Raw genomic sequence first — 72,089 nt, forward strand, 5'->3', positions numbered from 1 at the left:
TATGTTGTGTGATTAGGGGAAAGGACAGAATTAGGGAGACAAGGTTAGGCCAAAATTCTGGTTTTGCCAATGGGTTGCATGACTTTTTCTATACATTAAAGTGCTTTGTACAGTAAAGAACAGGCAACGATTTAAGTCCATGGTTTTCAACGTGTACTTCTTAGCTGACTAACAAGGAAAGAAGAAGAGAATGTGTCCTTAAATTATATTAGTCTAGCTAGATAAGAAGACAAATTTAGAAGACACAAAACTGGCTGGTGTGGTTGACACCTCTCATCTGAGCACTTAGGAAGCAGAGATGGGATGGTTGTCTTAGGTTACACAGAAAATTCCAGGGAAGTCTGAGCTGTAGGTGAGAATCTATATCAAAACAGACCAACCTCCTCCAACCAAGCACCATGCATGGAGATAACCTAGAACCCCTGCACAGATGTAGCCCATGGCAGTTGAGTGTCCAAGTGGGTTACATAGTAATGGGAAGAGGGACTGCCTCTGACACAATCTGATTGGCCTGTTCTTTGATCACCTCCCCCTGAGGGGGAGCAACCTTACCAGGCTACAGAAGATGACAATGCAGCCACTCCTGATGAGATCTGCTAGACTAAGATCAGAAGGAAGGAGAGGAGGACCTCCCCTATCAGTGGACTTGGGGAGGGGCATGCGTGAAGAAGGGGGTGGGAGAGTGGGATCGGGATGGGAGGAGAGAGGGGCTTATGGGGGGATGCAAAGTGAATAAAGTGTAATTAATAAAAAAAAACAGACAAACCTCAGAAAAACAAGGTAGAATAAAATAATAATAGATAAAAGATAATGGATAACAAATAAACGGTAATAAAAGATAATGGCAGTCTTATTTGTGTAAAATTGCTTATGTTATAATTTATGTTTATGCTATAATTTAAAGAGATTAAGGATTAATTCACTACCCCAATAATCTAGTGCTCAAAGGAAACAGCTTTTTAAATGGTGTAGTATAACTTAGGTAGTAATGGTCATCTCTAAGTATAATTCAGGGGGTTTTATCAGGAAACTGCAAATTCAAACAGCACTGAGATTTAATTTGCATCCCAGTGGGAATGGCTATCGGATGATAAAGATACACGGATATGAGGAAAGAAGAACCTTCATACATCATTGGTAGAAATCAATACGGAAATTCCTCAAAAACCTTAAAGCAGAGCTGATAGTGTTCACACAGGCGCACTACTTTCTCCCAGCAGCGATGCCGCCCACGTGCACTCCTCTTGCAGAGCTAGATACTGTCCATGTGTACTCCTTTTGCATATATACCCAAAGGAATCTGTGTGTCCATGCTGTACCAAGTACTGACCACTACTGCCTTACAAAGAACTCCTCTTCCTTCTTATTATTTCAATTTCTGTTTCTTCTCTGCTTCTTGGGACCATTTTCTTAGCCTCTGCCTCAGACACACCTCGTCCCTTTCTGCAAATGCTGCCTTTTTTCACATATCTGCTCTTTTTGCAGCATCGTTCTCAATAGTCAAGATAGAAAACCAAACTAAATGCCTACCGCTGGACGAAAGATTAAAGAAAATGCAGCATATGTATGAATATATGTTTACACACACATACACACACACAATGGAGTTTTATTCTGGTCTAACAAATGAAAATGTGTTATTTTTAAGCAAATGGATAGAGCTGGGAATCATTATAAGTAAGCAAAATCAGCCAGACCCAGTAAAGCAAATGTCACATTCTTTTTATATGCAGTGTGTAGATTTAACACACACATGCACATACGTGTGTGTACACACATGCACAGAAAGGCACACACACACATGTGGTTACTGTGTCCATGGCACAGAGTAACCTCACAGAGAGGACTGAAATCATCAAGGAACAACAGAAAGTAATGGTGGTAAGAAAGGTTAAATATCCTCTTTTCTTGCATGTGAATATATTTATATACACTGATAGGTGGAGATAGAAATCTACATATGACATTAAAAATGAAAGCAGAAATGGAACTGGTTATGGGGATGATGGGACCAATGGGAGGGGGAAGAGTGACATGGGAGAGGGAAATATGAGCAAGGTACAATTTATATCTATACATCTATACATGTATGGTTGTATGATAATAAAAGCATTGCCTTCTATGTTCATTAAAAAATATTCAATTTAAAAATCGTATAGCCTATGATGGCTCTACAGCAGTGGTTCTCCACCTGTGAGCTGCAACCCCTTTGGGGTCACATATAAGGTACTTCAATTATGGTTCATAACAGTAACAAAATAGCAATTCTAATGTAGTAACAAAATAATGTTATGGTTTGGGGGTCACGGCAACATGAGAAACTGTACTATAGGGTGGCAGAGTTGGGAAGGTTGGGGACCACTGCTTTATGGGAAGGGCATGGCTCTGGACACACTTTTGAATTGCTTTCTATGATTATGAACAATAGTTAAATGGCATTTTTTTCTACACCATCAAAAGTGTCCTAATTAATGTAGTTCTAAAAGTACTGACTGATTCAAGTGACAGAAATTTAGTCCACACAATTAGAGACGTGCTTTATAACTTAGGGTCAGAATTCAATTTCTAGAATAATTTTATGGACCTACCTCATGGGTTATTGTGAGGACCAGTGCAGAAGATATGATTTACTAACCTGATTCAGCCAGAGAGACTGACCTAAAAAATCAAATTTAGTAAAAGACAGAAAATGCAAGGGGAATAATCATAATTAGCAAATCAACTTTGCTTTCACATCCAGAATTTTCTGAGTGTTTGTGTTAGTATAAAATATTCACACTTTTAGATGCATGTTTTCTCCATTATGAATTTATTCTCTATGTAGCAGAGATTTATTTTGTTTGTAGTGTCAGCAAATAACAGTTCAGCTAACAAAAATGTTTCCTCTTAATTTCACCAGTTATTTTTGTTTGTTTGAGACAGGGTTTCTCCGTGGGAGTCAGTTTTCTCCTTCCCTCATGTTGGTAGATGGGATCAGATTCAAGTTTTCAGATTTAGCAGCGAGCCTTTACCTGCTGAACTGTGTTGCAGCCTAATTTATAACTCTTTATCCTAATTTAAAGAAATTGAATTTTTTAGATCTTGGAGCTATCACTGAGTAGCATTTCTTTGAATTATTTTCTTAGATACATGAATAATTATATTTAAATATTCTTCATTTTATGTTTCCTTCTTTCAAACTTTTTGTGGTAAATTTCATAGTTGAAATATTGAAATACATTATTTGCTTTGATGTATATTTGTTAATATACAAAGATTTAGTTATCAGGATTTAGTGGTGAACTTATTATGCTTCATGAGTTCAGTTTGATAAGGTTATTCTATTAATAGTGATGTATGTTTGAAATGACAAAAAACCCAAACCCATAAACAGCAATGATGATACTTATCACAATTATCAAAAGAAGCTTTTCCAGAACCCTAGAAATTAGCCAAAGTTTTGTAATAACCTATGCATATTTCAGGAAAAATTAATGAATGATGGTTCAAATTTTAAGCTTTTTGGTATTTTAATCTAATCTTGTCTCACTGTCCATTTTAAACAAGCGAATGCTAGACCAGAGAAAGCCAGCATTGTTCACAGAAAAAGCAGCTGACCAGCTTCATTCCTAGAGAGTTACCACAGATTAATTTGACTGACAGTTCCTGGAAGACCCAACTGGAAAGGACTGTCCTTATTTAAACTGATGCAGGCTTTCCCTGGTGGTTAAGGCTCGACCCTATCACAGCCATTTGTTGTAAATATTTGAAGCCTGCTGTATTAACCTCATCATAACCAGAGACTATAGCTAAAAGATCGAGAAAAATAGGAGACCACAGGATTTATATGAAAAACTGAGAAACAGAGTCTCCAAATAGCTTTGAAAAACTGACAAATTCCTTCTAGAAGATCTTGAGCTGGTTTAGGGCCCATGTCTATTAAACATGAAACTACAGAAGCCTATAGCTTATTCCGCAGCCCTTTCACAGCAGGGAATATAAGGGAAGGGGGAGTTACAAACTAAACATGTAAAGCACAGTCCAACATGAACACACAACATCTACATAATAATTGGAACATGTGTCGACTCTAGTCACATAAGCAATTTCTGACCAGTCCACCAGCTGAGTAAGGGGGCACGTGACAAAGAGCAGTAACATTGCAAAATTAATTACAAAGCATTAGACAACTATAATTGCCAAATACTACCAAATATTTAAAGAATTGTTAACACAAATCCTCTATAAACTTTCCTGTCCTCCAATGAAAAGAGAAAATATTTCCTAGTCCATCCTTAGACTACACATACCCTGACACCCAAACCAGCATCATCACAAGAAAAATGAACTACTGGTCAATAATAATGCTTATGAATGCAGTCACCAATATTCTCAACAAATGCTAGCCAATAAATTGTAAAATGTATTTAGAATGTGTACAGCTTTACCAAGTGAGATTTTTACCTTAAAACTGCAATAGGTAGAGCTGGAGAGGCAGGTCAGTGGTTAAGATCACTTGGCTGTTACAAATAAAGCTGCTGTGAACATAGTTGAGCAAATGTCCTTATTCAATGGTGGGGCATCTTTTGTGTATATGCCCAGGAGTGGTATAGCTGGATCTTGACGTAGTTCTATTCCCAATTTTCTGAGAAAGCACCAGATTGATTTCCAAAGTGCATGTACAAGTTTACACTCCCAGCAGCAATGGAGGAGGTTTCCCCTTTCTCCACATCCCCTCCAGCATGTGCTGTCACTTGAGTTTTTGATCTTAGCTATTCTGATAGGTGTAAGGTAGAATCTCAGAGTTGTTTTGATTTGCATTTCCTTTATTACTAAAGATGTTGAGCATTTCTTTAAGTGCTTCTCTGCCATTCTATATTCCTTTGTTGAGAATTCTCTGCTTAGCAAGGTACCCCCTTTTTAGTTGGATTATATGGTTTGTTGGTGTCTAATTTCTTGAGTTCTTTATATATTCTGAATATTAGTCCTCTAAAGTTAAAATTATAAATAGCTTTATTTTTATGATTATTCATATATTCTAGCTTTTTATTATTTAGATACCATACTTAGACTACCTAAATACATTTATTTCATTTTTGTACGTATTTATTAGAAATTTATGTTTTCTTTTCATTATCACTTCTATATTTGGCATTTTTATTCTGATTTAAGTAGATTGTTATGATTGCTTATAATTTAAAAATAAATCAAAGTATTTAAAAAATATAAAAATAAAAAGAACACTTGGCTGCTCTTCCAGAGGATCCAGATTTGAAACCAGTATCCACACAATGGCTTACAATTTCCTTGTAGCTCCAGTCCAGGGAATCTGACTCTCCTTTTTGGCCTTCTCAAGATGCAGGAATGCACATGGCTCAAAGACAAATGCAGGCAAATCATGCTTGACAAAACCCTGATCATTTTTTAAGATAAAATTGTGGCAGGCTCCCTGGTCACTTCCTTATGGGGGATGCAGCCTTGCCAGTCTAGAGAAGAAGAGAATGCAACCAGTTCTGATGAGACCTGATAGACTAGGGTCAAATAGAAGGGTAGGAGAACCTCCCCTATCAGTGGGCTAGGAGAGGGGCATAAGGAAAGAAGAGGGAGGAAGGATGGGTTTGGGAGGAGACAAGGGAGGGGGCCACAGCCAGGATACAAACTGAATAAACTGTAATAAATAATAATAACAACAAAAAAGAAAAAAATTAAAAAAATATTTCTAACACATTAGAAATTACAGGAATCTTCCTTGCTCTATTTAAAGCTATCTAAAATAAGCTAATGGTTAATATCATCAGCAAGAAGAAAGGCTGAATGCTTTGTCTCTGAGGTCAAAAACAAGATAAGGATGTTTCTTGTCACTTCTTTTCCTTAACAATGTATGGTTATTAGAAATAGGAATGAAAGGCATTCAAATAAAAAGAAGTGGAAGTATCATTGGAAATGGGATTGTCCTGCATGTAAAAAGAATATACACAAACATGGTATTAAAGCTGAAAAAATTAATATTATTTATACAAGATAAAGATACAAAATCAACAGCATTTCTGTGTACCAGCCATAAAAATAAAATTCTATCTACTCTCACTGTCCCCTAGACACCTTCTGGGTAACAATTGCTCCTGGTTCCAAACCCCAGAGCCCACTCTCACCATCCTGGGCAGGCAAACAGCTCCAAGCTAGGGTCCCCCTGATCTTGAGACCCAAGGAGGCAACCACAGACACTGCTGCAAGGCTCAACCCACTTCTCTAAGGAAAACAGGACTTCTGAGCTCACAGGTTCTTCAAAAAGTCTTTGCCCAGCAAACACAGTGTCTGAGCAAAGTGCCTGAGCTTACTAACATCAAACCAGGGAAGCCAGTGGTGAGGCAGCTGATTTCATAACTTATCTCTGTGAAAGGAGGGTCATTGGGCTCCAGAAGAATCCATGTGGTACTCAGGATAAACATATGAGGAGAACCATGGGCAATTGCCTGGGAACCACTGGCCAGTCCAAGATCATTCCCACCAAACTGAAAAGCTTCTGTAAAGAAAAGGACACTGTCCTCAGAACAAAACAACAGCCATCCAACAGAGGGCTATTATCCAGAATATATAAAGAACTCAAGAAATTAAACACCAACATACCAAATAACCTAATTAAAATGAGATACAGAATTAAACAGAGAATTTTCAACAGAGGAATATCGAACGGTGGAGAAACACTTAAAGAAATGCTCAGCATCTTTTAGTAGTAAGGGAAATGCAAATCAAAACTACTCTGAGATTGATTCCATCTTACTTCTATCAGAATGGCTAATATCAAAACCCCAAGTGACAAGACATGCTGCAGAGGATATGGAGAAAGGGGAACACTGCTAAATTGTTGGTGGGAATGGAAACTCGCACAACCACTTTGGAAATCAATCTGTGCCTTCTCAGAAAACTGGGAATAATGCTACTTAAAGACCCAACTATATCACTCCTGGGCATATACCTGAAAGATGCTCAACCATACAAGGACATTTGCTCTACTATGTTCATAGCAGCTTTGCTTGTAATAGCCAGAATCTGGAAACAACCTTGATGTTCCTCGACTGAAGAATGGATACAGAAACTGTGGTGCATTTTCACAATGGAATACTTCTCAGCTATTAAAAACATGGAAACCATGAAATTTGCAGGCAAATGATGGAATTAAAAAAGATCATCCAGAGTGAGGTAACCCAGAACCAGAAAGAAATGCATGGTATGTACTCACTTATAAGTTGATATTAGCCATATAATACAGGATAACCATACTACAATCCACAGACCTAAAGAAGCTAAGCAAAAAGGCAAGCAGGATAGACACTGGAAATGGTGGAAGAGATGGGAGCCTACCGTAGATGTACTTTAAAAGGTTCCACCCAGCAAGGGATCAAAGCAGATGCAGAGACTCACAGCCAAAGTCTGGGCAGAACACAGTAAGTTTTATGGAAGAATGTGGGAGCTAGAAGACCTAGAGGGGATAGGGGCTTTACAAGAAGACCAACAATGCCAAAAAAGATTCTGAGCCTGGGGGGGGGGGGCTGCAGAGACTGATATATCAACCAAGGACCATGCATGGAGAGGACCTAGACCCCCCTGCTCAGATGTAAGCCATAAACAGCTCATTATCCATGTGGGTTCCCTAATAAGGGGTATAGGGACAGTCTCTGACATGAACTTGGTTGCCTGCTCTTTGATCACTTCTCCCTGGTGGGGCTACCTAGTCAGCCCACAGAGGAAGAGGATGCAGGCAGTCCTGATGGGACTTGAGAGGCTAGGGTCAGACAGTAGGGGAGGAGGAATTCCCCTAGCAGTGGGCTAGGGAAGAGGGATAGGGAAGAAAGAAGGAGGGAAGATGGGACTGGGAGGAGATGAGGGAGGGGGATACAATCTGGATATAAAGTGAATAAATTGTAAAAAAAAATTAAAAAATAAATTTTTTTTTTCAATGCAGTTTATTCAGGAACATTGAACAATCCTCGGACCCCGGGGAAAGCCAGCCCACAGCTTAAATAGCCTCTGGGTAGCCAACCCAGGCGTGCCACGGGGGCAATGCAGATAGGTCCACATACATGGAAGCAAGCCAGATCCTTGGCCTTAGCCAAATGTGGAGTTGTTCGTGACAGAGAGCACTCACCATCGGGAAGGTGGAAGGCGGAAACCAGCTCCATCTTTAAGGCCTAGCATTCCGCAGCTCTCTACAGTTCCCCCTTTTTGTTTTAGACGCATCAGGCAAGAGTAGAGGTCTGATCTCTGATATTAGAAATAAATTGGGACTTTGTACAGATGTTCATTTAGGTGTCATCCACCCAAAGAGCATCAGACCCGTCCGATACCTTTTTCTCAGAGGCGGGACCTGGGGCATCAACCCGCATGCAATCAGACATGCTCTTCTCTGGGTCCAAAGCGGCTGACCCTGAGTGCAGTGCTTAGCCTCGCATCCTGAGCGTATCATTTTAGCTTTTTATGGTATCCAACCATGCTTGGGGAGAATGTCCTGCTTCAATGGCTGTAAAGGCCTGAATGATCATGGCTGCATCACACTGTTGTGAGACTTTAATCTTGCATATATACCACAGGCAAACCAAGGAGACCAACACCAGAAGGCCTGCTAACGCTCCCATGCCCGCCCATTCCTTCAGATGATTCATGGCTGCAGCAATCCATGTTGATAATCCTGTGGCTAGTCCTGCGTCCACTCCGGTAGAATTTACTGTGACAATGGCCACTCTCAGCTGCTCCATCGTAGTATCGAATTCTCCAGTCCAATTACCTAAAATATAGCTCGACAATTGTTTAGACAGATTTGCAGCGCAGGAAAAATTCTCATGTTGTATGCTAGTGACACAAAGTCCAGCATACTTTCATTGACAGCCAGGTTGAGCGATTTGCCATAGGGTATCAATTTGCTCCTGCAAGAGGTCAATCCTCTGATTGAACACCATCAAGCTTCCTTTTAGTTGAGCATTAATTCCTTTATGTACAACTAAGGCATGAGCTACATTGGCTAAATGATTATTCAGGGTCTGAGCAGTTTGCCCAGTATGACTCATGGCTAATGCCCTGGTGGTAGCTCCAACAGCCGTCAATGAGATGGTAGTAACAATGGTGGCTGTAGTTCCAAGATCCCTTTTCTGTCTGAAGAGAGTCATAGCGTGAGGGGCATCAATGGGCATAGGCACCCAGTGAGGCATGCGAGTAACCAGGGCATACCTAACTTTACTAGCATTCCAGCATTGGGCAAAAAAGCAAGTATCATTACCACAATTACTTGGCTCTATCTGGCTAATAATGAATAACAATGGGGGATATAGACAAACAGGTGTGGGCTTATAGGAAATATTATGAGAAGCCTTAACCCCTCGTTGGAACATCCTGCGTCAGTTCTAGCAATTTGCAGAAATGTACGAGTTAAAACTCATATAAAAATGCCAGAAATCCAAAATACCTAATAACATCTTTAAAGCATAGATTAAAGTTGGCAGTCATAGTTCCTGATCTTAAAGTTTTCCACAAAATAAGCATCTTAAATCCCCATACCCCAAATTTAAAATGTTCTAAATTCTGAAACACTGGAAGTCAATATGAAACCATAATTGAAAAATTTTACTCCTGATTTCATGGATGAGTTATAGTCAAACATGAAGTTATACTGAACACATGTAAAGTTAACATCAGTCTATGTATATAAGGCCTATTTGAAAATTAGTATCACGTGGAGACTTGGGCCACATGATCAAGATATTCAATTAGGCAGATGTTTTAAAAATGTAAAACTCTGAAACCCAAAACACTTCTAGTCTGAATATTTGTGAAAAGGAGCTACTTAATCTAGGTAAACTCTAGTAATCAATGGTTACTGATGGTGTAACAGACTTAAGTCTAGACATGCAGATCAATGGGATTCAGCTGAGATTCCAGTAAATCTGAGTATCTACGGTCAGTTGATTTTTGACAAGGGGCCCAAAATAGTTAACTGAAGAAGAAGGACAGCCTTTTCAACAAATGGTCCTGTGATGCATGGAATTTTAAATGCAAAAATTAAAATGAAGTTGGATCCTTGTATCACACCATTTTAAAAACCGTTTGATGAAAGCTATGCATATGAGCTAACATGATAGAACCCTTACAAGAGAGAATTAGGAGTTCAAGACTAGGGTCTAGACAAAAATTTCTAAGATATGTTTATGAAAGCAAGAACAAAGCAAAACAAGTAAAAATCAGATAAACATGGAATTTAAAAATATGGCTCAGAAATTGAAAAAGAGGGTGGCATAAAAATTTCATGAAGAATTCTTGCACCCCAACAATAAAAAGCCAAATACCAATGAGTATCAATGTGGACAAAGGTCTTTTTCTAGTGAAAATATACAAATGACTTAGAAGCACATAGGAAGATGGAAGCATGAGAGAATAAGGAATGATGGGGAGCTCAAATATATAAATGTGATTATATGTATATATATATATGCTATTAATTAGTCTGTTTATATTATCCTTTTCAAGGGTGAGGGGATATCATGAAAGAGGGGACAGACAGAATGACAGAGCAGGAAAATGGGGAGATGTTTTGCCAAGAAACATTTTCTCAGCATGACATTAGAAGCATAAACTCACTGTGACTGTGTTTACCTGATACTAGAGATTCAACCCCAATCTTGCATGTGATGGGCAATTGTTCTACCACTTCAACCCTTCCTTTTGTTTAAACATTGAGATCTTGAGGCTGGCCTATTTATCCTATAGCCCACAAAGGTTTTGAAATGGTGATCGTGTATCTTAGCCTTCTGGGTAACTGGAATTACAGGCCTGTGCAACCTCATATGGCTGAGACAATGATGCATTCAAATTTTAAAATAACAACAACATAAATAACTTGCTTGGGTTGTAAGGCTGAAACTCTCGACTAGCGGAAGCTATCAGCATGATAGGCAATTGCACAGGCGTGAAAAAACGGGCCACATATCCAAAATAAGTTCAAGAGTGGTAGAATCTTTTAACAAGAAAGAGTTTAATTGGCGTAGGAATATGTTTTGTTGTTGTGCTTTTACAAGAGAAAAAGATAAATATTTGGCAGACTTCAGACTGAAACTGTAGTTTATTAAAATATTCCCATATTGAGATCCATCTAGGAAAAGTATATTGAAGTTACTTATTTTAATGAGAAATACTTTTAAAAATTCAAATAATTAAAACATTAATTTAAAGCTAAGAATTTTGTTGAAGAAAATCATAATCAAGTTAAGATAGAACCCACTAGAACATTTTATTTTATGAATTAATTTGAAAATGCAGTTCAATATTAGAATGGAACTAATGCGAAATTATTCTTTTTTGTTGTTTTGGTTTTTTTCTGCAAAATTATTCTTTACAGAGTCTCTTTGTACAAAGCTGTAGCAGAAAAGACTGTCTTCAATGTTTCATATGGATACGTATCACACCATTCCATTCCAGTTTTAATGAAAGTGCTATAATAAGCTTATATAATGGGTTTTTTAATTACAGAAAAAAACTCATGGTACCACATCACTGAGATCATAGTTAAAGGTATAAAAGTGGAGAAAGTTCTTTTCTGTCATATATGAAATACTGCTTGTATAACAATCACAGGCTAGATTCATCTATAAATGGTACCATTCTCCTAAAAATGACAATATGGTACTGTATTATAAAGTTCACATGTGTTCAGGAGAGTTTAATTTTAAAAATAATGTTCATATATGATGTTTTTGGTATAATCTTCTATATTTGCACTTTGTTTTCCTGTAAAGAAAGAAAATCAAAATGTCAAAGTAAGCAAAGAACAGTATCTCAATGCTACAAAAGCAAATGTATGGCTGTTTGTTAATTTCCACAGAAATATAAATAATTCTACTTCAGTCTGCTGCAGGGAAGAGCAAGAAAAAGGAAAGTAGCACATACAGGGAAAGACTCCTGAAGTCAAAAAAAGATTTCAGAGGGGAAGCAACAGGGCTAGAAGAGAGATGTAGAGAAAGCAAAAGGTAAACTATAAGAAAGAAAAGCAGGGTTGGGGAAGACAAGAAATAAGGAGACTGACCCTATAATGGAGGTAGAAAGGGATGAGGATTGTATGTAGAGATGGAGAAGACTCTACCCAACAAAGTATCAAAGCAGATGCTGAGACTCATAGCCAAACTTTGGGCAGACTGCAGGGAATCTTATGAAAGAAGGGGGAGATAAAAAGACCTGGAGGTGACAGGAGCTCAACAAGGAGAGCAACAAATCCAAAAACTCTAGGCCCAGAGCTATTTTTCTGAGACTGATGCTCCTACGAAGGAGCATTCGTGGAGATAACCTAGAACCCCTGCACAGATGTAGCCCATGGCAGCTCAGTGTCCAAGTGGGTTCCATAGTAACGGCAACAGGGACTGTCTCTGACATGAACTCAGTGTCTGGCTCTTTGATTACCTCCCCCTGGGTGATGCAGCCTTACCAGGACCCAGAGGAAGACAATGCAGACAATCTTGATGAGACCTGATAGCCTAGGGTCAGAGGGAAGGTGAGGAAGACCTTCCCAATCAGTGGACTTGGGGAGGGACATGGGAGGAGATGAGGGAGGGAGGGTGGGATTGGGAAGAGATGAGGAAGGAGGGTGGGATTGGTAGGGAATGAGGGAGGGGGGCTACAGCTGGGATACAAAGTGAATAAACTCTAATTAATAAATAAATTAAAAAAAATTAAATGGATTTACGACCCAAGGCCTCAAACTTCTAAGAGAAAATCAGAAAAAATCTTTTAAGACAATGGTATTGGCTAGGGCTCTTTTGGGTAAGATGAGAAAAGTACAGGGGCAAAGGTGAAAATTGGAGAATAGAATTGCATTACACTGAAAAGTGTCTGCACAGAAGAGAAAAAAAACAATAGCGTGCAAACACAACTCTACTACTATTTTCCAACTATTTCCTATTTCCCAATTATTTGCCTAATGAGATACTGACATCTAGAATCAAGAATAAGAAATTGCTTGATATGAATAAAAACAACCCAATTTAGAAATTGAGAATAGAGCTAGACATACATTTCTCAAGATGTGTAAATGCTCAGAGTGAGTAATCGTGAGGGAAATCCAATCAAAGCTACAGTGAGCTATCACCTAACCACAGCAAGAATGTCTTACTAAAGAGGCTAAAGAGAGGAAATGCTGGTGAAAATGGAACTCTTGTAGGATGTTTGTGGGAAAATAAATTAGCAAGCTATTGCAGAAAACAGTATGATTAAAAATGAAGCTACCATGTGATCTTGCACCCCCCCCATGGCTATATACCCAAAGCAAATAAAGTCATAACATTAAGGATGCCTTTCTACCTCCACGTTCATTTTAGCACTATTCACAACAGCCAAGAAACAGAAACCACCTAAGTATTCATCAACTGATGAGTTTATACAGAAAATGTGATAATATATATAATGAAATAAAATTCAGCCATAGAAACAGTGAAATTCTGTTGTTTGTGGCATGGATACATCTATTGAGATTCTTATGTAAAGTGAAATAAGCCAAAAGGGTACATAGTCCACCTGATCTCATTCATATAAAGAGTCTAAACAAGTTTACTTCATAGTGGTCTGGACTAAAACAATGGTTAACAGATGCTGGCAATAATAGTATGTATGAATGATGGAAAAAGACTGATCAATAATTACTAAATTACAGTTCTAAATGAGTAAGATGTTCTGGTGTGCGGTGCACAAGAGTGACTAGTGATAATAACATAATGTACACTTCAGAACACTATCAAAGTATTTTGAAAGTTTTTACCATTAGAATTGACAAACGTTTAAGGAGATGAGTATGTTGAACTGTACTTACATATCATACAACATTTCTATGTGTCAAAACATTGCTCAGTATTAGTATTACTTTTTATTTTTCAATGTGACCAAATACCTGTCAAATAACTACTTTCAGGAGGAAAGATTTCTTTTGGCTTACAGTTTGAAAGGCTTGTACCTGTCATGGTGAGCATGATATGCTGACAGGGACATGTGGGTGGGATTCCTTAAATCTGTGCAGACTAGAAGACAAAGAGTAGGGACTACTGAAGCACCTCACTATTTGGTTAGTTCAGAACTCCAACTCATGGGATAGTGCCACCACATTCCAGGTCTTTCGTCCTCAGTAGAAACATCTTTGCACCCAGAGGTATGTCTTCTAAGTGATGCCAAACCCAACCAAGCCCACAGTAAAGAATAAATATTACAGTACCCCATGAATATAAATAAATTGTATGTTTTAGTTAAAAAATAAGTGCATTTATAGACAAATGGTTATTCTTATGTGACAGCAGTAGGCCTCAAGTCCTGACATCTTCATGAAAGACTTTTCCAGCACATTTACAAAACAGCTGTAGTAAAGTACAACACAAAACCCATCATAGCCTGTAAGTTTTCGTGCACAAAAAGATAGTGCAAGGCTCATGAAATATCAAATATACTAAATGATTTTATTGTCTTCTTCCATTGCTCTCTAAATACTCAATTTGTTAAAATTTCAGCTTGGTAAAAACTTGGAGAAAGTTTCAAGTGAAACTTTACAATCTGGGGAGAAGGCTTAGCAGTTACTAGAGTCTGGTGGCTAGACAAACCTGCTTCTCTGAACAGAATGAGAATCTAGAATGGATCAGGGTTGCTATTCATTGTCTGTTTCCCAGAATCAAGAACCACCTGCGAAATAGATCTCTACATAATTTAAATGCATTAATTGATGTGGAAAGACTCATCGTATTGTGGGTGGAAACATTCTATGGACTAGGCATCCTCAGCTGTAAAATAAAGTGAGCTGAGAGTTTCTTGTATCTTTTGTTTTCTTCTTTGTCTAAGGCAGATGCACCTTGGCTAGCTGCTTCAATCTCCTGAGACATAAGCTTCCTTGCTGTGATGGACTATATCGCTCAAAGTTTGAGCTAAAATAAACTGAATGTCTCTTAAGTAACTTTTGCTACTGTGTTTTATCATAGTGATATGAATAGGAACCAAGGCATACATCAGTACAGAAGAGTTCATCTACTGAGAAAAGGGGAATTCGTCATAAGAAATAAGCACAAGATCCTAAGTTATGTTTACACTATACCAGATTTCTAAGACCTTAGAACACTTAGAAGCGTGGCCATGTGACAGACTGTGCAGAGGGAAGCTGAAAGAGATTTAAAGTGGAGGCAAACAGGTCTTCAAACACTGTATGATACAGTGTGCTCAGCCACCTGCTCCAGCTGCTCCTTCCCATCCCTCGGCTTCATTTTCACTGTGTAACCCCTCAGTTTAGATTATACCCAAAACTTGAGCCAGCATGGTGCATTTATTTTATCATATGAAGAGAAGGGATAGCTTTCTGAGACTATACAGAAAAAAAACTCCATACAACTATTTAAAGCTTGCTTTGAACCTGCATTTATTTAAAAGTTTGTTTTAGTTATTCCTGTTATAGCTTATATTTCATCTTCTACTTTTTTAAAGACAGGAATTTTATCATGTATAGTGAAGTTTACTACAGAAATACTTGAAAAAAAAAAAGCCTACATATGTGAATTCTGCCTTTCATAGACAAAGAGCTAAACAAAGGAGACACAATGACATTGACTTTGCTGTGAGAAATGGTTTACATGGATTTGTGTCACCCAGAAGTCAGTGCAGTTTGAGACTTAGCCTTTACTTTCGATTATTAAAAGTGATCAGTTTACCCATTGATCTATAGATTAAGAAGTGTTGAGAATTGGAATGCCCAGAGGGCTCGGGGCGACTAACTGAACTGAAAGCCACGGGACACTCACATTTAGTTCTTTGAAGCGTGTGGTGAAGGTGCCGAACATTCTAGATAAAGTTGCAAGTGGCTTCACCTGAGAATTCAAGTTTGACTCGAAAAGAACTTGACCAAAGATAAGAATTAGTATGGTGTAATCTAAAGCAACATTGAAAATGTTTTTAATGAAGCTCTAAAGTTTTATTCAATGCTTCTTATTCCGTCTAAAATTCAAAAGTTGCTTAATTATGATGGCTAGTATTTTTGTTTGTAGACTTAATATGGTAGTTGTCTCTTCTTTTAAAAACCAAACAATTTGTGTTTTTGAAAATTCTCATACATTTTTATTTTTATCTAGTATTAAAATCTTATAGTTGCACATCTGTATTGAACAATTACTGACTTGATAGTTTAGCTAAAGTCTGTCGTTTTTTGTTTTGTTTTTTTCTTTTGTTTTGATATCTCGAGGCAACATTGCAAATTGTAGTGCAGGCTGACTACACCCCCTGCCTCAGCCTCCTAAGTGTTGGATTGCAGTTGTGAGCCACCATGATGTCCTAGCCTGTTCAAGGTCCTCAGCCAGGGGACATTACATTAATCATCATATCTTCCTGCTCTCTCCTTTTGCTTGTGACAGTTATTCAGATTTTATTTTATTTTTGCTGACATTGGTAGTTTTGAGGAATACTGGTCAAATATTTTCATGATGTTCTTCACTAGGGAGTTATCTGATACTGGTTTCATTATAAGACAGGAGTCGTAGAGCTTCGGGATGAAAGTCTAACTTGTTAAGTGTCATATGACAACGAATCTCTGTACCATCACCATGAATGATTGCTGTTCATGTTTCACTGTGATCAACTGTCAGCTAGCATCTGCTGGGCTGCTGCTCTGTGAAGTTACACCTTTCCCTCCCTTTCAATTCTATATTTTTTGGAAGAAAGCTAGTACATGGAATCCATATTGAAAGAGCAGACATTTATGCTTTATTTCCTTGAAAGCATTTAACTAAACTTTTCAAAAAAAATTTCTGCACAAGGTATTTGTCTATTTCTCCAGTCTGTTGAATTATTTACCTGTGTTTTATGAAATCATATAATTATTTTTCTTTATAATATATTTATTTTCATTCAAAAAGGCTACTTTGACTATTAAGAGGCTTTTTAGTCAGTTGCTGTATCTCTCACACCTTATCATTGTGCTTTCTCTTTCTTGTTCCTCTTGTTATTATTTTATTTTCTATAATTTCTCATAATAAAAAATATTGTAAATATGCTTGAATATTTTTAAAATAGATTTCCAGGAATCTGTCCTTTGCCAAGGATCCCCAATTGCTCTTATTAAACCATGTGTAGATGTTATCTTTGCTTGACCATTCTGGGTGCCACTGCTTTTGGACCCTTTAAATTGCAATGATATGAAATAATAATGTACATCTATATTTATAATTGTCTCTAAATGTATCCTCTGATAGGTGAAAAATGGGTTCATACTGATGTCTCCAACTCCCATCCTTCTACACATGTATGATTTGTCTTTCCCCTACCCTATAATCTCTCATGCTAGCTTCAAAAAAACTGACCTCTCCTGTATTTTATCCAGTTACTTCTTTGGTCAGTTCTAGTGTATATAAGTAAGAGTTATGCACAGCAACGTGATGAATAAACATCGTCTAGAGTACAGTTTATACATAAACTTATAGACAATTTATTTTGCCTTTATCTTACAGATTTTATGTAGTTGCAAGGTTATTTGGGTCCTAGTTTCTCCTCATTTCTTCTTTGCAAGGTTATTTCATACATTTTTCAGTATCATCAGACTTTTTCTAATTATTTTCTCAGTTATTGAATTTATTTTTTCTTTTTTAAAATATATTTTTAAAATTAAAATGCAATTACATCACTTGACCCCTATTGTTTTCTCCTTCTAACCTCTCCCACGTTTCCTTTCTCCAACTCCTTCCATGTCCCCCACCTCACTCCCTCTCAAATCGATGACCTCTTTTTCTTTTATTGTCACACACATGTCTACTATGAATGCGGAAATATGAAAATACAACCTGCTGAGCCTATTTTTGTTGCTTATTTGTATATGATTTCAGAGTTGACCATTTTATACTGGATAAACAATTAGGTCATTGTCATTCAACTTTGAGAGACGCTAATTCTCCCTGTCAGAAGTTATTAGCTGCCTATTGTTTTGGGATGAACCCCATGACTTTTCCACTCTTTCCTATCAGCATGACTATTGATATTTTCACTATTTAGGTCTAGTTTTGGCAAGTACTTTTAGGAGACACAGTCTCACAGTAGACTTCCTGGTCCTTTGGATCATATACTTTCTGCCCCTTCTTCTGAGTTGTTCCTTGAGCCTGAGTTGTGCTGTAGTTATATCTGTAAAGTCTGAGTTTCCCATAATCAATTAATCTCTGCATCGTGTTATGACTTTATATAATAGTTTTCATTTGCTGTAAATAAAAAATTCTTTTTTAATATTTTATTTATTATTTATTCACTTTGTATCCTGGCTATGGCCCCCTCCTTTGTCTCCTCACAATACCTCCTTCACTCCCTCTTCTCCTCCCATCCCCCCAGTCCACTGATAGAGGAGGTCCTCCTTCCCTTGCATCTGATCCTAGCCATCAAGTCTTATCAGGACTGTCTGCACTGTCTTCCTCTGTGGCCTGACAAGGTGCACCCCACAGGGGGAGGTGATCAGAGAGCCTGCCTCTGAGTTCATGCTAGAGACAGCCCCTGCTTCCCTTGGAACCCACTTGGAGACTGAGTCTATGGGCTAAATCTGAGCAGGGGTTTTAGGTCCTCTCTATGCATAGTCCTTGGTTGGGGTATCTGTCTTGGCAGGGTCCCCAGGGCCCAGGTTTTTTGTTTTTTTTTTTTTTTTGTTGTTTTGTTTTTGGCTCTATTGGTCTCCTTGTAGAGCTCCTGTCCCCTTTGGATCTTTCTCTCTTCCCCTTGTTTCATAAAATTCCATGCACTCGGCCCAAAGTTTGGTTATGAGCCTCAGCCTCTGCTTCCATACCTCGATCAGTAGAGTGTTGCAGAGGCCATCTGTGGTAGGCTCCCGTCCTGTTCCCTGTCTTCTCCTGTTTCCGATGTCTATTGCGTTTGCCCTTCTGAATTCTGAGTGAGGAGTGAGCCCCTTCTATAAGGTCTTTCTTGTTCTTTGGCTTCTTTAGGACTTTAGTATGTTTTTTCTTTTGTTTTTTTTTTTTTTGCATTGTGAAGAGATGATTTGTTTATTTTTACATAAAAATTAATTCTAGCATGAACATTTGGTACTTCAGAACATTAAAGAATCTTCACTGATTTTCAGAGTTGACTTACATTTTGATTTTTATGATTTTCAATACTGAGAATAACATTCACATACGTAATAGTACAAAATGCAGAAGTATGTGTAGGTTATTTCAAAATTGTTAGAAATTCTGTTCTAATCTCAAGACAAATGCTGTGAATGATTTGTTTATGAAACTGAAGTGAGAAATTCAGTTAATTTTTAATGAATTTTAATTAATTTTAATGAATTGCTGAAGTCAGCAATTCAGCCATTTTTAAAATCCAGCTTTCTAATACAGTACAATCCAAAGATTTGCTAGCATGATATCTAAATGCTGATCAGTAGTGGTAGGGACATAGTAGGTATTTGTTTTCTATAATTAAACTATTCTGTTTTCTATACAATAACTTTCTTTCTTTTTTAACTTGTATTAATTACACCCTATTCACCCTGCATCCCCCCATAAATCCCTCCCTCCTCTCCTCCAAATCCCACCCTCTCTCCATCTGCATTGCCCACGTGGCATGCTGGGGCTGGCTACCCAGAGGCTATTTAAGCTGTGGGCTGGCTTTCCCCTGGGTCAGATGATTGTTCAAGGTTCCTGAATAAACTGCATTGAAAAAAAAAAGAAGGTAAACTGCATGAAACTAGAAAAAGAAGACAAATAGAATCCAAAGTATGAAGAAGAAAAATAAACATTTAAAAAGAAATCAGTGAAGCAGAAAATGAATAGAGAAAATTCAACAAAACATGAAGTTGGTTCTTTGACAAGATAAATATAATAACCTTCTGGCCATGGAAACTAAGAAAAAAAAAAGAGTACAAATGCAGTGTTTTGGATGCCAAAGTGTCTTAGACCAAAGACTGTTGTGTATCATAAATTACAGTGCTTTTTTTATTATATATATTATATATATATATTTTTTATTATATATATTATATATATATATTTTATTATATATATATTTTTTATTATATATATATATTTAAATGATGATCCATCCTTGCCAGGCCATGGAGTAAGAGGATCCAGGCAATCGTGATGAGTGCTTTTTGCTATAGAAAGTTATTTTACTTTATTTGTTTTCTGTGGTTGAACTGTTGTTTTCTGTAGAATAACTTTTTTTTTACTTTTATTGATTACAGTTTGTTCACTTTTTATCCCCCCATGTAGCCCTCCCTCCTCTCCTCCCAATCCCACCCTCTCCCCCTTCTTCACGCATGCCCTTCCCAAGGACTTTAGTATGTTTATCCTATATTATGTGTCTAATAACCACTTATGAGTTGAAGAAGATATCAGAAGATGGAAAGATCTCCCATGCTCAGGGATTGATAGGATTAACATAATTAAAATGGCCATCCTACCAAAAATAATCTACAGATTCAATGCAATTCCTATCAAAATGCCAACATAATTTTTTACAGAACTTGAAAGAACAATTCTCAATTTCATATGGAAAAACAACAACAAAGACCCAGAAGTGCTTAAACAATTTTGGATCTCTATCCCTGATCTCAAGCTGTACTATAGAACTACATAATAAGAACTGTATGGTACTGACATAGAAACAGAATGGTGGATTAATGAAATTGATTCTAAGACCCAGAAATAAACCCACACACCTACGGATACTTGATTTTTGACAAAGAAACCAAAACAATACAATGGAAAAAAGATATCATCTTCAACATAAGGTGCTGTTCTAACTGGATGTCTACATGTAGAAAAATGCAAATAGATCCATATTTATGACCCTGCACAAAACTAAAATCCAAGTGGATCAAAGACCTCAACATAAAACCAGACACACTAAACCTGTTAGAAGAAAAAGCGGGGAAGAGCCTTGAACTCATTGGCAAAGGAGACAACTTCCTGAACAGAACACCAACAGCACAGGCTCTAAGATTAACAATCAATAAATGGGACCTCATGAAACTGACTTCTGTAAAACAAAGGACACTGCCATCAGAACAAAATAACAGCCTACAGATTGAGAAAGGATCTTCACCAACCCTATATTTGACAGAGGGCTAATATCCAGAATATATAAAGAACTGAAGAAGCTTAACACCAACAAATCAAGTAATCCAATTAAAAATTGTGATTCAGATCTAAACAGAATTTTCTGTAGAAGAATATTGAATGACAGAGAAACACTTTAAGAAATGCTCAATGTCTTTGGTCATCAGGGAAATGCAAATCAAAACAACCCTGAGATTTCACCTTATACCCATCAGAATGGCTAAAATAAAAACTCAAGTGACAGCACATGCTAGAGATGATGTGGAGAAAAGGGAACCCTCCTCCATTGCTGGTTGGGAATATTAACTTGTACAATCACTTTGGAAACCAATCTGGTGCTTTCTAGGACAATTAGGAATAGTGTTACCTCAAGATCCAGCTATACCACTCCTGGGTATATATCCAAAATATGTGCAACAAGGACATTTGTTCAACTATGTTCATAGCAGTTTTATTAATAATAGCCAGAATCTGGAAACTGTCTAGATGTTCTTCAATGGAGGAATGGATATAGAAATTGTGGTACATTTACACAACGGAATACTACTCTGCTATTAAAAAAAAAAGGAAATCATGAAATTTGCAGGCAAATGATAGGAATTAAAAAAGAACATCTTGAGTGAGGTAACCCAGAAGCAGAAAGACACATATGGTATAAATAAAAAAATTCTTTGTTGAGGGATGAGAACTACACTTATCCATGGGTATAAGGGTAGAGTTAGAATGCAGTTAGGAATCATGCTGGGCAAGTAAAGTGGCATTAATAGGTTCTCTTTTAGGATCTGTGGCCTCACTAGCTGTAGGTAATTGTTAAGTTTCTAGAACCAGGCATGATTTTCCAATGTGTTTTCATGATAAAATTTCTAAAGAGGGTAGGACTAGAAAGAACACATTCAACATATGAAGGCTCTATATCACAAACTCACAACCAATCTTATCCTAAATGAGGAAAAACTCAAAACAGTACCATTAAAATCATTAATGAAACAGGGCTGTCCAGTTTGTTGCATACCTTTTCAATATAGTGCTAGAAGCATTAGCTGAATCAATAAAGCAAGAGAGGGAAGTGAAGAGATAGAAATAGGGAAAAGAAGTCAAAGTATCCTTGTTTGCAAAAGATATGATATTATACACAAGAGATTCCAAAACTTCTACCAGAAAACATCCAGAGAATACTAACAACTTTAGTAAAATGGCAAGATACAAAATCGTTGTACAAAAGCAGTGGCTTTTCTGTACACCAACAGAAAATATGTCAAGAAGATCATGAAAACATTTCTATTTGCAATAGCCTCAGAGACAATAAAAAACTTGGACTATGTCTAAATAAGGAGAAGAATGACCTATATAATAAAAATTCAAACTTCTGAAGACAGAGATAAGGAAGACATTAGAAAATGGAAAAGACAGGCCATGTTTATGAATCTGGACAATTGGTATTTCGAAGATTACTATCTGACCAACAACATTTTACAGATTCAATGTTATCCAAATCAAAGTACCTGTAACATTTTTCACAGAAATAGGAAAAAGGAATAGTAAATTTCATATGGAAACAGAAAATATGCCAGATATTCAGAGAAATACTGAGAAAAAAGAAAAATATTGCAGGGATTTTCATTGCAGAGTTGAAGATATTTAATAGAACTGTAGTAATAAAATATGACATGGGTATGAAAATGAACATATAGAGAAGTTGATCAAAATAGAAGACACAAAACCTGACTACAAATAACTACAACAATGTAATACTTGACAAAGAGGCCAAAAACATCCACTGGAGGAAGAACAGCATCTTCAGCAAATATTGCTGGGAAAACTAGATGTCCATATGCAGAAGAATGAAAGAGGAAAAAAAAAATGATTTGTGAACTCACTAGCCCGTGGTATTTGGCTAGGTTTCTAGAACCAGCAATTGTTTCCCTTTTGTTTAGTGGGCTTTAAGTCCAATTAGAAAGCTGTTGGTTACTTCCAATATATTAGTGTCACTGTTGCATCTTGTGCCATGCTGGTCATTGCTGTGGCATATAGATGACACATCTGGATATGACTGCTGATTGATTCCTTTTCTTGGTAGCTCTCCTAGTGCTTTCTGATACTGTGGAAGCTACAGTGCAGGCAGGAGGCATTTAGGTTAGATCCAGCTTGAATAACCAAAGATCTGTGTCCTAATGTTCAGTAAAGACACCATGAAAGGCTTTATCTACATCTATTGAGATGACCATGTGATTTTTGTCTCTAATTCTACTGATTATACATTTGCAATTCAATTAATTTTGGATTTTGGTCATATTATGTATTCCATCTTGGGTTGCCTTCATTTTTAAAGGAGTTTTAATTAAAAATTGCATCTAATTAGATTTATGGTGGCTATACTACGAGTTTTGGCAAGAGCATAGGGTCATATATTCATCATTATAGAACTTTACAGAAACATTTTATGATCCTAAAAATAACACCCATCTTATTCACATTGTCAGTTTACTCAAGAATATAATATTCAGTGTTGTAGTTTTGGACAGTCTTTGGTGTTACAATTATTAATACACATGTCAACATAAATTATTGTCATGTGTTTGTATTTTTTAAATCTCAAATTAGTCTTTGCTATCATGCTCTCCATCAAAGCCCTTCAATTAGCCATTAGATAAATTATTGATGGTTGTTAAAATAAAACGATATTTGAGAAAGTTTTTGAGTGACTTTAACTGATATTCTGAATGTTTAGATATGTCTTGGATGCTAAGAATAGAAACCTTCAGTGAGCACTTATGAATCTGGTATCAGGTTTCTGATAGAAAAGCATTATATTCAGAAAAAACATTCATCTTCTCTTAACAAAAGATGACAATGTGTAATAAAACAAGATGTAATCTTATATAAAAGATTTGCAAATGTTTCACATAAGGCTGTAAAACCGTTCAGCTGTTCTCTGTGAGCCAGTGCAGCGGCATGCCATGAGGGAAAGTCTAGATCTTGTGTTGTGTTTTCATGAACTCTAACAGTTCTAAAAGGTAGGTGTTTAAGATAAGGCATCAACAGGGTTGGCTCATAATTATGTCTCTCAGGGCATGTGGTATTAACCTCTTCCTGGGTTCTAGTAGTTTTTAATCAATCTTGGGTTTGCAATCACATCATCTTGGTTTCTGACCTCCTCTTTACTTGAGCTCTTTATTATATCCCATAATCATTTCCTTGGGCATCTTGGTATCTGCAACTAAAACTTCCCTCTTTTAAAGAATACCTGTTGTAGTGGATTAGAATTGATCCTCATGACCACATTTTAATTTGATGTCTTTTTAGAGACACTCTTTCTTTTTTTTTTCTCTATTTTTGAACTTTATTTTAATTTACTTTGTAACATAAAGTCATATAATAATGGGAGTGAAAAGGGTGTGATTATTATTTCCTTATTTAGTGGTTTGGCCTCCAATGATCTTCTCTACTTAGGATATTATAGATAACCAGTAAAGGAGAATTTCTTTCCAAGAAACTGCAAGCAGTAGAGCTACAGACACTAAAGTTACCAGGAGGAGTTTTTTTTTTTTTCTATTTTTCTCTATAAATCTTCAAATGCAGTGAGTACATGTTAAACTATTCAAATTAATGTTTGTAATAATAAGGAGGCCTGATGTAGAGATGAGAATAGGTCCAGTCTTCATGATGCAGACACTTTGAAAATTGCATATTATATTGCAAGTTCAGGATTAATCACTACGGATTTCCATACATCAATGAACATATGAGAATGAGTCACATTTGCATAACACAAACACACACACACACACTTCACTTCTAACACTCATTTGACACACTGTTGTTTCTGCCATTCCTATGTCTTGATGTCATGACTTGAATAGTTTAAGTCATCCTTAGTAGCCTTTCAAATTATCAAAAATGTTACAATAACAGTTTTACATAATGATTTCAAACAATAAATCTATTGTAGCATATTAATGAATCAATACTGATAAGTAAAAATGCTAGTTTTTATCTTATTTTTTATTTTTTTTATTTTTTTATTTTTTATTTTTTTATCGGTTACATTTTATTAACTCTGTATCCCAGCCGTATCCCGATCCCTCATTCCCTTCCAGTCCCTCCCTCCCTCCCTCATCTCCACCGTACCCCTTTCCAAGTCCACTGATGGGGGGACCTCCTCCCCATTCATCTGATCCTGTTTTATCAGGTATCTTCAGGACTGGCTGCAAAGCCCTCCTCTGTGGCCTAACAGGACTGCTCCTCCCTTCGGGGGTGGGGAGAACAAAGAGCCAGTCATTAAGCAATCAAAAAGGAGGAAATCATGAAATTTGCAGGCAAATGGTGGGATCTAGAAAAGATCATTCTGAGTGAAATATCCCAGAAGGAGAAAGACAAACATGGGATATACTCACTTATATAGACCTATAAGATATGATAAACATAATGAAATCTATACACCTAAAAAAGATAATCAATTGAGCGGACATGGGGTAAGATGATCAATCCTCATTTAGAAAGACAGATGGGATGTGCATTGAATGTATGACAGGAGTCTACTGAGCGCATCTGAAAGACTCTAACTAGCAGTGTTTTCAAAGCAAAGACTCATGACCAAACCTTTGGCAGAGTACAGGGAATCATAAGAAAGAAGGGGAGTTAGTCTGATGGGGAAAGGATAGGAGCTCCACAAGGACCAAATATATCTGGGCACAGGGTCTTTTCTGAGACTGACATTCAACCAAGGACCATGTATGGATATAACCTAGAACCTCCACTCAGATGTAGCCTGTGTTAGCTCAGTAACCAATTGGTTTCCCAAAGTGAGGGGAACAGGGACTATTTCTAACAGAGACACTCTTTCAAAGTAAGGCTATATCTTTTTTGGTGATTTGTTTGTTTGTTTTGTTTTTGCTTTTTGTTTCCTGTGCTGGGGATTGAACCTGGAATTTCATGCACAGTTGGCAACCACTCTGAAACTAAGCTATATTCTTAGCACCTAACTTTACAAACATCTTGAGGCATTAGAGCTTACAAACCTATCTCTGTTTGGAATATACACTATTGAGCCATAACAGGACCACTGAGATTTTTTTTTGTTAGTGATGACAAAATAGAAGACACAAAACCTGACTACAAATAACTACAACAATGTAATATTTAACAAAGAGGCCAAAAACATCCACTGGAGGAAGAACAGCATCTTCAGCAAATATTGCTGGGAAAACTAGATGTCCATATGCAGAAGAATGAAAGAGGAAATTGTTATCTTTTATAAAAAAGATATCTTTTTATCTTTTATCTTTGATCACCTCCCTCTGAAGGTGGGGAAGCCTTACCCAGCCACAGAGGAAGATAATACAGACAGTCCTGATGAGATCTGATAGGCTAGAGTCAGATGGAAGGGGAGGAGGACCTCTCCTATCAGTATACTAGAAGAAGGGCATGGGCTGAGAAGAGGGAGGAAGGGCAGGATTGGAAGGGGACTAAGGAAGGGGCTATAGCTGAGATACAAAGTGAATAAATTGTAAAAACAAAAACAAAAAATGAAACAAAACAAAACAAAAACCCAACCTCCATTTTATGGTATAGTCATGTTCCTTTTTTTCTGGTCATTCCTATTCATTGTCCTGACAGTCAATAGCTTTCCTGGAGTCTTTGGTCCGCATAATTAATTGGAAGAAAGTGAGGTTCAACATACATTAGGCAAGGGGCTGAGATGGGATGTTGCTACATATTCAAACATAGGTTTCTGGGAAGTTCTGTGAAATGTAATTTGTTTCTTGCCTTACATGAAAGATGTAACTTCTGAAAATGTTTTCTCTAACATATTGATAAAGAGCTTACAATGGAGACTTGGACCAGCTTGAAAGGAAACCAATGCAACATTTCCTTGGGATGATTATTTAATATTCTGTGTCTGAAGGTCATTATGTGTAAGATGGGAATATTAACACTTATTTCACAGAATTTCTTGAAAATTAAGTGGAACAATTCACAAAAAGGTCTTGGGACAATGGATATCCTCTAATAAGCATGGAAAATAATATTTATTGTTGTTGTTACCTTTTTTTTAATTTTTACTACTGTTGTTGCCCAAAGCAAGACCTAAGCTTTAGTAAGATGTTTATATTTTATCAGCTACAACTTAAATATGAATATAAGGTTTTGTTCTAAATTCTTTCAGTCCATAGTTTGTTTTTTATTTAGTCTCTTTCCTTCCATAATTTTTATCTCATTTGCTCCCAGTGGTTACTTGTCATTCTGTATGTTATTTCTGGATCCTCTACTACACATTTTGTATTTCATGTTATAACTTGAATCAGAATTATCTGTAGATGCATCTTTCCCACTATGAAGAGTGGATATTCTATTCATTACTGTCTCTATTGAGGTACTTGGCATACAGAGGTGCACATTAAATATTAGGGTATGAAACTTAAAACAATCTAAATGATTCAGGACCCAAAAGGCCTTTCTTATTTTCTTTTACATTTCTGCAAAGTGTTTTGTTTCCCATACATTCTTTCTTCCTTTGTAAAAGTGTCTAACTGCTTTCCCTTTCTTCAGGTCCACAGTGTCTCCTACCATTGTTGCACAGGTATGTGTTGTTCACAGACTGAATAGGTTCATGGGTGTCCTTGTTTCTTGCACATTAACTTTTAGGTTAGGTATATAAAGTATTCAAGGTTGAATTACCTTCTCAAACTTTCTCTAAACTAAGGGTATAGGGTGGATGAGAAATAGATATGCCTAGGTAGAGAGATTCTCATTTAATCAACAAGCTCAAATTATTTAACATAACATTGAAATCATAGGTAGCTTTGTCTTTATCACATATAGGTAGTCTGTCTATAGCCATAAAAACTGAGATGAACACTTGGAGAAAAGACAGTACAACTTATTAATAGCATTAAGCTCTCTGGATCCAGCTGTGACTCAAGCCAGATCTACACATGGCCTTCCAATTATACAAACCAATGAATCATCTTTCATTTTTGCTTAAGCTAATTGCAAGCTAGGTTTCTATCCTTTGCAACTGGAAGAATTTTGATTAAAACAAACAAGTTGATAAAGTATTTATTCTCTTTGTCTGATATATCCCATTGAAGGTCATTTAAAATTAAATTTTTTTTTCATCTGTGTAGTCAGGTAGCAAAACATTACTCTGTAATTTATTATTACATGAAATTTTACTAGAACAAGTACAAGTATCTAAATCTGTCATGATCAGAGAAAAATATAATCACGCAGTAAGGGATTCAAATATTAGGCTTATAAGTTTATGGAATAAGTTTTGGTTATCCTGTGATGAGGTATATACATCAGTAAGAGCCACATATATACATTCTGAGGCTTAGAGTCTTTCTTTTTTCAGGCACTCACAGTCTAGTTGAGAAGATGAAGAATATATACAAATCACAGAACAAAAATAGATCAGTCCAGTGGTTCATCCAGTAATGCATCCAAGATGCTTGGACAATTAAAGGGTGAGAAGTAGTGAGGATGAGGGATGGGAAATTCTATGATTGACATGGCATGGCCAAAACAGAATGGATTAAAAAAATGAAAGCAAATGATTATTTGGAGTGACAATTCATCCAATTGATTTGGTAGGTGATTCCTACAGAAGAGTGATAAATCAAGAGATGGAATAATTAGACAGAGATAAGATTTCCCCGTACTTGGAATGCCAAGCTAAAGAGTTAGATTTTAACTTTCTGCCAAGGAATGGGGTTAAAGTATTTGGGTCATATGGGAATCGCAATGCCCTTGAAGTCACATTGCAGATATTTCATAGTGCAAGTCTATAGTGATATATTCTAGGAAATGTTAGGGTAGACACGAGATGAGGAAGTGATGCCAGAAGCCCTTGTGACATTAGAGGCTTAGAGCGATGAGTGTTCGGGTACAATTAGTGACAATGTGAAGGATGGAAAGAATATTTTGGAAGAATGGTTAGAACCCTCAGTCAGACTGGATGAAGAATCAGAAGCAACAGTTTTTAAACTTGAATGAAAAGTAAAGTGGGATATGATTATAAAAGCGAAGCCCTTAACTGGATGTATATTGCTTAAATATGTATGTTTTTTTGTCATTTAATTAACATCTTTCTCTGAATGTGAAATACATGCTCCTTTAGCTGAAGGACCATTTCAGGTTTCCCTGGAATTTCATATCTAACGTTTGGAATAGTATCTGACCCATAACAGGGACTCAAAAAATATTTGCTGAGTTAATGGTTACTTAACAGTGACTTATAAGCTACAATGTAACATATTTGAGCTGAACATATTATATCAGTTTGAGCAGACTAGAACATTAAAATAACCCTTCATAAAAAGTTATGGAGCCAATGTTTTCCCAACTTTATTGAGGCATGTTTGATAAAATAAAACATACATATATATGTTTATATATACATGAACAATGAAAAATGACTACTCTCTTAGCTAGGGTTACTACTGCTGTGATGAAACACTATGACCAAAAGAAACCTGGAGAGGAAAGGGGTTATGTCACTCATACTTCCATATAACAGTTCATCATCAAATATGTGGACTGGAATTCAAGCAGGGCAGAAATCTGGAGGCAAGAGCTGATACAGAGGTGTGGAAGAATGCTGCTTACTGGTGTGCTTCTCATGGCTTGCTCAGCTTGCTGTCTTAGAAGCCAGAGCCACCATCCCAGGGTGACATCGCCCATCAGGGTGACATTGCCCACAATGGGCTGGGCCCTCCCACATCTATAACTAATTAAGAAAGATTTGATTTTTCTGTAGCCCAGTGTTAAGGAGACTTTTTTCCAACTGCCATTCCTTCCTCTCAGACGGCTATAGTTTGTGTCAAGTTAACATAAGATTATCCAACACATTGCCATGTTCATTACTTACTTTTGTAATGAGGAGATTTAAGATGTCTTATCAACTCCTAAGTGTATGAAACGCTATTATTAACTATAGTGAACGTGGTGTGTTTTAGAATATTAGAACTTACTCATCTTTGTATGCTTATGGGATAGAAAACCTTGGGCTCACCAATTCAGCTGGACTGGCTGATTAGGAAGCCCCAGGGATGCTCCTGTGTCTGCCTTTACTGCTCTGTGATTTTAGGTGTATGTTGCTACACTCCGTTTTATGTAGGTACTGAAGATGTAACTCGGGTTTTCATGCTTTGACAGTAAACATTGTGGCAAGTGAGCAATCTCTTCAGGCCTGGAATTGATATATATATATATATATATATATATATATATATATATATATATATAATTTTACACACTCTGACCAGTATGTTTTCATTTCTTTTATCCTTCAGTTCCTGGCAGCCATACTGGGGCTCTAGCTGTACACTTTTCTTAGTTCTACATATAAGGAAAACTCTTTCTGTGTCTAGTTTATCTTAGGTGTCATGGTGCCCTTCAGGTTCTTCTGTATTGTGGCAAAGATAGGCATTTTAAAGCTACATATAATATTTTACCCCATGTGTGTGTGCCTATGCATTTCTCTCTCTCTCTCCTCTACCAAAATTTTTCTTTATCCATTTATCTGTTTACAGTCAGTCATTTTTGTGTCTCGCCTATTGTTGATAAAGCTGCAATGAAAATCTAAGTGGCAATTTATCTATAGGATAAAGATTTTATTTTCTTTCAAAATATGCCTAGTAGTATAATTGTTAGATGATATATTAATTCTGTTTTTAAATTTGTAAGACCATCCATACATTTATGTAATGGTCATATCAACTTACGTTACCACAACAGTATAGAAACATCTCTCTTATCCATATACATGCCAACACGTTATCTTTGTCCGTTTTCTCACAGTCACTCTTAATGGAGTGAGGTAATAACTCTCTGTGGTTTCAGTTTGCTCTTCTCTGATGATTACTGATGTTAATGCCTTTCCATATACTGGCTGGCTATTTACATGTCATTATATGTCCATCTGGTTATTTTTGTTTGTTTTTTAACTGGGATTATTACTCTTCTTGCTGTTGAGTTGTATGATGTATGTTTTGGGTGTGCATGCTTATTTGTGTGTACATTTTGCAGATATCTTTATCTCTTCTTCTGAGTAGCTCTTTGGTTTTGTTGCTCATGTCTTTGTGTCCAATGAAAAACTCATTCCTAAGAACAATGTGAATGGGGCTTTGCTCCTACCTTTTGTTTGTTTGTTTGCCTGCTTGCTTGATTTTGAAGCTTGAGGAACTTTTGATTAAAGCTTGCGAGAAAAGCAAGACAGACAAGCTTTAAATCTTGGCAGCTGGCAGGAGAGAGATAGAAAAGAAAAAGAGAGAAATGTATGCCTTTTCCAATTAGGTTCGTAGGAAGAAGGCATACTGAGCTATGGAGCTGCATGGTGGAAGTTGAGGCTGCAGTGCACAGTGAGGCTGTGGAGAGGGTCAGGGAAAGAACAGTTCACGGAGAAAAGTAAAATGCTCTCCAGAATCGGGTCAGCTAGGGAGCTGAGCACCAGAGACCTCCCTTATCGTTTCTCACAGGACTTGTAAGTTTATGTTTAAATCTTTAAGTCATTGTGAGTTGTTTTTGTGTGTGCTGTAAGAATGATGTCTTCTGTTTATTTTGCAGCTTTATTTCCAGCTTGTTTGGTAGCCTAATCTTTCCCTTGTTGTGTATTTTCAACCTCCATCTAAAGTATAAAACAGTATCTTTAGGAAAACACAAATCATACTGCCAAATGTTATAAATAGGAATAGAAACCACCACATGCATTCAGGGATCCAAATATAAAACTATAAAATGTTTCTTGTCCTGATAAATGCTCTGTTGAGAAATATTTGTTCAATATTATCATGGCAAAGTTTTTGAATTTTATCATAGTAATAGAAAATTGTTCCTATGTTATGTTTAAGCATCATACAATTTTGAGCTCAGCCCTGAATTCAAGTGCTGTCTGTATTTCTAGGAAGCTTTGGGCAAGCCACTTCACCTCTTTGAGCTTCAGTCTGATCTGTAGTGATAACACCACCCTCCTTCATTATATGGATGTGACTATTAAGTGAATGGATATAGAGTTAGGTACACTGCTGAGCACGTGGCAATGCTTTTCTACGATCTGCTGTACTGTTACTGTTATAATTATCAAAAGTTCATGCCTGAACTTTTTCTAGGTGGCTTTATGTTGCATGTTATAACATATAACACATTGTAGCCCCAGCACTGACCTTAGGGACATTTGCACAACTGAATTAAGGTTTTCTTGTTTTGCTAAGTGATTAAAAATAAAGGATGTATGGAAGAAAAGAGTCCAGTCTTTTATTGTCTCATGTGTTTTTGTATAAGGTTTAAAAATGTGAAGTCAAAAGAATCCTTTAAAATAAAGCCTCATGCGTAAATACATTTTACTACTTAAATTAAGGCATTGAGAAAATATTTTAGAAAATAAGGATGAACTTGCACAATCAAAAGATATTTTAACAAAAATACTTTGTTAAAAATAGGCTTCTGTTCCAAAACTGATCTCATGTATGAAACTCTGGGGCCCTTTTATTATTTCGGTGATAAGAAAACTGGTTGCCATTGTGCCATTATTAATCAGGTATGTATAACAGATAATGTGCACACACACACACACAACTTGATTTTTGTAAGGACAAATTGGAATAAATTGAATAGTTTGCTATATTGCAGTGAGATCTTTTCTTTTTCTTTTTGTGCACATGGATCATGTGGATGTGTTATTTGGGAAGATCAGTGGCATTGTTTTTTCTGTTGTGAAAGTTAAAGAATATATTAGAGAAATTATTTCGGTGATAATATACCAATATGAAATTTATGGCTTATTTGGAAAATATTTTTCCACAAATTATTGTTGCAATTTAAGCTGAGAGTGCTTGTTCTTTTTCTTCTTAATGGAAGTCCCCCTTTTCTGAGCCTACAATGAGCCTGCAATACTTATGGAAAGAGTAACCATAGCAACCTATATTGATGTCACACGCTCAGGTTTCTGACTTCATTGCATAATGCGGTAGAAAGTGGATTTGCAGCAGAATCACCCTGCTAAGGAGAAAGTATCTTGATTCACAGCATAAAGGACAAAGAAAAGCAGCTGTCAGGGTTGAATGCTGGATCGTGAGTCAGATCGCCTGAGTTTTTATTTTAACCTTGCTTCACACTTGTTGCCTTGTTTTGAGTGATCGTGTTTACATGTGTGCACTGGCATTTTAGGCTTCTCAGGTAAAAAAAAAATAAGCAAAAAACAAAACACCTTCTCTCTGGTATGGACAGGTCGGAGAAACCTCATAATACCAAAATGTTTTGCATTTATTAGAAATGTAAACAAATTTAAAACACCCTAAAATCGAGAAAGAAAAGGATGACTAATGATAGTTTATATAGAGAATACTGAAATAAGCCATCTAACTTGGCTTTCTTTGTTTAGATTTTGAAGGAGTATTGTAAAAAAGAAAAGATTAATGCTCCTATCTTAATTTCAGAAAACTCATATATATGTATATGTAATACACATATATATTCATTTAAAGGTGTTTTGTTGCATTCAATGTGAAAAACAAAAATGTCAAAAAACAATCTGTGTCTGCTAATTTTGTGAAATTTTCCCCATGCTCACATGGTATCCATCATAATAACTATTTCTCAATTTTACCATGTAAATGTCAATCATCATTAGAAAACAAGGGAATGTTCGTGCTAACTTAAAAAACCTTAAAACCAAGTATATACCATTTTAAAGAAAAAGTCAACTTTCCACTGGATTCTATAACCTATTCATTTCCATTCATCTGGTATTTTCATACATTTAATTTCAGAATTGAGATGTGAATGTTTTTATTTGAAGAGGTGTTGAAGCAATCAATCTGCTCTTCAGAGATGGGGGTGAAATAAGACATGGCTTTTAGTTTGTAACGTAACGTAATGTAGTTAAACATCTTAGTAAAGAGAGCTATGACCCTACATACCCCTATTAGAGAGGCAATCCTTTCAAATCATCTGCAAAATTTAGCATGGCATAAAGATTTATTATTTAGGTTTGTGTTAATTATTCCCCACTTTTCAAGTCTTGAAAACTTAAGTTAATATTGAAAAATGTAGAGTGTTACAAAATGAGTGTGCTTTCTGAATAAACTGAGTTACAGGTGATGACAGCTGAAACTTTACATGATAGCTAAAATCTTGCAAAATCATTTTAAAAATTTACAGATTAGTGTTTTATGCATTAGAACACTATTAATTCAGAGTAATTCTTTTAATGAAAGCATCATGCCTATCTAATTAGAAAATAAGGGTTTTTTTGATACACACGAAAAATTATGTGAATTTAATACAATAGATTTTAACTAAGAAGGTCTTAATCATACTTATTAACATTTTGTAAAAGAACAAATAGGTCAATATATTTTTGAAATGTTAAGCTCAGAAGAGCAATACCGGCTGGTTCCTCAATACTACCTGGTCCTTGTGTCAATTCTGCTATTCCTTAGATTTAGTTGTTTGAAAGAGCAAAGACTAAGCAAGCACTGCAAAATCTCAAATACCAAAGAATGGCAATGATAGAGGGTCTCTGATATGTTTATCATATGATCTGATACGTCCAGGTGACTTTCCTCGTAATAATCAACAGAGGAATTTAAACCTTCCCCACGTGCTTATTTTATCGGTTTGTCTTGACCCCGCTCAGTGGCTTCCGTACAGAGTCACTCTCTGTCAATCCTCAGTTTTCTGCACAATCCATCTTTCAAGTTCTGTTCCTCCAGCAAAGTTTGTGACTATAAATTTATCTGCCAATAGTGATCCAGTTAAACTCACTTAACATTTTGAAATGTCTGAGTATGGAGATATTTGTGGTGTTCAAAAGTAGTCTCAGAATATTTATAAAACTTTGTTGAGTGACATTAATTTGAGAAGTAAAACAATTAGAAAACAAAATCAAGTACATGGTATAATGCTGTCAGAACTGTATGCAGAAGATATTACAGGATTACAGGAAAAGGATACTCAGATGAAATGCTGCTATGCATTTAGACAAAGCAGGTCCTTAGTGTAAGATGTACTGAAGCAATTGTTTTCTTACATTTTTTTATCTTTATTATTCTTGCTCACCATCTTGCTCTCATTCTCTTTTCTCAGCGTACAAATCATTTATGTTTATTGTTGGCACATTATATAAAATAACTAGGGAAATAATTATTCAGTAAATGTTTATTTCATGTTCTGCATATTCTTTCTTACAACATTTTAGGCTTCGGGGACTGGAGACTTGGCCCTGCTCTTAAGAGCACCTACTATTCTTGCAGAGGACCCCAGTTCTCAGCACCCACACCTTGTAGCTAACAACTTCCTGACCCCCATCTCTAAGGGATTCAGTATACAGAAGAATCTATGAACACATGAAATCTTAACTTTCTTAAATATACAATCTTAAACTACTGTATGACATTTTAAATTGAGTTTTCTTCAAATTACTTGATGTATAATTGACAGATGCTGATTTATTTTAACTATAAAACTCTAGAAAGCAGAATTCCTAGAAAAAAAGCTTATAAATTAGAAGAATTTAAAACATGTTTTTAAACTGGTTCCTAAAAATACATGAATTGGTAATGTCATAGAAGTAAGACTAATTTTTTTTTAAAATTACTACTGTGCATAATTTTTAACCATAGCAAACTGTTAAGAGGAAAATAATATTTAAAACAAACTTGTGTTGTGTTCACTTGGGATCCCGGGGCACTGGAAAGCTTTTTACTTGGGAATTTAATTCAATTCAAGTTGATATTTTAAGTTGACAGTCATTTAACAATTTGGTATTGATCTGTTTCTTATGGGCTTACAAGGATAACTTTTATATGAAGGTCACATTTAATGTTAATTTCTGTTCCACTTAGCCATTTCTTCTCATAGTTCTCACTTGTTTCTTGTCACCTGGCATTTTTATGCGTGTAACTTGTTCATGCTTTCTGTTTGGGGTTTCATGCCATCTAATGATCACAAGGGGCTGGGGAGATAATTCCGTCAGCGAAGTACTTGCTGTGCAGACAGGAGGACCTGAGTTCGGTCCCAGCACTGCCGTCAGAGCTGGTGCATGCCTTTATTTCTAGCACTGAGGAGATGGAGCAGGAGAATTCCTAGCTTAATTGCCAAGTTCCAGGTTGAGTCAGAGACGGTTTCTCAGAAATTAAGGCAGAAAGTGACTGAGCAAGACCCCAACATTGACCTCCTCAGGGTTTCACTTGTATGTGCACACACATTCACATGCGCTCCCAGTAATATAAAGCACATACAAACATGTAAGCACACATAAGATACATATTTGTCTGCATTTCCTGGTACTTTCTGTTCATTTATTTCATGTGGAGTATACATTGATGTAACATGTTGAAAGAGAGTAAAGGCTTCATTTGAAAAATTCCAGTTCTTTTACATACCTTCCTTTTCATAACCTGACTTTGATTGCTTCTTGGTCTTCTGCTTAAGATCAAGCAATGTGCCTCAAGTTTGTATGTTGATTTTATTTTTTGGATTTATTTATTTATTTTATTTTATTTTTTAAATATTAGTTACAGTTTATTAACTTTGTATCCCAGCTGTAACCCGCTCCCTTATTCCCTCCCAATCCTACCCTTCCTCCCCCATCATCTCCCTGCCCCTTTCCAAGTCCACTGATAAGGGAGGTCTCCTCCCTTCCATCTGACCCTAGCTTATCAGGTTTCTTCAGGACTGGCTGCAATGTCCACCTCTGTGGCCTAGCAGGGCTGCTCTTCCCTTGGGGGGGGGGAGGTCAAAGAGCCAGCCATTGAGTTCATGTCAGAAATAGTCCCTGTTCCCCTTAGTAGGGTACACACTTGGATACTGAGCTACCATGGGCTACATCCGAGCAGGGGTTCTAGTTCATATCCATACATGGTCCTTAGTTGGAACTACGGTCTCATGAAAGACCCCTGTGCCCAGATATATTTGGTCCTTGTGGATCTCCTGCCCTCTCCAGATCATATTAACTCCCCCTTCTTTCATATGATTCCCTGCACTCTGCTGAAGGTTTGGTTTTGAGTCTCAGTATCTGCTTTGATACACTGCTAGGTGGAGTCTTTCAGAGGCCCTCTCTTGTAGGCTCCTGTCCTGTTACTTGTTTTCTCCTACTTCCAATGTCCATCCCATTTGTCTTTCTAAGTGAGGATTGATCATCTTACCCCAGATCTTCTTTTTTATTTATCTTCTTTAGGTGTACAGATTTTAGTATGTTTATCCTATCTTATAGGTCTAGTACCCACTTATAAGTGAGTATATATCATGTGTGTCTTTCTGCTTCTGAGATACCTCACTCAGGATGATCTTTTCTAGTTCCCATCATTTGCCTGCAAATTTCATGATTTCCTTGTTTTTAATTGCTGAGTAGTATTCCATTGTGTAAAAGTAACACAATTTCTGTATCCATTCCTCAACTGAGAGACATCTGGATTGTTTCCAGCTTCTGGCTATTACGAATAAAGCTGCTGCAAACATGGTTGAGCAAATTTTCTTGTTGTGTACTTGAGCATATTTTGGATATATGCCTAGGAGTGGTATAACTTGATCTTGAGGAAGCACTATTCCTAGTTTTCTGTGAAGACGCCAGATTGATTTCCAAAGTGGTTGTACAAGTTTACATTCCCACCAGCAATGGAGGAGGGCTCCCTTTTCTCCACATCCTCTCCAGCATGTGTTCTCACTTGAGTTTTTGATCTTAGCCATTCTGAAGGGTGTAAGGAGAAATCTCAGGGTATGTTGATTTTATAATTCTGTTTCATAATATAATCTCAGTGTCATAGTGCTTTGCTTATTAATTATTGCTTAAAGCCTCTGGTATTACTATGATAACCTAATAAAATAATTAGAAAATTTATGTTGTTTTTCAGTGAGTATAAACAAAGAAAATATCACGCCTTATTATTTTGTTTGACTTGCTGTTTTCATACAAAATGTTAAATTTTATTTTTAGTTTTATGAAATTAATTTTGTGAGATATATAATAATTTGTCCAGTAATATACAATATAATTTATCATTTCAGGAAATACTTATCAAATGTTTTCTTACATGCCTAGCAAGTTAATTTTGTGTTTTAAAACATATTGGCATATATTAATTATGAATAATACATATACTATGAATACTACATAATATGAATATTATATATAATGATACATTACATTATGACATTTTCATACATGTACCTAATATATTTTAATCATTTCAGCCCCATTACCACTTCTTGTACCCATTCTTCAAATCCATTCTTTGTAAAATTTATTCTTTTTTAAATGTTTTTAATTGAAATAGTTGCATCCTTTCCCTTTCCTCTCTTTAGATTCCTCTAGTCACCCTCCCTCGAACCACTCCTATGCCCCTTCACTCTCAAGTTGATAGCTTTTCTTTGAATATTATTATTGCATACATATATATGTATACACATATACATACATATATATATGTTTGTGCACAAATATTTATAGATACAACCTGCTGAGTCTGTTGTTCGTATGAATATAGTTTCAGCAGATTCACTTTGCTTTGTACAACTAGTAAGGGAACTCATCCCTGGGGAGACTAATTTTCTGTCTCCCAACAGCCATTAGTTGCCTATAGTTCTTCTAGGGGTTGACCTCCATGAGAGTTTCCCTCTTTCATGTTAGCATGCCATTGTCTTGATTATGCAGCCATTTCTTGGACAAATTTCTTGGTATTCTGGCTCTTAAAATCCTTCCTTCCTCTCTCCAGTGATGTTTTCTAATCCATATATGTATCTTATGGGGCTGTGCTCCCCAGGATTGGTTGATCTCTTCACTGCGTCTAGTTTTATTATTGTTTGCAGTGGTGATGGTGGTAAACAACCCACTTATCCTGTGACTGACCTTTTCTAGGGGAAATGCAATGTACATACATCTATCCACTCTAGATAGAGAGCCTACAACAGACCAAAGTACAGATACCACTCAACTCCAGCTTTGTAAACCAGTAAGTTTTATTTGAGTTACTTGCAGGAATATGGATGAGGGATTACTTACAGGAGTAAATAACTCAAGAACAATGGTATCATCAAAGCCCACCCCACCATAGGCAATAGCACATGAAAGCTGGTGGATAGCCTGGAGCACACTGTGCAGCCTATTGACATCTCAACAGGTTGGATAGTGTTCTTTCAGGTGACTTGGTTGGTCTAAACCTCTTTTGGGCAGCGAGGCTGGTTCCTTTTACCTGAGAGAGACTTTCAGCAGTCTTGACTATTAGTCTAGGGGAGGGAGGAGCCTAGTGAATCTGCTCTAACTTGAGTTCTTTAGGTTTAGCTTGGGTCCTAATGAGATTTCCTAGGATGTTTCAATCGAAGAGAAAAGAAATGAGAGCATGGACTTCATACAAGTGATTACACCACTGAATAAAATGTTTCTCTCCATCTCCCTCTCCCTTCCCCCTTCCTTCCTTCCTCTTTCCTTTCCTCTCATCCTCTAATGATATCAACCATTAACTGTCTGTGGATTCTAAAGGAGAGGTGGAGCCCAGTGAACCCTTTCACCTTCTCTGGCATTGACAGGCCCAGTTTAGTGTATATCTTGTGCAGGTATTCATAACTGCAATTTGATTGTTTTCAACTTTTAAAAGCTAATGGAATAAATTCAAATTGACAAATATTCTAAGGACAAAAAGCTTGCACACTGGAATAAAGTCAGCACAGTCATGCTCGTATCCTTTGCTACACTTCTGGGTTCAACTCTATGACACTGTATTTACAATTTTCTGCCTGTTTTCCAGAGACATTTTCTTATCCCTAATTTTTGACATGAGAATTGTATGTTCTTTAAAACATAGCAATCTTTTCTCTTTTTTCTTCAAAACAAAATTTTATCTATTTCCTGAGACCCTTTGTCTGATAAATTTTCTTTAAAACTGTGTGGGATTTTAATAAGTAATAATAAAGAAATATTTTCCAAAATATTACTTATTTTGGAAGAGGATTGAGTCCATGCATGATGACAGAATTTCCTCTAATATTGTAGGAACTGGTATTCTTGTTTGTTTGAGGAGAAATATAGGATTATTTAAATTGATGATTTGAACTCTTAATGCTTCTAGATTTACTCACATTTTGTTTTTCTTTTTCCTTAACTGGTTTTCTTTGGTAAATTATACTTTTTCTATAAATGTACTTGTTTGTTTTTAAGTATTCACTTATCTTGTAAATACCTAATCTATATTTCTCTTTCTAATTTTTTTCAGAGCTGGTAGATTAAACCCAGGGCTGACACTTGATGTGCAAAAACAGAATACTACTATGCTGTATCTCTAGTCCTCGTCACTAGAGATGGTCACAGTGTAGCTTTTTAAAAATCAACTTTGGGTTTTGTTTACTATTACTATTGTCTTCTGCTGTCTAACAAAGTGCTGGGAAAATTTAGTGTCTGAAAATAACCACTGCTTCATTACCTCTCATGATTCTGTAGGTCAGAGTCAAGGAAAATGTCCAGGTCATTCCTGTACTCCATTTGGCATTGACTGTCTACCTGGTGATGTGCAGATGGTACTCTTAGGTTCACAGAGTCCAGGACAATTTCATTCCTGTATCTGGGGCCTTGGTGAGGAGATATGGTAGACTGAATCTCCCTCCCTCATTCCATGTTGCATAGGGCTTCTCCTCACCCCCCCCCCCCACAAAAATGTGATAGTCAGACGTCATTTGTCACAACCAATTTTACAGGATTGTTCCAAGACACAGAAAATAGAAGCTACAAGTCCTCTAAAAGCCCAGACATACATCTATGAAAGTCTTATGTCTGCCATAACCTTGCCCAAAGCAGCCATAAAACATAGACTTCCAAGAGGGTAAATAGATCCCCCTTCCCACAGGGATGAGGAGCAAAATTTTAAAGTCATGTTTTCAATCCTATTACAACCATTTATCCTATATTAAGTTTAGTTATTTATTTCAGCAATCTTTTCTTTATTTCAACATTTGCTTCTTTATTTATGTTATTGGGTTCTCACACCACAGCTTTTTAAATTGGAAGCCTAAATCAGGTTCACCATTCTTTTTCCTCTTATAGTTACAGTTATAGTTATAGTTACAGTTGTGAGCTTCCATGTGGGTGCTGGGAATTGAACCCAGGTCCTTTGGAAGAGCAGGCAGTGCTCTTCACCACTGAGCCATGTCTCCGACTGGTACATTATCTTCTTATCAAGAATATATTTGCATTACTAAGTTTCATAACCTGCATAGGCTGTGGTCATCATTGCCTTCTTCATCAAACAACCCTTGTCAACCTGTTTGCAGTCTTTCAGCTTCTTGTGACTAGTTTCAACAGGTGCTGCTGAGAAGACTTCAGCATAGTCTCCATTGATTTTACACAGGCTAATTTGACAATGTCTAACTTTATTAAGCTATATGCCCTATGACTACTCAAACCAGGGACTTCCATGTTGACCTTAAAGTGACAATCATAGGGCTTAGTACCCACAAATGTACAATATAAATTTCTTTCTTTTCTCTTCCAGTTAGCTCTTCATTTCAATAATTTTGATCTCTCATTTTCACTTTGTCTCAATATGAAAGCATTTACATGCCATCTTTGTGCCAAGTATTAGGCTAAGTTCTTTGTATAGTTTTTCTCACAAGAAATCAATAAAAGTATCAAGAATTGTTATCACCTCCAGTTCACAAGTAAAGAAAGAAAGCCTTACGTTTGGATGATTTTGTCAGCTACTGAGTAAAGAAACTAGGTTGGATGAAGGCAAGTTAACACAAAGCCTCTTTCCAGCACATAATATGATGGATTTTAATGTTAACTCCAGTCTTTTTGAAGTTTCATGGGATTGACTTGAATGCCCTTTAAAGGACATGGAAAGGTCATTCCATTTTCTGTTCATCCAGGTCCTTCCTGAGAGTCTGAATAACAAGGTTACTCTCTTTTCTAGTAACATTGCTCAGTGGAGTCAAGGCAATGGGAACAATAGAGGGCCAGGGAGTCAGACCCTCTATTTGAAATTCTTCAAAGTCTTTTGTCTTACAGTTTTGATGGCATTTAGTTAAAGCTTCAATAAGAAAGTGAGTGGTTTAGTTTTCCTGATGAAAGGTTTAATTTAGCTCTCCAGCATGGTGCTTTTAGCTTGTTTGTAGATATAATCATTTAGTTAATGAGGATGCACCCTTTCTGAGTACTGCCTTCAAAATGAATTTCCATAGATTTACATAACCTCCCTGGGGATCACTGTAATGTGAGCAGAGAAAGAATTGCCCAGCTGTGCACTGAGTTAATGGAATTATGAGGCTTTAGGGTATGGGTTCTGAAAATGATATCTGTGGAAAAGAGTCACTCTAACTGTTGGAGAAATAATCCATAAAGAATTTGTTCTTACTCTGAGCGAAGGCTGTTTCAGAAGTCAGCAATAATCCAAAGTTTTAAAAATGTGTCTTAGGCAAAGTTTATGGAAACACTGGAATTTCAAAAATCACTCATTCTATTTGTGCATGGATGTTAATATTTCATTATAGCATTTTGAAGTAGAGACTTATTTTAGAACAGTTTCATTTAAAGTGAAGAGAATTAACAAAGGCTTTATAAGTCATGCTCCAAACTAAAACCAATAGATTCCTTATAAATTTACAACACATGGTGGTATTGATAATTTTCTCTTTAGCTCTGTAACCCATTTTTTATTTGGTTTGCTGATGTCTGATTTTTTGAGTTCTTTATATATTTTAGATATCAGCACTCTGTCAGATATAGGGTTGGTGAGGAATTTCCCAACCTGTAGGCTGCCATTTTAACCTATTCATAGTATCCTTATTATAGAAGCTTTTTAATTATGAGGTCCCATTATTGTTGTTGTTAGAGCCTGAGCTGTGGGTGTTTTGTTTAGTAAGTTGTATCCTGGGGGCGGAGCCAAGATGGCGACTAGCACACACAATTTTTGAACTGTGGAAGAGCTGAACGCCTGAGTGGGTGAGTGGAAGGACTTCTGAAGCCAGGGAAATGACCGAGAGGCTTTATAAACGACAGGGAACATCACATGAGGTGAGAACTTTGGTCTCGGGCCAACCGTGGACTTGTTTGGAGAAGGAGAGAAAAGATCCTTTGATCCCCGGCACTTCCCTTTCTTGGACCTCCTTCCTCCTCAGCACAGCCAGCTCACTGAGATTCTCAGCTCAGTGCTCATGGCCTTGGGTCTGCAGCTGCTAGGACGGAGCCCCCCTAGCCCCTTAGCGGCAGTTGTACGGGTCTTGGAGTTCCAGACCTGCGAAAACCATCCCTGCAGGGTCCCAGGTCTGCTGCCCGCCATACTTGCTCCTCAGAGTCGCTCAGCCACTGACTGAATGACCCGCCCAAATCCTCATTGACAGATAATACCCTATATACCCACCAAAGCCCAGTAGACCCGACATACAAGCCAGGCATACCAAGTGCTGGGCCTCCCAGGCTTGGAGAGCACAGCGGAGGGTGCCCAGGACTTCCCAGAAAGCATCTGGACCGGCATCCAGTCTCCAGCTGCAGCCAGGCTTTTTAACCTGGCGGCGGCAGCAGCACTAAGCAGGCTGAGCCTATCAGTCCTCCTGCAGACCAAACAGGGCCAAACCAGAGAGCAGAGAGCCTGAATACCCCGATCCCTGCTGAGGTGACCTGCTTGAGAGGTCCCAGGTCTGCTTGCCACCATACTGGCTCCACAGGGTCACCCAGCCACTGATTGAATGGCCCGCCCAAACCCTCAGAGACAGATAATTCGTTATATACCCACCAAAGCCCAGCAAACCCACCATACAAGCTAGACTCACCAGGCGCTGGGCCTCCCAGGCTTGGAGAGCACAGTGGAGGGCATCCAGGACCTCCCAGAAGGCATCTGGACTGGCATCCCAGTCTCCAGCTGCAGCTGGACTTTCTAACCTGGCGGCAGCAGCAGCACCAGGCTGGCAGAACCTGTCAGTCCTCCTGCGGACCAAGCAGGGCCAAACCAGAGAGCAGAGAGCCCTGATCCCTGCTGATGAGACCTGCATAACAGTGAGTATGCCCTTGAGGGTCTGCAGAGTCCCAGATACAGGGTCCTTCTAAAATAGAAGCCAGGCATCAGACCCCTCTCACCCACATACCCACTGTGGGAAACAGAGGGCCACTTGAGACATTGAAGCCCCTACCCTACGGGCCCAACTGAGGAGTTAAGGCAGTTAATGACAGAAATTGCGCAGTGACCATCACCAGCTCCTGCTAGTGGGCGTGTGAGTCTGCATTTGCCCTTCTGCGCCCACATACTTTCCTCCCACAGGCACACAAAGTGTGCCAACACACACGCTGAGGCTACAGGACCTCTCTCAGCTTCCTGAAGAACTCTCCAGACACCAGAAAGAGACAGTCCCAGTCTGATCTGCAGAATCCAGAAACAAACAGGGAAGTTTTCAGATAAGCCAATGGCCAGGGGTAGGCGAAAGAACACATCCAACATAAATCAGGACATTATGACTTCAACAACAACCCCCAAAATTGATGGATACTCCAATTCATCAGAAGCACAGGAAAATTACTTTAAAGCTATGCTTACCCAATTATTTGAGGCTCATAAAGAGGAAACAATTCTTTCAGAGCAATAGCCATGCAAATTCAGACAGTTAAAAATGAAATGAACAAATCTTATCAAAGAATTGGCCAGTAGTTAGGAGGCAAAGAAAGAGGAAGTGGACAAAAGTTTTAAAGAAACACAGGCAAATATAGCCAAACAAATAGAGGCACATGTAAAGAGACAATTAGTGGCATATAGAGAGAATATGAACAACAACAACAACAAAAATAGAGATCATCATAGAGAGACAGGAATCCACATTTAAACAGATGAAGGAAATGGTGCAAGGCATGAAAACAGAATTAGAATCAATAAAGAAAACACAAACTGGGAAAACCCTGGAGCTGGAGAACTTGGAGAAAAGATCAGGAACCACAAGGGTAAGCATCACCAACAGAATTCAAGAGATGGAAGAGAGAATCTCTGGAGCTGAAGATACACTCACAGAAATTGATACTTCTCTCAAAGAAAAAGTAAAATCAGAAAAATCCCAAACACAAAATATCCAAGAAATCAAGGACGCCATGAAAAGATGAAATCTGAGAATAATAGAAGTTGATGAAAAAGAAGACTCCAGGTTCCAAGGTCCAGAAAATATTTTCAAGAAAATTATAGAAGAAAATTTTCCCAACTTAAAGAAAGAGATGTCCATAAATATACAAGAGGCCTACAGAATACCAAATAGGCTAGACCAGAAAAGAAACACATCATGTCACATCATAGTCAAAACACTAAATCTACAGAACAAAGAAAAGATATTAAAAGCAGCAAGGGAAAAAGGTCAAGTAACATATGAAGGTAGACCTATCAGAATCATACCGGACTTCTCACCAGAAACTATGAAAGCCAGAAGGGCCTGGGTAGGTGTCATGCAGACTCTAAAAGACCACAGATGCCAACCCAGACTACTATACTGTGCAAAGCTTTCAATCAACATACATGGAGAAAACAAAACATTCCATGACAAAACTAAATTTATGCAATATCTACACAGCAAACCAGCCCTACAGAAGATACTAGAAGAAAAACTCCAATCCAATGAAAACAACTTCACCCAAGAAAAATAGCACACAGATAATATCCCAACAAAAATTAAAAAGAAAACAAGCAATGGAACACAGTAAGACCACTGACTCCAATATAAAAGGAACTAACGTTCATTGGTCACTATTATCTATCAACATCAATGGACTCAACTCTCCAATAAAAAGACACAGACTAACAAAATGGGTGCAGAAACAGGATCCAACATTCTGCTGCATCCAAGAAACGCACCTCTGCAACAAAGACAAACACTACCTCAGAGCAAAGGGCTGGAAAAATGTCTTTCAAGCAAACGGACCAAGAAAGCAAGGTGGGGTAGCTATCCTAATATCTAATAAAATAGACTTTCAACCAAAATTAATCAAAAAAGATGTGGAGGGGCACTACATTCTCATCAAAGGAAAAATCCACCAAGAGGACATCAGAATTCTGAACATCTATGTCCCAAATACAAGAGCACCTACATTCATAAAGGAAACATTATTAAAACTCAAGTCACACATCGATCCCAACACCTTACTAGTGGGAGACTTCAACACCCCACTCTCACCAAGGGACAGATCATCTAGACAGAAGCTTAATAAAGAAATACAGGCACTTACAGGGGTCCTAAATCAAATGGACATAACAGATGTCTATAGAACTTTTCATCCAAACTCAAAAGAGTATATCTTCTTTTCAACAGCTCATGGAACCTTCTCCAAAATAGACCATATAGTTGGTCACAAAGCAAGCCTCAACAGATACAAGAGGATTGAAATAATCCCCTGTATTCTATCTGTCCACCATGGACTAAAGCTGCTCCTCAACAATAATGGAATTAGAAGAAAGCCTAGAAACACATGGAAACTGAACAACTTGCTGCTCAATGACAGCTGGGTTAAAGAAGAAATAAAGAAAGAAATTAAAGACTTCCTAGAATTCAATGAAAATGAAGGTACAACATACCCTAATTTATGGGACATAATGAAAGCAGTGCTCAGAGGAAAATTCATAGCACTAAGTGCCTTCAAGAAGAAATTTGTAACAATCTCATACAAGCAACTTAATGGCCCAACTGAAAGTCCTAGAAAAAAAAGAAGCAAATGCACCTAAGAGGAGCAGACGGCTGGAAATAATCAAACGCAGGGCTGAAATCAATCAATTAGAAACAAATAAAACAATTCAAAGAATCAATGAAACCAAGAGCTGGTTCTTTGAGAAAATCAACAAGATAGACAAACCCTTAGCCAAACTAACTAAGAGGCAGAGAGAAACTATCCAAATCAGCAAAATCAGAAATGAAAAGGGGGACATAACTACAGACAGTGAGGAAATCCAAACAATCATTAGGTCTTACTACAAAAGCCTATATGCCACAAAATTCGAAAATCTAAAAGAAATGGACACCCCACCACACCCCCAACTCTCTGGTTTCAATCCCGGTATTGCATTGTGATACTCATTCTAAGCATCCTGTCTCAACTCTTGTGTAAACAGGATAAAGTAAAGCAACTGGACAAAATGTTGAGCAGGGAGGAGCCAGAAGGCAGGAGATAAGTGGGAGGAGAAGAGGCGAGAGGGGAGGAGGAGAACAGAGCTGGAGGAGAGATCTTGGAGGACATGGAGCATAAACCAGACCTAAGATTTCACAAAAAGCAAGTATGATGTGCGAAATCTAAATGTTAGGAAACTGAGGGCTTGGAGGTTTAGGAGAGAGTAAATATTGCCCAGCATTGTGTTCTAGGTTAACTAAAAACCCAGTCTCTGTGTGGTGATTTGGTTATACAGCTGTTTAAGATTAACAGCAAGCATTACCAGAAAATAGGCTGTAAGACCTGGGGTCTCACAGCTCAGGAGTTCAAGATTGTGCCCTTCCCAGAAACTCCCACAGACCACGACTTGATGTAAAAGCAAGAGGTTTAATTTAACCATTGCGTAATGAGGTCACCCCTGCCAGTCAGCAAAGAGTGGCACTGGGAGACAAAGGCCTTAGGTTTTTAAAAGAAAAATTGTGGGAAATTTGAAGTTGCAGTTTTGGCAATTTAGGATTGGATGAGGAATATATAAAGTAAGATAATTGGTTAGTCTTAGGTGCTCAAGCTTGGCCAGTCCTGCCAAGTGTGGATGCAGCTGCAATTGAAGGTGGGGGTAGTTAGCTCATCCTTAAAGATTAGGGCTGCAGGCTCTTGGCTGGAGGTCAGAAGCTACTCAGAAGAATTGGGTCTGTCTGGGTTGGTTGCTAAGAAACATCTCGAAGACAAAGGTCTGGCCATTCTTTTTGCTGAGTGAAGGTCATTGCTTGCTCGCTTTTTTATATCTGTCCTCACAGATAGGGTCACATTTCTCCATTCTCTGGAAAGGTACTAAGAGGCTTTAGCTTAACCTGGACCTAAAACTCAAAACTATAGGCTTTAGAAGACATACAGGTTACAAAGTTAGTCTAACTTTCAAGGCCTATAGTAAATATTAATAACTTCATACAACACATAATGTTCTTTTGGAGTGTATACACTTTACCCTTGTTCATTCAAATGCTGATTTCTCTCCTTCCCTCTCGTGTTTCAATTGAGACATTGCATTGTGATACTTATTCTAAGCATCATCTGTCTCAACTTTGTGTAAACATGCCAAAATAAAGCAACCAGCCACAATGTTGAGCAAGGGAATGGAAGCAGGAAGAGAAAGAGGAGCCAGAGGACCGGAAGTAGTGGGAGGCAGAGAGCTGGGAGAGCAGAGTTGAGAGAGAGATCTTGGAACAATGTGGAGAGATGGACTGGACCTAATATATCACAAAAAGCAAGTATAATGTGGGAAATCTAAATGTCAGGAAACAATGAGGGCTTGGAGGTTTCAGATGGAACAACTATTGCCCAGCATTGTGTTCTAGGTTAATTAAATAAATCCCATTTGTCTGTGTCGTGATTTGGGTATACAACTATTTAAGATTAACAGCAGCATTAATAAAAGGTTAACCAATAGTAAATATTAGTCATCACTTACAACAAATGGAGCCAGTTTACACCAATGTCCTTTGATACATAAAGGTTTCTAATTTGATGAAATCCAATCTACTTGTGTTTCCCTTTTAAAAAATGTGTTCAAAGTCCAAACTCTTGATCAATATAATGGATCACACAACTACATTATTTGATTATTTTTATAACCAAATAATTATAATTGCCAGTGAACTAGGGATAAGAGTTTGTGTTGTCAGGAAGGACATAAAGAAAGCAGAGGAGTCTAGCACATTATGAATGTGTTTAAGGTATGTTTCTTGATGAGAGCTTCTTTTCCATTAGAATTGACAGAGAAAAGTAATCTTTTGTAAACTGCGTGGCTTTTTTTTTCACCTTTTCTCAGATACTTTCTAGGTATTTATTAGAGGAGAAGAAGACTAAAGAGAGTGATGTCTTTGGTGGTGAATCAAGACACAGAAAAACCCTGTCTCAAAGATCTGAAAAGAAAAAAAGATGGAGTTATCAAGCTCTTAGCTTCAAGTACATTGGCAGGATATTTTCTGGTAGAAGTCATTAAGAGATGAAATAGGATCTCTGTACCATCTCCTGAACAGTTTGCTTTCCCATGAACCTTAATTTAAGCACGATAGAAAGTAAAGCAGAGAAGACCCTTCCTTTTGCTTTTTGTTCTCGGCCAGAGGCTGGACTGAACTCACCCTCTGCTTATTATAGAGCAAAGGAGGTGGGTAGAGACTGAATCCAGGTTGTGCTTCTTCTTCCTCTGGTTTCATGGATTCTTAATCTTCCTCTTTTGCTTTTTGAACCTGGGAAACAAATAATTGTGGTTTTTTTTTTTTCTACATATTCTTAGCGGATTGTTCATTCTCTGGCTTAGATTCTGTGGTTAGGTACCGGTGCTTCCACAGTAATAATTGGTAAAATGAAAGAGAGAATTTTCTCCTTTGCACCCAGTAGAAAGATAAGCCTCAAGTCCTCACCTTGTAGGCACAGGCTTGCTCTAGCTCTGAAAAGTCTCTGGATGTAAGCAATTATGAAAGGGATGTGCAATTGCCATGGGGATGGTTTCAGAGCTGTCAGGAAATGTGCAATAAGCAGAGAACTTTTGTAAACCTCCCTGAAGCCTCCACAGAAAAATTAGCTGTTATCACCTTCTCCTTGCAATGGCTTAGGCAACAGAGGGGAGAAGACCGTAGTGTTGTTTGGTTGTGGGGTGAAGAATGTGTGATGGGGTTTGGGCTCATTTGACTGGGTTCCATATGAAGACTTCTTCCCCCTAGTTAAACAAATACCCTGTGTGGTCCAGATCACCTGTGGTGGTCATTTGTGCTCTCTAGTTTTATGTCAACTTGACACAGCTGAAGTCATTAGAGAGAGGGAACCTCAATGAAAATGCCTCCATAAGATCAGGTTGTAGGCAAGCCTGTAGGGCACTTTCTTAATTAGTGATTGATACAGAGGGGCCCAGCCCATTGTGGGTAGTACCATGCCTGGGCTGGTGGTCCTGGGTTCTGTAAGAAGGCATGGTGAGCGAGTCAAGAGATACAAGTCAGAAAGCAGCACCCTCCAAGGCCTTTCCATCAGCTCCTGGCTCCAGGTTCCTGTTCCGTTTGAGTCCTGTCTTGACTTCCCTTGATAATAAACAGTGACATGGAAGTATAAGCCAAAGAAGCCCTTGCCTTTTGCTCTTGGTGTTTCATTGCAACAATAGATATCTTAATTAAGGCACATTCGGACAAGGAGAGGCCATTGGTGAAAAATGAAGCCTCATTGGCATTTGAAGGTCCAAGATTAAAAGGGTCATACAAAGAAGTTGCGGCTTGGCACTATGAACAATGCCCAGGAGAGGCAATTGGTAGAAGTGCAGTTCAGTTGCAGCAGAAGATTCCAGAATCTTGGAGATGCCAATACCATGGGATGACCACCAAGAACAACAGCAGCTATGGAGTGGGGTCAGCTGAAGCTAGGAGACAAACTTCTGTGCTGTAGAGGGTAGAGCCAGAGAAATGAATTGAGCCCTTTGGAGGAGCCTAGAAAATTGTGAAGAAATCCTGGACCTTGGATGTTGAGTTATTCATACTTTTAGAGTTTGTTTTTCTTTGCTTTGATTGTGGCTGTGCCCTGGTACTTCCCTCTTAAAATAAGAAGCAGAACACTTTTGTAAACATCCCTGAAGCCTCCACAGACAGCCTTAGCTGTTCTTGCTTCCTCTCCTTGCAATAGCTTGGGCAACAGGGTGAAGACCACAGTGCTATTTTATTGTAGGGTAGGAGAAGACAGCATGATGGGTCTTGACTGAATTCCATCTCCCCCTAGTTGGACAGCAGGTCACCTGTGTTTGTCTTTTGTTCTGGATAGTTTTATGTCACCTTGACACAATAGGGGAGGAGGGCCTCAGACCTGTGATGGTCATTCTGCTTTCCAATGGTAACATAATCTTGGCTTCAACTCTCTTGAGGATTGCTGTCTCACATGAAGGCCAAGAGGATTTATGTGTGAGGTATTTTTAGTACTCTTATTTGTTGTATTTATACAGTTGTGTTAGGTGCTTACATATTTCAATAGCTATGGAGAACAGTTCTAGGTAGATATTCTCGTTGTGTGTTTTACTGAGGAAATTGAGGCTGTGGAAGGGAGGACAATGGCAAGTGTGCATAGACCAGGCTGGGTAAGACCACTTGCTGCCCCAGCTTCCCCTTCTTCCACTCTTCACTTCCTTGTCTTTTCTCTTAGATCTTCAATGCTTGATTCCTTTAAAGTCTCCTTACACAGTGGTTTTCAACCTTTGGATTGTGACCCCTTTGGCAAATGGGGTGGGGTGTCAAAAGGCCATTTCACAGGGATCGCCTAAGACCTTTGGAAAATACAGATATTTACATTAAAATTCATAATGATAGCAAGTTACAGCAATGAAATAGTAAAAATATTAATAATTTTATGGTCGAGGATCACCACAACATGAGGAACTGTGTTAAAGGGTCGCAGCATTAGGAAGGTTGAGAAGCACTGCCTTATAGATTCCAGCAAACAAAGGACAAACAGGGATGCTCTGTACAACCTTGATAGCTGAAATTAGAAATAATTCCCACCTTTGGGAGAGAGTGGCCATTTCCTGCATTGACGTTTTACAATGTCATCAAGGGCTGAATGGAAACCAGTGGTGGTGGTGTTCACATGACAAATAAGTCACTGTACACTGCTCCCTTTGAGGTCACTGTCAGCTCTGCTATCACAGTGCACTAAGGAGATGTTATAGACAGTTTTCACATGGCTTAGGAAATCCCTCTAGTTAAAGAATTGCTGCCTTGGTCTAGACAGTCTCTTTATTTAACACCACAAGTGTGAGAACTGCTCCTGCTTATTCTAGGCCAACGACAGAGCCCTTGTTTTTTACTTCCAGGCAAAAGAGACTTCATGACACGTGTTTTCCCTCCATGCAGCTTGGTTATAAGTTTGTTCTTGTTTTCATTGGAATAATGTGTTTTTTGTTTTGTTTTGTTTTGTTTTGTTTTTTTGTAGTGTCAGTTTCATAGCATGATTATTTGTCTCACAAATCTTGTAGTCATGATGAATTAAAAGCATTATCTATTGGCTTTCAGAGAGAATAGTCTTATTGTGCCTTAGTTTTCTGTGAATAGGCTTATCTGATACCCAGAAAACCCCATTTGGGTCAGACAGTGCCACTAGTAAACATACATTGCCCAATAATTTAGGAAAAAGTCATTTTCTTAAAGACGGTGCCAATGTGGTAATAATTGTCATAAGATCTTTACAAAACAGCAAGAAAAGACTCAACTATGCCCATTCCAAACTAGCTCAGGTTCATAGCAACAGCATTAACATCTGGCTTCTTGGAGAGAAACTAAATCCAGGTGTTTAGTTAAGTCATATAGAAGCTGTCATGAGTGTCTAGAACTAGATGCACTGTAAAAGGACAAAGAAAGCTTCTTAGAGGATCAGGAGGTACTGTGATATGTGGCAAAGGGCATGCGCCGGAGCTTTCGTGTGTTTCTAATGTTGGTGTTTGCAGTGCGTGGTGGGGAATGCGTAGTATCTTCATCATTGTTATAAAATTATCAGCAAGCATAAAGGCATACCAAAATAGGAGATGTTGAGCACTGAAGAATGATCACTGATACATTCATTTTATTATTATTATTATTATTATTATTATTATTATTATTATTATTATTGTGATTACCTGACGAAGTAGAAGCTAGTCAAAAGTGAGCAGATGGAGGAACATAAGTGTAGGCTACTTGTGCACATCATGGGAGAACTGGAATTTGTATTAAAATAGGCTGACTCCAGTATCTGCTTTTAACCACTGTCAGCCAGGACATGACTTCTCCAGTGCATACGGATGCAAATTTAACTTTCTGCCATCTCTTGAAGGCCAATTCCAAAATTTCTGATGTTGCAGAAAAAAATGTCCGCAATAGTCAATGATTTTTTGTGATCATTGACAAAGAAGCACTGGTCTCTATGAAGAGACTGGTCAGTGATTCTCTTTACTTAGGGTTAGAATGAAGATTAACTTCAGCTCCATGCAGTTGGTGAGTGTTTCAGTAAAAGCAGGCATCATGCTAGATACTAATACAGTCTCATGGGACACTAACAATGGAATGAACAAGGCCATTAGTTTAAATGGACCTCAGCCCTATGGTTATGTTTTAGGGTCTGTCTTGTTGGACTCATTGTCAGGAGGCATTCTTTTCATGTCCCTGTGTTACAGAAATGTGGAGTGCATTTCCTTGTTGGCTGCGTGATTTCAGCTGTACGACAACTTTTCATATTAAACCCCAAATCATACCACATGCTCAGGCTACTCTTCTGTTTTAATGAATTTTACAGGGGAAAGGTTAGCTAATCTTCACATACCCCAGATCCTGTTATTTTCATTATCACACTTCCCTGCATTTCCTAGTGTCAATTAGGGCTGAAAGCAGTGTCAAATTCACAGGAATTTGAGTGTCTATCCCTAAAGGAGTCTCCTTTACTGAGGGGAAGAGCTCTTCTCACCAAGGCAAGGAAGCTCTGCAGCTGCCTTCTGAGAATCGAAATGGATTCTTCCACATTGGGTGAGGCCTCAGAGTCTTGCTAATCGTTGATGTAAGTATTGAAACTGAACTTCTAATTAATTTAAAAGTTTTCCAGTTGATGCCATTTTTGGCTTCAGTAACTATAATTCTGTAATGCTAAGGTAGACATTATTGAACTAGAAATAGCTACGATTCATGTTTGGAAAATCAACATCATATTGCCAACTCAGTTATACTCTGTGTGAAGTTGGGGTGAAATGGCCTCCATTCCGAAGACTTCAGAAAACCTTCCTTCCCTTGCCTGCTGCAAATATCATACCTTTTTTTTTTATAACAGAACATAAGGCGTCTAGCATACTAGTCATACACTATACTACTAAGTTACATCCTTGTCCTTATATCATAACATTTTTAATAAACTTGAAATAAGAAAACACTGCTGTTTTCTTGTTTACATTTTTCCCACATATGTGACATACATGCACATGCACACACACACACACACACACACACACACACACACACAGAAAACAAAGAAGGTGTAGAGCAAACAGAATTGAGAGAAAATGGGGGCATGTTAATGTTTTACACATTAGTATATTTTGTTGTGATTTCTTAAAATATGTATTTCTTCTGAAATTTTATAAATATCTTTGAACTAAAGAACCACGATATTCTAGAATACTCAGATACTCAGAGGAAAAAAGAATGAAGAGCACTGTTCTCAGGGACATTAGCCATTCTTTCTGTGAGCCTTAACCTTCACTTGAACAAGTGTCTACATTTGCATAACCAGCTGCTAAAATAATTCTCTCATTTAATCATCCATTATTTACCTGCCACACTACATGACAAAATAGTCTTGGGGTGATTTGATAATTATACTTTTTGATGCTATGACTGTAGCTGCCAAAAGTCAGACTTGCCAATCCAATGCATATTTTATATTATTTTTATATGTAAGCAAAGACTAAAAATGGGAGATTTAAAACAGTTGTCATTTCATTGTATCATCTTTAGACAAATCATTGCACCAGAACAGATATAAAAACATTTTAGTGAGACAAGTTTTCTATGATAGTATTGTGTTCCTTTTTTTAAGCTATCAAAATACTTGGGCCATTTACAGAACTTAAAAGGAATAAAAGATAGCCTAAAAACATTGTAATGTTTTAACCTTTTCCCTCATAATTACACAGATCTGCTAATACATGTGATTTTTGAAATAAGATGGTTTTATCTACACAAAGGCTTAGTCTTCTTTTCCAGTTTTGGAAGGCAGCTTTATCTAAGAAAGTGACGTTTATTGAACAGCATTTGTTCACATGCCCTCATCCTTTCTGTTATCATTCTTTGTTCTAGAATATCTGTGCACCCATATTGTCTTTCTAAATGCTTCTGATAGTCTCCTTTTCCCTTTGATGTTCCCATAAGATAATATGTTTTCTCCCTGGGGAATGTACTTTCAAGTTGAGTGATTAAATTTCTAATGACTGACTACTGAATATTAAGAACTGAAAAATATCAGAAAAGACCATTTCCAGTGCCTCAGAGTAAGAAAAGAAAAAAAAAAACTCAGAATATGCTTTGCCTATCTTGGCTTGTTTTACAGAGTGAGTTTTGATAATATTTTTAGAGAAAGAATATGAAATGAATTATGCTGAGCCCCCACATATTACTGGCAGTACTAACATTTTACTTACATTTTGCGTTGCTAACATCATTAGCATTTTAAAGACAAAATTTTAACTTGTGATGGTTTAAAATCAGTCACATAGTATTTAAAACATGCAAAGTATGTGGAATGTTTGATTATGAAATTGTCCTTCTCAAGTATTGAAAAATTTATTAAACTTGTGTTAAGTTCTCTTTATAAATCATATGTTTTAATGTCTGCAAGTATTCTTGGCACTAGGAACTGATTCATTCTCTTCAGAGACTTAGGAAACCCAAATTGGCTCAACTGTGCAACCAGAAAGTGTACCATTTCTCTCGTGGTGCCCTTTGGTCACCATTTTGCTCTCTAGATCTAATTATATTCTCATTGTTATTAAATGTGAACTATGTACCAGGCAATGAACATGATGTCTATATACTTTTCTCATCTAAGCATGCTTAAATGACCTATCCAATTGTACACTCTTTAGAAGTGACAGAGCCATGGCTCAGATTCTAATCTTATGATTTCAAACTGATTAGTACTTCTGTTGTGTGATGTTAATTTATTCATCACTGCAATTATGAGATAAAAGGGGGATGATTAGACATAAGACTGTCTCTGAAATAAAGGAACCATAAAATTCACTATTTGGAACTTATCTTGCATAGTAATGATTTAAAAAATGAGTAACTTTGTATCTTTCACTCCTATTAAATGACATCTAGGCTACATTTTGTTGCAATGTAGAAATATTTTTCTGTTTTTTGTTTTTAGTTGTTGGAAATAAATACAACCCTCAAACTAATTCTTCTATTGATTAAAATGATTTATTGGACATGCAAATAGAGTAGTTTCAGGTTTTTTTAATAGATCATGAGGATCAGGAATGGCTTTGTGTAATGGCACAATGAGTGAGAAGTAGTTCTATGAAAAGGACAATGAATCGAAGGAAAGGAATATTGGTTCTGTGACCGAGAACCGAGGTGAACAGACCTGTAGAGAGAATGAAAATCTTACAGCAGGATCAGCTAAGCGACTAGAAACATGCTGGGTGGGTCTTGTTACTGTGACACTCATTCCTTGGGCTATAAGACTGACCCATCTCCAAGTCACCAGGTTTTCCTGTGGCCCTGTTATGAACTTGTACTTTCTTTGTATCACACCTGTTTTGTCTTCCTTTATCCACTACCACTTTCAAAAAGGGCCTTTTCATCTGCCCCAGTGATTCCAGGAATCACTGTCCCATACTGTATGGATACATTGTTTCAGTGCTGCTACTAAAAATGTGAGTGCTCTCACTTTGGAGGGACAAGGAAAGGGTAGTAAGTGGAGGAAACTCTCAGTATGTATAAGAGACACTACCTTTGCACCTGAACACCACAGCATGCTGATTTTTAAACAGAGTTTGTAATCCACTTTACAATAAGATAGCCATTTTATTAGTTTTCTATAGTGCCTATCACAAAATGCCAGGAATCCAATGGCTTAAACTACAGACATTTATTTATTCTCTCACAGCTTTAGAGGATAGATGTTCAAAATCAATGTGACACCAAGGCAAGGCCTTGCTCTCTCAGAGAATCTGGAGAAAAATCCTTCCATGCCTTTTTCTACTTCTGATCCCAGTAGCAGTTAGTATCTGCCACCATTCCTCTTTTTAGAGCTGTTCAATTCCAGCCTCTATCTTGTCCTGTAATCTGTGTCTGAGTGGCCCTTTCCTTTCTCACCAGAATGCTGTCATTTAGTTCTCATCATCCCATTATGAAGGGCTCATCTATGTCTGGCACCTGTTGGAGATTAGGATGCAATGATGGACTTTTCTTGTGGATGTTACTGTCTATCAAGAACACAAAGTATTCATCAAACCATTTCATTAGTCTGTGTGAAACATTGTAAAGTCTCAAGACAGAAGAAGAAATTGGTTGTGTCAATAAGCTGAAAAAAGCCTTCCTATGTGGAGAAGTCTAAGCTGAAATACAAAAGATGAGTGCAGAGTAGATAGATAAGAAGGTAACAAAGGAATGTTCCAGGCAGAGGGAGTAGCAACCAGAATTGGCTCACTAACCAGAATACACTGGAAAAACCCAAACGGTAATTTTGGCTGGCATTTCTCATTTTATGGCATTAAAAGCCAAATTGTGAGCAATTCATAAATGCTGGATATTTATATACATTACAAGGATCAAATTACTTTGGTACCTGGTAACATATCTGGTCCCTGGTTAGGAATGGGGACATATATTACATAAAAGAATAAGAAACTGAACAGGCAGGAAAGGGTTGCATCAGGAAGACTCAGGAGCCAACTTGAAAAGGTTCTTACTAGTGAAACAAGAAAATCTGAGCATCAATGAAACAGATGGAAACACACTATATGTTAAAATTTATGAGTATAAAATGTTATTTTTAAATGGCTTTAAACTTAACACGAAAGAATAGATCTATTCGGTTACTTTTAGTATTTCCAAAATAGAGATAATTGGCTGTTATGTACCTCGACAAAACATTACACTGAAATTTGAGCCTTAATTAAGGTGAGCTTCTTAACCTAACTACCCATTTGCAGGAATCCCTTAAACCATCTGGTAGAAACCACAGCAAAGTCAAAATATCCTCAACCCGAAGGAATAAACGATGAGATGCCAGCAGAAAAATAAGAGAGGGGGAATATTTACATTGAAAAGCATAAATAGTAAATATAGTATGCACATTTTGTTTGGCTCTGTATTCAAAGCAGCCCAATGGTAAAGACAACCAGAATGGCAGAAAACAGGAGACAATAAGGTTTCAACTCTGCCTGGGTAGTTAACGAGTGCAGAGAAGATTAGTCATTCTTGGGAGAAGCATGAGGACAGTGATGCTTACATTATTTTTTTAATGATTACCTTTTTGAAATACATACTGAAATATTTATAAATGAAGGGATAAAATCACTGAGATTTGCCTCAAAATATTCAGATGGTTAGAAGTTAGACCTCAGTATTGAGTTTGCAGCTGGGTGACAGGTGCATCTGGCAATTGATACACTACCCTTATTTTTTTTTTCCAATGAAAATTGAAAGAAGTGGGGGAAAACAATTAGGAAACAGAAAGAAACCCTCCTTTGTTAACTTCACTCCTTTATAAGTGTTTAGGTGCTTCACTGGCTACTGTTCCTCAAGCATGGTCACCAAGGCAACAACTGCTGTGTCGCCAAGCAGGAAGCATGGCAGAATTATGAGGTCAAGATCCCTTGAGGTCTTTTAAGTGTTGAATTATCAAGTACCACAGGAAACTGAAAGAAGATGACCGCAGGAAACTGTGAAGAAAACTGTGTTTCTTCACCTCCATTTTAAAACACCTACTTAAGTGCTCCCTGAAGGAAAAATAAAGAAGTGCATCCCAGTCTTGAAAATAGAAACCATGTTTCTCTTTTGTCTGAATGTACAAACTTAGGCTAAGTAATAACAGCAATTTGACAATAACTGCTTAACTTAAAAAAACATTTTGTAGATACTGCCTTTGGGATAGTAAATCTAGTTTAGAGCACCTCATACATAAATTTGTATATTCTCCTTTCTCCTAACTTAATTGCTATTTTAAACTGGTCAAATTAGAGTTGCATGTTTATTTTAAGTTCACTTGAGTTACTTTGACATCATTTGAGAAGTCAACTATTTAAATTTGTTATCTTAGAGTCTATCCAAATTATCTATGAGTGAAAAAAATTTCCTTGGGGATTATACACACTAATAAAGACAGATGAGAGGAGTTAGAGAAATCAATCTTTGCTTATTATTACAATGCATTAGGCACACATGGAAATCATGACAATAAAATTATAAACATTAATCAATATATATTATCAATGAATTTGATTTAGTAGAATACAACTCATAGGAGTCAGCCAAGAAAGCAAATATACTGACAACACCAAATATATTTACAACTTTAACCTTTCTCTTGAGCTTTAAAATGACAAATTGACTTCTGGACATTTCCACTTGGATGACCTTCCTACAAACAACTAACAATCAATAGCCTAATTGAACTCACTTCAACATTTATTTATTGAGCTTCTTTCAGGAGACATGTTAGAAGCTGAGGCTATTAAGAAACGCCCTCTGCTTCAGAAAGCACTAACACACATGTACACATACGCAAGCACACATGCACATGTGCATGTGTGTGCACATACCGTGTGTGTGTATGTGTGTGCTCGTGTTTGTGTGTTCCCTCTCTCCTCCTCTTTCTTGCACTCTCCCCCTCTTTCTTTCCCTCTTCCCCCATATATAAACACAAACACACAAGCTACATAATTATTTTTTCATCTAAGGATTTATTTTCTTTTGTTGATGGAAACACAAAATCACTAAAACTAGAAACATTTTTTTCTCATGGCTCATTTTAAAGGGGCTTTAGACCTTGAACTCACTATATAGGAAAGTGCTGGCCTTCACTAACTCAAGATCATCCTCCCTTAGCCTTATGAATGTTGATATTTTGTTATGCTATGCTATTTTCAGTTATTTCTGACTTTATAGCTGAAAATCCTGGATTTCCTTTTCTTCTCTTTCAGTCCTCATTTATAGCCTGGTTTTGTACTTTGTCATGGTTCTGCAATAGCTTCTAAATGGTTTCTATCCTTTCAGGTCATTCTGTTTTCACCCTATCCACACATCATTTTTTACCACTAGAGTTGTACCATAAAAAATGGAGGGTGTATTGTCCCCTTCTGCATTAATTTTTTTCCAAAATGTGTTGCAGACAGTGGAAGTCTCCAATACTTCCCTCAGGTGCAGCACACAAGAATACAGAAGCTAAGCATGCAGTTCGCACAAGAGAACCACAGGCAGAATTCAAAGATGCCCTGATGCTGAAGGATGAAGCCATTCCACTCCAGTCTTGGGGAGGGTGGACCCAATTTTGCCCAAGCTTTCATTTGTTTTCTTCACTGGAAGCTATAAATATTGATCTTTATTGAAGTAACCCATTTAAAATAAATTTGGCTTCTCTTTTTAAATCACTTTATGAGCCAGTTTGCAACCTTTGCATTTTTTAAAATTTCTATGAACACCCATCACTGCTAAGTGCTCTAACTTCAGTTCATCTGTGAGGATAGAACAACCATCCCCATATTTTCCTTGAATTCTTGTGTACACTTCCTCAAATTTAGTAGCTTAATTGTCTAAACTTCTACAGAGCTTCAAATATAACTATAATAAAAATAACATTGTTTTGCTTCCCATGATTGTTTCTCTAATTGTTTAATGTAATAGATACTGTCCTAGAGTAACTTCCATGTTAATATAAAAAAACGAGAGAAAGAGAGAGAAGCTTTTAACAGTTGGTGAAGCCTTCTTTAATCCCAGCACTGGGGAGACAGAGCAGGTGAACATCTGGGTGTGAGGCCAGCAGGGTCTACTGAGTGAGTTCCAGCACACCCAGGGCTGCACAGAGGAACCTTGTTTTAAAACAAACAGACAGACAGACAAACAAACAAACAAAACGAAAGAAAAAAAGAGAAGCTTCTGATTTTCTTACCTCTTTAACATTTATAATAACAAAAAGATGAAGTTTCAAAACAAATAACCTCTTGAAAAACAAGGATTTGGAATTGTAGGATGAAGAGATTGCATTTAACATCTCCTAATTGAGTGAGGTTCAGTCAACAGTGTGGAGAATACCTAGCTGCTACACATGTGTAGGGCACCTAGGTCCTTTTGATTGGTGATTCAGTCTTTGTGAGCACCCATAGTCGTAGGGTAGTTTCCCGGGTAGGTCTTTTTGTGGTGTCCTTGATCCCTCTGGCTTCCTCAATTCTTCCTCTCACTCTTCCTCAAGACAATCAGAGCTGCACCTATTGTTTAACTATGGGTCTCTGCATCTGTTTCCATCAGCTGCTGGGTGAAACATTTCTGGGTATCATTAATAGGGTCAAGGGTTGGCTCTCTTACGTGGGGTGGGTTTCAAGTTGGGCCAGTAATTAGTTGGCCATTCCCTCAATATCTGTTCCCTCTTTATCACTGCACAACTTGTAGGCAGGACAAATTTTGGGTCAAAGGTTTTGTGGGTGGATGGGTGTCCCCCTCACTCCACTGGACTTCCAGCCTGACTACAAGAGGCGCCCCCCTCAGGCTCCATATCCCTTGCTGCTAGGAGTCTCAGCTAAGTTCACCCCCATAGACTCCTAGGAGCCTCTCCACTTCCCAGGGATGGCCCCCACTGATTACTGTTCTCTCTCGAAGCCCTCTCCTCTCTGTTTTTCCCAGCCAGTTCCTTCCCTCCATCTACTACAGATGTCTATTTTATTTCCTCTTTTGAGTGAGATTTAATCATCCTCCCTTGGGCCCTCCTTGTTACTTAGCTTCTTTGTGTCTGTTTTGTTGATTCTTTGAATTGTTCTCTTTGTTTCTAATTTATTGATTTCAGCCATGAATTTGATTATTTCCTATTCCTCTTGGGTGTGTGTGCTTCTTTTCGTTCTAGAGCTTTTAGGTGTGCTTTTAGATTTTAGTATGCAGTTTCTTCAAGTTCTTCATGAAGGCACTTAGTGCTATAAACTTTTTCTTAACACTACTTTCATTGTGTCCCATAAGTTTGGGTATGTTGTACCTTCATTTTCATTGAATTCTAGAAAGTCTTTAATTTCTTTTTTATTTCTTTTCTGACCCAGTGGTTATTGAGTAGAGAGCTGTCCAGTTTCTATGAGTGTGTAGGCTTGCTGTTGTTTGTTATTGTTGAAATCCATCTTTCATTCATGATGGTCTGATAAAATACAAGGAGTTATTTCAATTTTCTAGTATCTGATAAGGTTTGCTTTGTGACTATGTGGTCAGTTTTGGAGAAGGCTCCATGCTGAGAGGTACTGAGAAGAGCAATATTCTTTTGTGTTTGGGTGAAAGGTTCTGTAGATATCTGTTAAGTTCATTTGATTCATAATGTCTGTTACTTCCATTATGTCTCTGTTTAGTTTCTGATTCACTGACGTGTCCACTGATGAGAGTGAGGTCTTGGAGTCTCCCACTATTAATGTGTAGAGTTCGATGTGTGATTAAAGGTTTTAATAATTTTTTTTTCGAATGTGGATGCCCTTGCATTTAGTACATAGATGTTCCAAATTGGTGTGTGTGTATGTAAGGAACTTCTTAGATTTAACATTTTCTTTGATAGATATATCAATTTCTTCATTGGTATCTTTTATGCCTGAGATTCTCTCTTCCATCTCTGGCATTCTGTTGATGATGCTTGCATCTGTACTTTCTGTTCTTTTCCCTGTCTTTCCATCTCCAAGATTCCCTCAGTTTGTGTTTTCTTTATTGCTTCTATTTCCATTTTCAGGTCTTGAACAGTTTTATTAATTCACTTCACCTGTTTGAGTGTATTGTCCTGTATTTCTTTAAATAATTTCTTTCTTTCTTCTTTAAAGGCTTCTATCATCTTTATAACATTGGGTTTAAAGTCACCTTCTTGTGCTTCAGCTGTGTTAGGACGTCCAGGGCTTGCTGTAGTAGACTAGCTCTGGTGGGCTCATACTGCCTTGGCTCTTGTTGATTTTCTTCTTAAGCCAACCTTTAGCCATAAGGCTGTCCCTAGTGTTGGCTGGATGTTCCAGATTCGGGACTCAGGGTGGCAGGTGGAGCCTTGGGCCGCTACTGGCTATGCCCCAGGTAGATCAGGCAGGTGGGGAATAGGTGGGACGGTATCTAAGCTGGATGTTTCTGAGGACCCAACAGGTCTTCTTGGGAAGGTGGATGATGGGGTCTGAAAGACAGCTATGCAGCTCACCTGTGCTGGCTGGGCCCCAGGTTTATCAGGCAGGAGGAAATTCTATATACATACTTTTATTCATAATAATAATAATGTCAGGTGACAGGCTGAAGCAGTAAGTTAAGGAGAAAGTAAAATCTTCCAGACCAACCAGACTTTTCTGAATTAGAAAGTGGACAGAGTTTGCTGAGCCTCCTGGCTGCTTGGCATGTAGGGCTATATAATGTTTTTAGTATATTAAATTCAGTAGTCTATAAATGGTAAAATTTATGATAGGATTCCACAGGTTACTTTTAAATATTATGCCATCTTGTACAACAAAGTTGAATTTGTGAGACTTTGGTAACTACAGTGGGTCCTAGAATCAATCCACTAGCGATACTGAGAGACACTGCACTTGGCACACTATGGGAATCACTACTCTTGCCACTGTCTGAACTAATTTCTACTCCCATCAATAGCAGAGTATGTGAGTTCCCCTTTTCTCCTACCCTTGTCAGTATTTGTTTTCCTTTGTGTTATTAATAACAGCCATTTTGACTACAATGAGATGGAATCTTAAAGTAGTTTTAATCTGCCTTTTCCTGCTGGTTAAGGATATGGAACACTTTTTAAAATACTTGCTTGTCACTGTTTCTTCTTTTGAGATTTCTCTGTTCAGTTCTATGGTCAATTTTTAATTTAATTGTTTATTTTCTTGATGTTTTTGTTTTTTTGAGTTTTTGTTTTGTATATTCTAGACACTAATCCTCTGTCAACTGTAAGCCCCCCTTCTATCTTCCTCTTCACTTGACTGACAGTTTCTTTTAATGTGATTTTTTTATTGCTTATCATTCTCACATGTATGAGAGTATGTATGAATAAACAATATAAAAATTAATGAAAGCTTTGTGACATGTATTAATGAACTAGTTTTGTCTTATTCTTTGTAAGGTTTTCTGGAATGTTTATTCCCCTTGCTAAGCATAGAATTGCTATTTTTTTTTAAAGTTCAAGAAATATTTAATTAAATTTTAAATTTTGTTTCATGAAATTTCAGATTAAGAGTAATTGTTATTTTTGGAATACTGGATTTTTCTGTTAAAGAATATACCTATCTTCTAATGTGCTAAACCCTTTTGTTAGTGGCATCATAATGATTTTTAAATATATAAAGCTCTTATCTATATCTTGCTAATTTATTTTTTATTAAATTTTTTATATTAATTATAGTTTATTCAATTTGTATCCCAGCTATACCCCCTCTCTCATTCCCTTCCAAATCCACCCTCCCTCATCTCCTCCCATTCCCCTCTCCAAGTCCACTAATAGGGGAGGTCCTCCTCCCCTTCCATCTGACCCTAACTTATCAGTCTCATCAAGACTGGCTGCATTGTCCTCCTCTGTGGCCTGGCAAGGCTGCTCCCCCCCTCAGGGTGTGTGTGTGTCAAAGAGCCAGCCACTGAGTTCATGTCAGAGACAGTCCCTGTTCCCCTTACTAGGGTACCCACTTGCAGACTGAACTGCAAAGGGCTATATCTGAGCAGGGGTTCTAAGTTATTTCCATGAATGGTCCTTGGTTGAACAGAACACCAACAGCACAGGCTCTAAGATCAACAATCAATAAATGAGACTTCATGAAACTGAAAAGCTTCTGTAAAGCAAAGGACACTGTCATAAGAACAAAACAACAGCCTCTAGACTGGGAAAGGATTTTCACCAACCCTGTATCTAACAGAGGGCTAATATATAGAATATATAAAGAACTAAAGAAATTAAAAAGTATCAAATCAAGTAATTCAATTAAAAAATGGGATATAGAGCTAAACAGAGTATTCTCTGTAGAGGAATATAGAATGGCAGAGAAACACTTAAAAGAAAAGCTCAATGTCATTAAGTCATCAGGGAGATGCAAATCAAAACAACCCTGAGATTTCACCTCACACCCATTAGAATGGCCAAGATCAAAAACTCAAGTGACAATACATGTTGGAGAGGATGTGGAGAAAGGGGGACCCTCCTCCATTGCTGGTGGGAGTGTAAACTTGTACTACACTTTGGAAATCAATTGGTGCTTTCTCAGACAATTAGGAATAGTGCTACCTCAAGATCCAGCTATACCACTGCTAGGCATATATCCAAAAGATGCTCAAGTACACAACAAGGACATTTGTTCAACCATGTTTGCAGCAGATTTATTTGTAATACCCAGAAGGTGGAAACAACCCAGATGTCCTTCAACTGAGGAATGGATACAGAAATTATGGTACATTTACACAATGGAATACTACTCATCAATTAAAAACAAGGAAATCATGGAATTTGAGGGCAAATGGTAAGAGCTAGAGAATATTTCCTGAGTGATGTATCCCAGAAGCAAAAAGACACACATGGTATATAATCACTTATAAATGGATACTAGACCTATAATATAGAATAAACATGCTAAAGTCTGTATACCTAAAGAGCTAAGCAAGAAGGAGGACCCCAGGCAAGATGATCAATCCTGACAAAAAGGATGGGCATTGGAAGGAGGAAACAGGAAACAGGACAGGAACCTACCACCGAGGGCCTCTGAAAGACTCTACCTGGCAGTGTATCAAAGCAGATGCTGAGACTCATAGCCAAACTTTGGGCAGAGTGCAAGGAATCCTATGAAAGAAGGGAGAGTTAGCGGGACCTGGAGAAGACAGGAGCTCCATAAGGAGAGCAACAAAACCAAAATATCTGGGCACAGGGATCTTTTCTGAGGCTAATTGGATTTTAAAGGTTTCATCTTTTTTACTCTTTCTGAAATTTTTCCTGTAATTGTTTTGTCTTGATTTCTTTCATTTAGGTATGTAATGATGCTGTGTTTTATTGCATATGTATTTGTGTTTGTACTGAAGTAGTTTTATTTAATGAGGTGCATTGTCAAATTCTCTGCTTTTTCATAATTTTTCATCAGTTGGTTATCTTGGCTTTTTCCAGGAGAATGTGGTGCATAAGCACTGGAAATATCCCCTTCACCTAACATGACTCCTCTCTTGCTCTTCCTTCACTGTATGAACTCACTGCCTCTAGAAATGCTAAATGATATCAAAAAATAGTGTTTATCAACAACCAAAGGAAACATTAGAAATCAGAAAGTAGACTTTTGAACAATTATGACTATTTACTTATTAAACAAATAGAGGTAAGTACTATGACTTGACCTAAGCCAGTATTCAGGTTGACTCAAAAATTCAGTAACTGATATATTAAATCATATTAAAAACAAAATAGCCAGTAGTGGCGAAAGGGAGATAAAATTAGATGGAAAATGTTACGTCAAAAAAAATGTAATGAGGACATTACCATCAGACTGCCTAGGTCATCTATGAATGAAACAAAGAAATGGATTTCAAGAATAAAAATAGGAAGAAAGTCCACCAGTGGATGTGATTTTATGCTTTGTCATTAGGCAATAAATAACCTGAAAATCTCAAACTACTACGTGATTGCCACTGTCAGGTCTGAGTTTACTAAATACCACTGGCAAAGGAGAAGATCAGGCCTTCTGGGTGAGATAAGCCACAGGAAACAAGAAGTCCTGTTAAGAAACAGCAGCTTTATCTCTGACATCTGAGGACCTGCAGCAGTTTTGTAGATAGCACAGACCATGTGACTGAGAAGACCCTGTGGCCTTCTTGGGGAAATTATTATTATTATTTTTTAGTATTTTTTAATTTTTATTTTCCTATTAATTTCAGTTTATTCACTTCGCATCTCAGCTATAGCACCCTCCCTCATTCCCTCCCAATCCCACCCTCTCTCCCTCAAGCCCCTCTCCAAGTCCACTGATAGGGGAGGTCTTCCTCCTCCTCCATATGACCCTAGCCTATCAGGTCTCATCAGGACTGGTTGCATTGTCTTCCTCTGTGGCCTGGCAAGGCTGCTTCCCCCCTCAGCGGGTGGTGATCAAAGAGACAGCACCTGAGATCAGGGACTGAGACAGTCCCTGTTCCCCTTAATAGGGTACCCATTTGGATACTGAGCGGCCATGGGCTACATCTGAGAGTTTATCTCCATGCATGGTACTTGGTTGGAGTATCTGTCTCAGAAAAGACCACTGTGCCCAGAGTTTTTGGTTCTGTTGCTCTCCTTGTGGAGCTCCTGTCCCGTCCAGGTCTTTCTATCTACCCCTTCTTTCATAGGATTTCCTTCACTCTGCCCAAAGTTTGGTTATGAGCCTCAGCATCTGCTTTGATACACTGCTATGTAGGGTCTTTCTGGGAAATGATTTAACTGCTAAACAATTCACACGCCTTTCAGTGCTGGCCAGTTCCTTTCAGAAGCCCAGTTCTAAAAGCTGTACTCTTCTCTCCTAGTTTGTTACCACATTATTGTTCATTTTTTAAAATAGTTCCCTTCACTGTACCACTAAGGTACAGTATAAAGCGCAGGAACATGAAGAAGAAATGAACAGAAACATGATGATACTATATTACCTCCTTTTTTCCTATCTATCTATCTATCTATCTATCTATCTATCTATCTATCTATCTATCTATTTATTGTGTGTGTGAGAGAGAGAGAGAGAAAAAAAAATTAAGCCCAGCACGAGAGAGGCAGATGTGGGTGGATCTCTCAGTTTGAAGATAGTCTATAGAGCGAGTTCCAGATGGCCAGGGCTAAAACAAAACAAAACAAAACAAAACAAAAGCAAAGCAACAATAAAGAAGGAGAGAGACAAATTAAGTAGGCAAAAAGAAAGATTCAAGGCATCAGAAATTTTACAAAATCTCTCTCTTAAAATGCATATTTTTTTCATTTCTTGTCAGTGTTGATCATCCACAGATAAATATAAAGAACTACCTTTACCAATTAGCTCCACATTTTTGTTTGTATTAGTGATATTCAATTCTAAGAGTGTGTCCTCCTTAGCCATATCTATCAGACGCTGGTAGGATTTACCACTGATACTTTCTTTGTAATGGGTGCTCTAGACATCTCTTATTTAGCAACCAGGTGATGCCCTCTTTTCAGGAAACACTGGGAGTTGTCTTTCAGCTGACTTGTCAGCTGTTTAAAAGCATGTGTCAGAAGCTGTACAATGTGTGGAGAATTTAGCTTGTCTGTTGCCATGTGACCTTAAACAAATAACTGCTTGAAAGTAGGGCATCTGCATGTGCCCTTTGTTCTATTTGCCTTCAAATTTGCATAGTCATGCTGTCCCTTGTTCTGCCCTGTTTGTTCCACAGAATGGCTAAGAGAGCTGAGCTCACTTGAAGGTGGAGACAGAAAACATATCTAAAAAATGACAGCTTCTTTTCAGTTCTTTTTAAGGAGCAAAAACATGGCGAATACTTCAGGTTCCATTCTAGAGACTTAGTAAGGAAGTAGTCAAATTTTTATTAATGGGTCCACGGAAAGCTTCTGTGGCTTGAAACTTCAAAATATTTTTATTAACATTTTAAATTAAAATATGATTATATCATTTCTCTTCTTTTCTTTTTCTCTTTCTTCCTATGCCCTCACTTCATTCCTGATCAAACTTCTGGCCTCCTTTAAGTATACTATTTAATTTTGATATAATATAGATAATTCATAAATAATTTAAATATCTATATTTAAAGCATGTGCACGTGTGCACACACACACCACACACATGCACACAAATCCCAAAGGCTGCTCCAATTCTCAACATCCCTGTGTTACTTATAGTTCTTTGTCTAGGAATACGAACCCATGAATTTTCCTTTTTCTAAGTTTGTGTGTCTGCTCATGTTGTCTTACATATAGGGCTCAGGGAACAAGAAAAGGGTGGTAAAGATGAAAAACTCAAGTGACAACACATGCTGGAGAGGTTGTGGAGAAAGGGGAACCCTCCTCCACTGCTGGTGGGAATGTAAACTGGTACAACCACTTTGGAAATCTATCTGGCACTTTCTCAGACAATTAGGAATAGTGCTTCCTCAAGACCCAGCTATACCACTGCTAGGTATATACCCAAACTTTGCTCAAGTACACAGAAGGGATACTTGCTGAACCGTGTTTAGAGCAGCTCTATTTGTAATAGCCAGAACCTGGAAACAACCCAGATGTCCATCAACGGAGGAATGGATACAGAAATTGTGGTATTTTTACACAATGGAATACTACTCAGCAATCAAAAAGGAGGAAATCATGAAATTTGCAGGCAAATGGTGGGATCTAGAAAAGATCATTCTGAGTGAAATATCCCAGAAGGAGAAAGACAAACACGGTATATACTCGCTTATATAGACCTATAAGATATGATAAACATAATGAAATCTATACACCTAAAAAAGATAATCAAGAGAGCGGACATGGGGTAAGATGATCAATCCTCGTTTAGAAAGACAGATGGGATGTGCATTGAACGTATGACAGGAGTCTACTGAGCGCATCTGAAAGACTCTAACTAGCAGTGTTTTCAAAGCAAAGACTCATGACCAAACCTTCGGTAGAGTGCAGGGAATCATATGAAAGAAGGGGAGTTAGTCTGATGGGGAAAGGATAGGAGCTCCACAAGGACCAAATATATCAGGGCACAGGGTCTTTTCTGAGACTGACACTCAACCAAGGACCATGTATGGATATAACCTAGAACCTCTGCTCGGATGTAGCCCATGGTAGCTCAGTAACCAATTGGTTTCCCATAGCAAGGGGAACAAGGACTATTTCTAACAGGAACTCAATGGCTGGCTCTTTGACCTCCCCACCCCCAAGGGAGGAGCAGTTCTGTTAGGCCACAGAGTAGAACTTTGCAGCCAGTCCTGAAGATAACTGATAAAACAGGATCAGACGAATGGGGAGGAGGTCCCCCTATCAGTGGACTTGGAAAGGGGCACGGTGGAGATGAGGGAGGGAGGGTGGGATTGGGAGGGAATGAGGGAGCGGGATACAGCTGGGATACAGAGTTAATAAAATGTAACTGATAATGAAAAAATAAAATTTAAAAAATAAATAAATAAAATGTATGTAACCATAAAAAAAAAGAAAGAAAAGAAAAGAAAAGAAAAGAAAAGGGTGCTAGCAAGGTGCGAAGCCAGAATAGTAAGAACCAGAGGATCAGGAAATTTGCTGTAAGACTGTGTCTTCTAGTAATTATAAGGACTCTGTACCCATGATGACTCAACAGTATGAATGCTTAAAGAAACCTCACACATTTCTATCTCTGAGATGTCGGAAGTCTGTCTTGTGACATGCATACACTGTGCACTGACATTGTATTTATTGTGTATGCACTGGGCACATTGTGTTCGTAGATAAAATTTGAATAAAACTCAGCCGCAGGGTTTTGCTAGTGGATGTTTTTCTGCTATATGGTGAATAGTGGTATAAAAATTTTTGCTGGTTCTTTTTGTGTAAACTAAGATAATGCTGCCCCTGGGCTGAGATTTCATCTTTAATGTAAGTAATGAGATCCTGGGGCCAGAGTCATGAGACAAGTATGGGACTTAACTCCTAAGAAACACAGGAATAAAACTTATGTATAGTTGTGAAGATCTTAACTAAGATGTAGAACCCTGCAGACAGAAGCATAACATATGAGAATACATATGCTATTGTTAACTATAGTGTTGGAGGGGCGCCAAGATTCCACAAATGCATTCTGGAATCTCCACTAAGCCTTTTCTTTGGGACATTTATATGGTGACTCTAAACTGAAGAAAGGAATTTTTTTTGTACTTTTCAGATATAATAAGGTACTTGCCCTGAGGTGAGATAGAGGAGACTGACAATGAATTGTCAATATTAGGGCACCCTGATCTTAGTTAACAGAAGAAAAAAATAAGAAAGTTTGGTTTACATGTAGGTGTGCTGCCATATCTCAGACTGTCTGTAACAGGCAGAACTTGGAGCAGTATATCTGGTGGCCTGCTCTTTAAAGGTAAAGATCATTTATCAATATGGTTTTGCACTGGTCATCAGCTTGGCTAGCTAGACAGGGACTTAGAAGGAAGGTTCTCAGAAATGAGAGGCGAGATGGACCTTCCTGTGAATATGACCCTCCCTCCCCATCATCTACAAGACTCATTTCTAATGTGTATAGCATCCAGGATGGAAGTTGTGTGGTTCAATAGTAATGAGTTCCTCTTACCAAGACTGATTTGGTTATTATTATTGTTGAATGTCTACTTTACGTATTGCAGAAACCCAGGTTTTGTTCCAGTTTTCAGGAGGACCAGCCAGAACGCTTGTTGGCGAGTAGAATATATTAGTTTCCTACTATGCAAAGCCAAAGCTGTTCTCACCATTTATATTCTGTGAGCACATTTGCCTTTCCATATTTCTTCTGTCAATACTTCAATCCATGATTGAGAGACTCACACAATGCTGCAACTTTCCTTACAAAGTAAACTTCAACCAAGAATCTCGCTTCATAGTGAAACAAAAATGAACAATGAGTTCAGATTGTGGAACTCACCAGTGTTCCACTTACTCATAAAAACAGCTGGACTGATAGGGCATTAGAAAGAACTACTGTAAGTTATGAGATCAGTTTAGAAACAACCTCTGTGAGTTTTTAGTGCTGTCCCATAGGAAGTAGCTCATACTTTATATCATCATTGTTTGCACAATGCAGGCACAGTCATTATGTGAACCAAAGAATGGAGTTATTCTTGGACTTTCTCATGTTACTTAATAATATTATTTCTGCTTCTTATTCTGCATCCTTGCAATTTGAGAGTTATTTGGGAGTGGTCCTACAGAAGGAGTGCTTCTCTTAAGTAGTAGTTTTGTCACATTGAATTAAAGACAAGATGTTGGCTATTTGTTTCTAAGATATTGGAACAGTCTGAGAAACAGCAGACTATGCTAATTAGTTTTTATTACAAAGGGAAATTACACTACCAGTTTTATATAAGATGGCGTGAAGGGTTAGGCACTAGATATAGTCTTTGATGCCACTAACACTCACCACCACGTGGCAAAGTGGTATAGAAAGATAATATTTAGCATGTTAAAATGCTAAGAGTTTGTGAGTCAGAAGATATCTTCAAAGGTAACTGGGGAGAGGTTTTACAGAGTGAATGCTGGAGTGTAACCAAGAAAGTATTTGATTGATTAAA

The sequence above is a fragment of the Meriones unguiculatus genome, chromosome 20 (assembly GCF_030254825.1).
Source record: "Meriones unguiculatus strain TT.TT164.6M chromosome 20, Bangor_MerUng_6.1, whole genome shotgun sequence".
NCBI classification, from domain to species: domain Eukaryota; kingdom Metazoa; phylum Chordata; class Mammalia; order Rodentia; family Muridae; genus Meriones; species Meriones unguiculatus.